At 45.3% G+C, this 71,285-nt stretch overlaps 2 protein-coding genes across 2 annotated transcripts; one reads left to right on the forward strand and one right to left on the reverse strand.

Moving 5' to 3' along the window:
- Window positions 1-7,528: 7,528 nt before the first annotated feature.
- On the reverse strand, window positions 7,529-14,183 carry PCK1 (phosphoenolpyruvate carboxykinase 1; the record flags this gene model as incomplete). Its single annotated transcript, XM_082491148.1, has 9 exons — window positions 7,529-7,983; window positions 8,582-8,677; window positions 9,401-9,532; window positions 9,625-9,849; window positions 9,980-10,142; window positions 11,110-11,297; window positions 11,618-11,821; window positions 12,429-12,610; window positions 13,960-14,183. The coding sequence occupies 9 exons, from the start codon at window positions 14,181-14,183 to the stop codon at window positions 7,529-7,531; spliced, it is 1,869 nt and encodes a 622-aa protein (XP_082347274.1).
- Window positions 14,184-30,499: 16,316 nt separating this feature from the next.
- Window positions 30,500-42,506, forward strand: CTCFL (CCCTC-binding factor like; the record flags this gene model as incomplete). The annotated part of the gene is given in 13 exon segments (XM_082490934.1): window positions 30,500-30,741; window positions 32,146-32,316; window positions 32,798-32,931; window positions 34,880-34,894; window positions 34,898-35,000; window positions 36,311-36,460; window positions 38,218-38,328; window positions 38,331-38,377; window positions 39,021-39,090; window positions 39,093-39,196; window positions 39,994-40,056; window positions 40,058-40,115; window positions 42,352-42,506. Coding segments are annotated over 12 exon segments (1,149 nt in total). The 5' UTR covers window positions 30,500-30,741; window positions 32,146-32,177.
- Between the last annotated feature and the right edge of the window lie 28,779 nt (window positions 42,507-71,285).

Consider the following 71,285-nt stretch of genomic DNA (forward strand, 5'->3'; position numbering starts at 1 on the left):
CCTCTGAAGGCAGATTGCCCTTTAGCCCTTGGACTGCAGACAGTGGGTATAGGTTCCCCTGCCAAGCCGCACCGAGCGTTGCCAGCGTGGTTTTGTGTCGTTAACAGATGTGCTGTTACTCCATTTTCCTGTGCAGGCACACGATGCACACTCTGCTGTACAGGGAGCTCAGGGATCACAGTGTCCCTGGAGCTATCTGACTTGGAGGGTTTCAGAGGTGGGGAGCTGTGCGTTTGCGGTACTGGGGGTAACAAGCCTGTCTGAGTCTGTCCCCCTCAGCAAATTGCCAAATTGCAGCCTGGACTTGCTAGAGCTGCTCTTCTGGTGCCAGCCTCTCCTGGCCCAGCTCTACGCTTGTGCTAAGTGGCTTTGGAGCTGCCCCAGGGGTCTGTCACAGGTTGGAATTAGAGTTGCATTTGCCTGGCTGGTCTGTCTTTCCTTCCTGGATGCTATTGCTTTTTTTAGCTTATCTCAGTTCGGCATGGGTTTGTGAGTTCCTGCTGAAGTCTCTAACAAGATTTGTATGGTGGCTTCTTTTTCCTCCAGCAATCATAATTTGGCCAGAAATAAACGTCTGCAAAAATCTTTTTAAAGTCTCTCCTTCATGGAGGTTTCAGCAGCCTTCTTGAGAGACAAGCCATAAAAACTGATGGGACTTTTGGAAATGGTTGGTGGGACTTCTAGGACTGGGCAGAAGTCCAAACAATTTCTTGTAATCTTCTCTACATAGATCTGTTATTGCTGGGGCAGGTACCAGATGCATTATCACTACTAATCTCATTCAAGGGTGGAGGGGTGCCTGAGTGTAGATAACTGTGATGAAATGGAGCCAGATTTCTGTCTTTACAGAATAAAGACCAAGAAAAGCCCATGGAATCCAAGGTCTGATTCTACATACTAGTGTCAGAAGAATATTGTTTTTATACTCTAAAACCACCAGTCAACCCACAGTTCCCTCACAGCCTCCCCCTCCCTTTCCCAACTGCTGTCCTACTTAAATTATAGCTGCCCCCCCCCCATTGGCTACCTCTGGAGCTTCAAGTAACTGTTGCTAGTATCCCAAACTGAAAGGCAAAACCAGACCAAATGTACAAAAACAAACCTCAGTAAAGAACCCACAGATTCTTTTTGTCACTGCTGAAGCCAGTGGAAGCTCTGCTGTCCCGCTCCACCATGATGGCCATGTGGCTCTTCATAAACTTACTATTTAGCTTTAAGGCAATCTAATGACTGAGGTGGAATGAAAGTTCAGGCACACTTACCTATGCTTGCTTGTACTTGAATGAGCTATAGGAAAGAACATAGGGGTCAAATTGCACAGTGAGAGTCAGTGCAGTGCACTGTCACCTCCAGAAAGTTCACTTGGGTCGCACCACCTTTCGGGCTTCTGCAAGCAGGAATAACTCCCAGGAGAGTTGTACTGCTCTAGGCTTAGTGGTGCATAAGTCATGCAAAGTCATACCACTTTTGCAGCATTACTGGATACCGATGGCACTGTTGTTCAGCCTGTGGCCTGGAATTTATCTCCATGCCACTTGCAAACAAGGCTCTGTTGGCTTCTGAGCCAGCTGAACTGGCATCATCTTGTAGCATTTGGGTTTCACTCTTTCCAACCTCGGCTAAATTTAAAGCTGCTATTCATAGCTGCTCTGAGGATCTGGAGCTCCAGAACAGCATGGGAAGTTTCTCATCTGTTCAGGAAGACACAGATAAATAGAGTGATGGTTTCCAGTGGGTAAAATGAGATTTTGTTGTGCTCTTCACATTCAGAGCTGAGATGGCATTCGTATGCACACGCTGTTGCTGTGCCAGCTTCCACCATGGTGACAGGGCCTTCCTACAATTTCACTGACATGATGAAGAGGAGGAAGAGCTCAGACTATTAGTTTAGTTTAAAGCTCCAGAAACTATACAAAGCGGGGGTAAGATCTATTAATAGTGAGCCTAGAAGCTATTTCCCATGGAGGATAAGCTTAGTTTCTTCTGGAGAACAGCTGTTTATCAGGAGCAAATTTCTGGGAAGGACTGTTCTTTGGCCATCTCAACCTGGGAAATGGCATTGTGATGCTTTACAAGAAAAAGAACAAAAACTAGTAGTTTGGTTTAAAAAACAACAACAAAAACTACAGCACTTTTACAAAGGGATTTTTTTTTAACTGAATAAAGGACCTTGAGGCTGCATAAAAATGGCACAAAAACCTTGATATATTCCTTTGGAAGGAATAAAACAGATGTTTCCTCTTTTCCAATGAGCAGTACCTGACATTTCCAAAGAAGACACAAAGAACACTTCTGGGATGTGTGTTAGAAAAAGTTCTTCTAGCAGCTTATCGGCTTGAACGAAAGCTGAAGTCAGCTAATCTCAGAACCTACATCTGGTCACACTTATGCTGGAGAAAAGCCAAGGCAAGTCTGATGGTGCCAGAGTAAGGATGAGCAAAATGAATTCCAAGATGACCAATGTCACTGATGGTAATGAAGGCAGCATAAAGAACTTCACCCTGGGTAGGGACAGCTCAGAGGTCTGCATTGCCTCTTATGATAAAGGTACCATGATGATGTTTGTGTTTGCAAGGATTAGATACAGCCTGAATTTTACATATTTATATATTTGGGTTTCTACAATTTGCTCACAAAATCCTTCTCTGTTAAACTTTTGCAGCCAGAAGTTATATCCATGATGGCTGCAGAATGCAGTAAAGGCATACAATAGCAATTTGTTTTTTTCTTTCTCTTTTTTTTTTTCCACCTAGCTGTTTTGCATACCAATTCACAGATGTGGCACGACGTGATTTGGAATCTTGGTGACTGGGGTTTGCCAGCACACATTTGACAAATGTGCCCTTTTGTATTGCTGAGGTTAAACTACTGCCAGAAACGTCCTCCATGATCAACAATAATGATTACTAATTTGGAATTTAGAGCGCTCTGCTTTGCCATTCATATGCAGCATTTCAGTAGTCTTCCAGCCAGGTACATCTCTAGTTACAATAATTGTCTTTCAGTTAGCGAGCTAATTGACTATACTGCAGCAAGTATGGAATAAATCATGTTACTATGGTAGCCAAGGTTTTTGGAAAACAGTATTTCCCAGAGAACAAATGCCATTTCTCTAAATTTTACCTCTTTCCCTGAAAATAGCCCTATCATCAGAGAATTGTGAGAGATTTGAAGTTGGGTTTCACTTTTTTCCAATAAGAGTTCTGCAGCAAGCTGGATGTTGTTTTTCAGTTTTATTTATTTATTTGGCTTAACCTTCATCATGTTGACAGAATACAGGAGTGTGGATGTCTTACATACTCAAGCTAATTACTACTTAGACTGACATCTGAGAAAGGGATCTGAAGGAACAAGACAAAACACAGTCAAAATTTGACCTTGAAACATTAGAAACTAGTCCAAAGGATGGTATCAGGCTTGGAGACTTCTCAACCTGTGCAAAGATTGGACCAAGGTCTGTGTCTGAGCAATATGGATTTATCTGTGCTAATAGGAGTACTTGGCACTGAGGCTGTTTTTTTTTTTTGCCTGAGCAGATAAAGGTCACTTAGAGGGACTGCACGAATTTTAAGGGAGTCAAGCAAAGCCTTCACCGGACGTGACGCATCCATCACTGTGTTGTGTTGTTCAGTGAATCATGGTGTAAACAGGGTACCAGAGATTGTATCACAATAGCGTTAATGGTTAAACTGTGATTTTTATTTTGTCTGTCTTCTTTTCAGCCATGGTACATCCACAAGTGTTTTAACAAAGTATTTTGTTTCTTGCTTCCCAGAATACCAAGTGCATTTCATAACACAGCTGTTGCAAATGTTATGGCTCCATACACATCATGTGTTAGTCTTTCCTCTGCTTCCCTTCTCTGAATCACATTTAATAGGCCAAGTTTTATATTTCTCTACTAATTTGTTGAAATTTATTGCATTTGTTGCCTTCCCCTCTTTCTTTCTTTTGAATATCAGGGGGAATTTCCAAATTTCAATTTAAAAGCATTTTGTTCTAATTCATTTTGTTTTTATGGAGCATAGTATTTGTTGGAGGGAGAGAAGTTGAGATCATAATCTGGCACGGTTGACTAAGTTTCTAAATTTTAAACCCCCGCCTTCTCTCTTTTTAAACATTTTCTCTGCCAATACTAAACATTTTGATCATTCAAAATGTAAATTGTACTCCCCATAGATGCTGAGGGGTTGTGGATATATTTACATAAAAAGGAGCTGTTGAATGACTCATGCAAAAAGTTATTTTCTTGTTCTGAGCCTTAACAGTACAGCATTTCCCCCCCCCCCCCCCCCCCATTTTCTGTAGTTTCTGGAATTATTTGCATGCCCGTCAGTCTCTAAGCAGTTTTTGAAAAGGTGCATGTGGTTAAAATGTGTGAAGTGAGAGAACCACAAATGGTTTAAATATTTTTGCCAGAAGTGCTCATGATAGCCACTTTCTGTGAGCTGTGTTATGTTATATGGAAAGAATACCCAGAGGAGAACCCTGAGGGCAGCGGCAGTCAAGGGAAGGAAAGTCTGCCAACTTCTTGGGGTGAGGAGGAGAATGCAAGGCTTTAGTCTGAATACGAAATGCAGTGGTTTGGACAGGAGTATAATGTTCTCAAGGCAATTACCACATTATAATACCAATCTTGCTAGCTGGGTGTGCGCTACAAGATCACAGTTGTGTTGGCCCACAGCACTGGTACCTATCCCCTCATTAAGCAGCATTTTATGGGGCAAGTGTCACTCGGTTCTTCCATGACCGTATGCCTGCCGGGCTTGGGCCTTCAGTGCTGTTCTGGCTTTGGCTGGGATAGAGGTAATTTTCTTCATAGTAGCTGGTATGGGGCTATGTTTTGGATTTGTGCTGCAAACAGTGTTGATAATAGAGATGTTTTTGTTATTGCTGAGGAGTGCTTGCACAGATCCAAGGCCTTTTCTCCTCACCCCACCCCACTAGGGAGCACGTGGGGGGCACCCAAGCAGCTGGGAGGGGACACAGCCAGGACAGCTGACCCCAACTGACCCAAGGGATATTCCAGACCATGTAACATCGTGCTCAGCATATAAAGCTGGGGGAAGAAGACAGAAGGGGGACATTCAGAGTGATGGTGTTGTCTTCCCAAGTCACCATTAGGCATGATGGAGCCCTGCTTTCATAGGGATGGCTGAACGCCTGCCTGCCATGGGAAGTGGTGAATGAATTCCTTGTTTTCCTTTGCTTGCGCGTGTGGCTTTTGCTTTACTTATTAAACCGTCTTTATCTCAACCCATGAATTTTCTCACTTTTGGTCTTCTGATTCTCTCCCCATCCCGCTGAGGGGGGAGTCAGCGAGAAGCTGTGTGGTGCTTAGTTGCTGGCTGGGGTTAAACCATGGCAGGCATAGATTTTTCTGGCATGAAGTACGAGTCTTTTCCTTTGTAATATTCAGAATATCAAGCCTGGTTGCATTTGATAAAGCAGAATAGAACACTGGAGCTGCTCAGAGCATTCTGGAAAGCCCCGAGCTTCTGCATATCTCCTGGGCAGCATTTCAAAATATGCTTGGAACACCTTTGCACTGCTCAGGACTGGGATCCTCTCACGAGGCCCGTAAGAAACTGAGACTGTAACTGGCCATAAGTCTCTGATAATAGCATGACAGATTTTCTTAGATCTCCGTGTTCTTCCTTAGACTTATCCAAATACTAGGTCCAATACTGTCATATCAGTTTGTGAATAGCCCAAGCCTTTCATCAACTATTTACAGAATTACTTTATAAACAAATTTATTTTATGCATGTGATAGTAGTCCTTGAATCTAGGAGTGCATATAGTAATCTCTCTTGGCTCATTTCTTCTGACTTATTTACTGTCTTCCACCTTGATTCTTCTTTTAATTTGAAGCCCACTCAAGAGTACACAGGCTAAAGATGACCCTATAGGAGACCTGCATCCATGCAGATGTGGTTTTTGACCAGCAAGCAGGTCAACCGATGATCATCGCTGCAGAGGCTGCACTGGTCTCCTTTGCTTTCATCACAGCTTTCTATTGTCTTTTTGTGTGTGTGATCTATCTATTGACTTAGGCTGTATTATTCACTTCAGAATCGATAATGTTTGTGTTAAGCCCTAAACATGGAGTCAGGAGGTAGTTAGAGGCTTTTCAGGCTATGTGACCTCTCCTAGGAAACTTCGAAGGGCATCTGTTGACCAGCCCGGGTACTGTTTGTTTTGCAAGGAAGCAGGGTCTATAAAAAGGCTTATTACACAATGTAAGTGATTTTCTTTTTGCTAAGCAAATATTTGCAATATATTTTGGGAGATCAAGCATTCAAAGTGAAAAGCAGGATATCTGCCAGGGACGTGGGAAGCATGTAAAGGGCACCTTTAATTGGGAGAGTATGGAATGATTTTAGTATCTTAGATCTACAAGGAAGGCAACACAGGCTCCTACCCCTATTTTCATTGAGCTCTAAGGCTTTACACATCTCAGCACATCTGGAAAACTCTTCCCAAACTGTCTTCACTTCAACAGCTCCACTAGTTGTTCTTGTAAAAGAGTAGGTACTGTGGAACAGAGACAAATCCTATGACTTTAGCAAATAAGCAAGGTCCTAATATGGAGCTTTCCTAGAGGGTAGTTTATGTTATAAATGCCTGAACTATCTAAAAATGCCCAGTTATGGAGAGCACATCACTAACTGGATGACCGCTTGCAGCTGGAATCATCATTTCTGGATCTTTCCTTTGGCTTGAGTAAAAGTTGCAAAGACAGTACGTGGTTTAAAGTAGTTGGCTTAGGAGTGGCAGATCAATGCTAGTCAACATCTAACTTCCACATGCGAATTTCTCTCTGTGCTGTGGTATTGACAAGAGGCCCAATTCGTATGCATGCAGTTTATAAACAGTGAGAATACTGGAAGCCATGTCATATTTTGTATAAACATTTATTTCAACAATAAAGAACAAGCCATTCAAAACGTGTGGAAATCACAGGAACATGACGCCTATATAATAGCGATATCTTAAATACACATTAGTAATACAAAGTCATCCTTCACTCTGATAAAAGTTACAACTTCATTTTTCTAAAAAATACTTAAGCCACGAAATATGTTTAGGTAATACATATATACAGCATCTAAGTTTCTTTATTCTTTCCTGTAAAGTCTGAGACACTAGTGGTTTGTGTGGCAGAAACAATGTGCTACACCTTGAAGGCTGGATTGGTTTGGACTGTATATGCAGAACAAGGCAAGTAATTTACACACATCATGGCTATATGTGCGTCTAAGTGACAGATCAGGGTTTGAAGACCATGTGCACGTACATTCCCTCAGCTACTCACCTATTCACAACAACTGATGTAGTTATAAATCATTAGGTCTGGAGTTACTTCTAGAATGCCTCTACCTATATTCTAACTAAACTAAGACCTACTTTTCATTATAACTCCCTGCCCATCAGTGTGCTGTTATGCTTCCAGTGGTGATTTGGTAAAATGTGTTTGTCCTGTCTTAGTATGAGTGGATTGATAAATAACTGTGGCTTTGATCAGCTACAACTGTTTTATTCTCATCTCTAAGGCAAGCATTTCTCTTTCTATTTCATAGGGAAGGTCAGCATTAACTTGCACTTCGAAGTACTGTTTGATTTCTTCTATCTCCTTTTCCCAGAACTCTTTGGAGATATCAAACAGTTTGGTCAAGTTGACATCTTCTAAACCCTTCAGGTTCAAAGCAGTGTCAACAGGGATGTAACCTATGGCAGTTGGCTTGGCAGAGGCCTTCCCTTCAATTCTGTTGAACATCCACTCCAGCACACGGGAATTCTCTCCATAGCCAGGCCACAGGAATTTCCCTTGACTGTTTTTCCGGAACCAATTAACATGAAAGATCCTTGGTAGTTTTGCAGCTGGGCGATGTGCCATGCTGAGCCAGTGGGCCAAGTATTTGCCAAAGTTGTAGCCAAAGAAAGGTCTCATGGCAAATGGATCATGCATAATGATTTTGCCTGTTCAAAACACAAATGGAGAATGTAAGGTAATAAATAGCACATTTATTCTAAAGTACCAAGATCCAGATCCTCCCAGGATTTAGTACCCGTGATCCCTTAACTACCCATCTGCATCTGAAGCAAAGAGCTTTAAGAAACAATACAAGCATTATCCTTGATGTACAAAAAAAGTACAAATTTAATTAATGTTTGTAATCAGTGGAAATTAATTTCTTAAATCTCACGTCAAGCAGCCTAAATGAAGATCCTCAAGAGCTGGCTTTCATTGTTCATGTATTTATGTTGAGCTCTAACAGAAGAGAAAACTTAAGTTTATTTATCCCAGACTGTAACAAGAACTCTGTATCAAGGCTTCTGGCAATCCCATGCCTGCACCCTGTTCTGTGTGCTTGCCACCTAGGGGGTTACTTTGCCTAACTTGACTTTTACAGAGGATTTGACTTTTAATTCCATTACAAATATTTTTGTCAAAATGCCCAGGTTGCAAAATTAGCTGCCAAGACTGAAATGCAAAAGACCAGGGGAGGAGGAAAGAGCAGGCAGTCCAGAGAGGATTGATTTTAATACAGGTAGGCAGATTAAATTTTTGATTTACCTTTGTGCTCAGCAGCTGCTGTTGCTTCAGATCTCATAGCTGCTCCTATAAATATGCCATGCTGCCAGTTAAAGGCCTCATATACGAGAGGCACTCCTGTAAAGAACAAAATCACTCAGTAATTAGAGGTCCAGAAACATTTTTATAACAGGTTTTGCTACCTGAGATACTGCTGAATGCATGTTACTGTATAACGTATGCTAATTTTTCCTGGTATTTTAATCCGTTCATTTCCTGTCCTCTTTCAGCAAATAAGTTTATATGGACGTTTTCAAAACTGGCTACTGATTACTGAACGCATCCAGCTTTAGTGGCTCAGAGGTAGATATCTGGGACCTCAGAATCTCCAGCAGATTTTACTGGAAATAGTCTGGTCCTGTGGTCATGATATTAGACTCGGACCTAGCATTACTTCTATTTCTTTTCCAACTTTAGGGGACCTTTAACAGAACAATTTATTTTACCTCCTTTTCTGGAAACTGGTTCATTTCTCTAACCATTTCCTATCTGAACTAATTAAACTACAAACAAATTGAGACGAGTATAGCAATTTGCTCTGTGTCTACGTATTACCCCGGTTAGTGGGTCCTGATCTCTCTCCAGCCCTTTATTATTATTACCTGTTTTGTGTTAACATCTCACAATTCAGACATTGAAGTATCAGTGGCTGTAAGTGTATGTGTCAAAGGCTAACATGGACAAGTTAGACTAACATAGTTATTTTCTTGCTTTTGCAGCTGTGAAAGCAAAACCTGAGTCCATGTCCAGTTGTCTGTGGTCAGCACTTCAGCCTTGATACACAGCTGCTGCATCTCTTACCAGTAGGCCTGCGGCCTCCAAATATTATCCCTTCAATGGGCACGCCTTCAGGTGATTCCCATGCAGGGTCCATGATTGGGCACTGGCTGGCTGGAGTGCAGAATCTTGAGTTGGGATGAGCACAAGGTTCCCCTGTACAGAATACAATGAGAAAGTCATAACGGCAGAATTAACTTGAATTCAGCAGACAGAGCCAAGAGAGACTGTGGGGTGGGCCAAGTTACCTTTATCTGGGGTCCAAGTCTTGTTCTTCCATGAAGTCAGTGTTACTCCTGGTGTTAATGGCTCATCAATGCCTTCCCAATAGACACCTCCATCACTGGTTTCTGCTACATTGGTAAAGATGGTGTTCTTGAATATGGTTTTAATAGCATTGGGGTTTGTTTTGACCGATGTTCCAGGGGCGACACCAAAAAAGCCATTTTCTGGATTGATTGCCCTTAAGTTGCCTGGAAGTTACATGTCAAAATATAAGTAAATCAAACTATTTTAATTCTATCCAGAATTTTGTAGCATGTCTTGCCATACCTAAAAGCAATCCGTACTGGACTGTAAAACAATCCAATTTCAGTTCCATACCTTGTTCATCAAATTTCATCCAGGCGATATCATCACCCACACACTCAATCTTCCATCCTGGCAGGCTTGGGTTCATCATGGCCAAGTTAGTTTTTCCGCATGCACTAGGGAATGCTGCAGCAAAATACTTCTTTTCACCTTCTGGATTGGTAATGCCCAGGATCTATTGAAAAATTAATGCATCTGTTAAACACAGTCTTTTTTTCTTGCACTTTTCATTTTGAAGATTGCCTCCCAGCAAGTGGTAATGATAAAATATTTAATTATGCAAATTTGTTCCTACAGAAGGAGCACCACATAATACAGTTGACAAATAATTCAAACTGTATTTTATTAATCGAAAAGTCTACTCTTCTTGCCCTCAGAATATCTATAAGGAGTTTTATCTTTTTTTTTTTTTTAATGTCAGGTATGTATATAATTCAAACATTTATTTTTATTTTGCTGATTAAAGATACACAAACAGTATACAGCTGTGTTTCTCAGCTGAGACAGAAGAAAACCAGGCAATATTCTTTTGGCTGCATGACGGGAGTGAAGTGAAAGCACTTCATGTATGGATACTTCTTCACGTCTCAGACTGCATAGATACTTTTTCTGAGATTGTTCTCTTATGCATTTTGAAATTCTTTTTTTCAGTGGTATTTATGGTGGTAGAATGTTTAAAAGACAGCAGAAAGTAAATGCAGGAAGGGTACAAAGCAGAACTCATTTAGAAAGTCTAATATTTGCAAATTTTTGAGTGCATAGACCTCTTTATAATACGAAAGACAATTTTCAAAACTTGCATTAATCTTTCCCTATTAGACTTGCAGGGGCAATGTGGATTCTCAGTGATGAAGTTTAGGCTCTGCTCAACTACATGGGTCTGCCTACAAGTAGCCACTGTCAGAAGTTCCAAATCTTTCTTGGTTTCTGATTTTACAGATACTATTTTAAAATGTTTGGTACTTAACCTTGCAAGCAATTTCCTATTTCTCATAAGTCTGCCATATGATAAATTCATATCTAATATTACAGGACTATCCATATGAGAGTAATTTCATTGATAGCAAGATGTGATGTATTTTACATCTTTATAATTTAGGGTTTAATGGCTGTTCAAACATACATGATTTAATAGCTCTTACCAGCATGTGCTCAGCTAGCCAGCCCTCCTCTTTGGCAATTCTGCTGGCAATTCTGAGAGCAAAGCATTTTTTCCCCAGTAAGGAGTTTCCTCCATAACCACTGCCAAATGAAATGATCTCTCTGCGATCCGGGAGATGGGCAATCAGCGTTAACTCTGGGTTGCATGGCCAGTTGTTGATTAATGGTTCTGCAGAACAGAATGTTGTACTCATGAATGCTGCAGTTTCCATGCCGGATCACACTGTTGTTTCATCAGCATTAAGCCTCTGACAGGAACCCATACCAGATGCTTTAAAGGAAACACCCCCCAGTAGTACCAGGGATAACAATCTCCTTTCCATGAAACTCTCATTGAGCTTTAATTACTTTGAGTTCTCAATCCAGTGCTATTGCACAAACCACCCTGGCCTTCTATGGTGAGTGTCTCCCATGTGCCAAGAACACAGAGTCAGCTCTAAAACACGCCCCTGGGAATTTCCAGGGGTGACAATTTTTAATGTCTCTTACCTTTTAGAGGCAGAGGACATCCAACCGAGTGAAGGCATTTTACAAAATCCCTGTTGTTCAGGGATTTCAAAGCAGCTGTTCCCATCCGTGTCATGATCCTCATGCTGGCCACTACATACGGTGAATCTGTCAGCTCAATCCCAATCTTGGACAAAGGAGACTCAATAGGCCCCATGCTGAAGGGGATGACATACATTGTACGTCCTGGAAGACAGGGAGTAGCAAGATGTGACAAAGAGCAAAACAAGGAACTTTTGAAATAACTTCATTAACATGGAAGTTGTTTCTCACTTGTTTAAAAGCTGTTTGTCTTGTGGGTGTTTCTGATGATGTTTAAAGAGCTGTAGCTTTGTCTAATTGTGTAGCAAGAAATTTTATCTTAAATGCTGAAAGCAGCTGTTCTGCAAATTGTCTAGCCAGTAGTAAAGGTGGGTGGAGGCCAAGTTCTCTGCTGGTGTAAATCACCGAACCTGAAATTATTGGTGGGGATGGGTGTCCTCCATTCTCACCTCACTTCCTATCTGCTGCTTAGTTGCTGTGTGACTTCCTGAAAAACTATCACCCAAATTTTCCTACTTTACTTTGCCTCTCTTTGTGAAGAGAAGAATGATGGAAAGAGACCGAGGACTATCCTCGCACAGGCATTTGGATCTATGGTACAGATCCAGATGAAACCAACAAAATTACTAGTATCAGGGGTATAAACCTAAACTTTCAGCTAAAATCTTTCTTTAAAGATTACAGTAACTAGTAGCAGTAGTGTCTCTATAATCCTAGAACTTCAAATGTCAACTATCTTTTTCTTGCCTACCTTGCATGCAGCCTGGGAACCTGGTATTGAAGGCTTTCTCAAAATCTTCTTCAGACATCCAACGACCTAGCTGGCTAGTTCCAGTTTTAGGGATTGGAGTGGTATCTCTCTGTTCTTGAGTGATGATGACAGTTTTGCTCTCAATTCTTGCCACATCTCTTGGATCAGTGAGTGCCAACCAGCTGCATTTCACCAAAAATCAGGAAATTAGACTTTAATTATCAATATGGAACTTTTTACCCTTCTGCACAAAAGGGTACAATGCTTTGTAAGGCTAAAACTACAGTGACAGAGCCAGAACAACAGACAATCTCAAAAATAAGTGAGATACATTCTCTCACACAAATTGTTTCAAGACTTTCCAGTATGAATAACAAATTATATAGCCTAGAAAATTCTGGTTACACGTTAATACTCCTTTGCATCTTATCTCAGTCTCTGTTGCTAACTTCCAGGGAAAAGTTAATCTTGTTTAATTCTCATTCTCATCAGTGTGAAGTTGTTTTGCATGGGGACCACAAAATGATGCCTCAAGCAAAGCGGATGCCAAGCAAGTACTTTAAGTGTCGGTATAAAAGCTTGTGGGATCAGAATCCAGCTTAGTGGATTGGCAGAGTCCTTTAAGTTAGAGGCATCACAAAAGAAATACTGAGTATAAGCATGATCATAAAAAGTGAAGGAGTTTATTAAAAGGAGGTTCTTTTTCCCCTCTAAAGAATTTTTGCCATCTATTTACAATAGAGAGGATTGTTTTACATTTTCACCTCTGTGCATAGAAATTTTCCACAAGTATAAAAATATTCTAGTTAGGCTGTCATAACCATCATCACTACAGCTAAGCATATAATTAACAATGAATAATTTATCTGGTGAATTTTGCCCTTTTCTCTCCCAAATAGTCTGCAAACAGATTGCCAAATTCCTGCACTCAGTTATTCAAAAGTCTTTGCGGATTTCTTCCATGAAGATGACTATGTACTTGATTCCTGACTATGTACTTGTTGTTAATATTCTCCTTTCATGTGGGGTTAGTTGGGAGAGATGATGAAATATTTGAAAAAAGTATTTGCTGAATACATTACAGTCAAAGCTCATTGGCACGATATGAATAATGCCTGTACTGAATAATATTTGAACACCCACAGAACTATTTGAATGTCACAAAAAAGTATTTGATGAATAAACTCATTGACTAAAATAGTAGAATTCTTCAAAAGATGTATTTGCTAAATAATATTTAGCCATTCCTAATGATTAGTTACATAAGTCTCATGATATTATTTCAGTTCCCTGATATAACTAATCAATAGAGACAATGTACAGTTGATAGTCCAATTCAATTATATGCTTTATGTTAATTTTTAGAGGAAAAAGTTTGCTTTTCCTGAGTATTTCATCTATGTAAGCCACAGTGCCAAAATGTTCCTGGATAGCTAATATTGAAGGGTTATAAGCAGTTTTAAAAGTAAACAGGGTAGAAAATGCATATTGCAATTCAGAGTTCATACTTGACTTCCTTCAGGCTACTCACCAGTTCTCATACTTGCTCAGCTTCTTGATCATGCCTTGTTCTACCATGATGTCCAGAATTTTTTTGTTTTCTTCTTCAGAGCCATCACAGACATGAATGCTGTCAGGCTGGCACAGCTTGGCATTACTTTCAATGAAATCCCTCACTTCTGGAGGCAGGCTCTGCAAATCCCCCTGAACAACCTTGGGCATGACGTTTACCTCGGCTTTCAACTGTGGGGGCATTATTGAACCTGTAGTTGATCTTGTTGATGGCTTTGAAATACTGCTTACAATCTAAAATCAAATATATTGGGTGTGTTAGAGTACTATGACATCCTAAGCAGCATCAATAAGCTTTCCTAATAACGTATAACCAAAATGCAGAATTTGTAATACACATGTACTTCAGCTTTAAAGTCAATATAGAGAACTTAGATCACTGGTAATTTCACGCTGGAAAAAATAGAGGCTATTCTACTTACTGGCTTTAGAAGACTGAGTTGGATGTCAGAGAGGATTCTGCTGTCTCTTTCAGCTGATCCCGTTTCACTTGCTTTGGAGTACTCTTGCGATCACTGCTTTCCAAGGAAGCATCCTCCTTCCTTAAATATTCTTCGTGGTACTGTCCATCCCACTAGGTGAGGTGATGGAGGCTTGTCCTTTACGTCACCACTGGATGTGTCTTGGGACAGTGCCACTGACATTGTCATCTTGCAGAATTGTCAACAAAGCAGCCCTAACGAGGTAATCATTTAACAGGTTTGATTAATGAATGCTGACAGTGGTGACTCTTAGCCCCTGGGTTTGCTGTTTTGAAGCAGTTACAAAATGTAGCAGTTTAACCAAACTTTGATCCAATTTGGCTTTGAAACCAAAACCGTCATAACTTCTCGGTGTGTGGGTAAGGTTGAGTACAAAGAGTATCTGGAACTGGGAGCACAGGGGTCGTCCAGGCAAAGCACAGTTGTCACATTTGGTAGGCAGATGCTTGCTAGTTGGCTGTGAAGTGGAGGCTCGTCCAAGGTGTGTTTACTCACCTTGGGAACATTGCCTGATCCAGGAATAAAGTTCAACAGTGAGCGCTGACAAGCCTGAATAACTTCTACATGCGCCTGCCTGTAGGCCTTAGTTTTGTCCATGAAATTCTGAAAAAACAAGCAATGTAAATCTAAATGTTGGGTTTCCTTCAGTGCAGGAGAGAAAGTTTTTGCTTATGGCTTACTTTAGGCTCTTGCAAACTGAACAATTATTTTCTATTGCTACAAGCTCAGAAGAGGCAGATGAGCAACTGTCTCAGTAATTAATCCCTTCCTTCAAATGCTGTTTTATTTTACTGGGAGTCCTACGGTGGTCATAAAATATTAACTTATCTTTAAAGCATTACTCAAAGAAAAGGCACAAAACTGCTCAGGAATGTGGCTGCACACTTTGTTACATGTGTGAAGTGCACTGTATGCGTATGTACATATGCAGACATGTGTACATATCTGTATCTGTTGTGGCAGTATGTGATACCAACAGCCACTACTACTCCTATAACTCTGAGAGTGAGAGCATGACCTCAGACGCTTGAGGTCTTGCCTCTAACTTCCTGCCCACTTGTCTGTCTTTCAGCTCTTCACCTTCTCCATTTTAGACCACCATGCCCATAAAGGAAGGTCCCTTTGTCTGTGCAGTCTGGGTTTGTGACGATTGAAGTATTTCAGACATAACTTTAGGAATAACCCTGCTGCCATTTCATCTCGCTCTGCTCACACTCAGTCCCACCAAAGCATCTGGGGCCTGGACAAGGTGATGCTTTCATGCCAACCTGTCTCTTTTTATATTGATGGGGCTTCTAGCATGCATGTAAAATAATGTCAGTAGTAGTTTGCAGAAAAGGAAATCTAAGAATCCCAGCTGAGTTTCAGGGAGTTCTTTAAAGCAACAAAACTGATGTGACTATCCTATATAAGGGATGTTCATAACCCGCCATCCACTCAGGTTGGTGCAGTCAATGAGATGTTTCCAGCGAGGCTTTCGCTGAGGCAACCAGTGGTAATTTGCAAGCCCTGAACAGCCAGGTCTGGCAGAGCAGCACGGATCAGGATTGCAGCTCACCTTCCTGGCCTGCACGGAGCTGAATCTCACACTGCAGGAACGCTTCCCCTGGGACTGTATCCTCTATCTCTCCTGCAAAGCTTTTTATTATGTTTTGTAAATGTGAAGAAAATAGTGAAGTAAGAGGGGCTATCCTTGATGCACTGCAAGGTCAAACATTCCTGAAAAAGAAAACAAAAATCTGGCAGGATAAGAGGTGCTAAAGACCGCTGCAGACGGGGCTCTGCTGCAAGAAAAGGTAAAATCAAAGACAATTTAATAATGAGAGCGGTGGTGTTTATCTTTGGAGTCCACACACTGTGTTGCTGGTGGACCTGATCAGAAATATTCCATCAACAGTTTTATTTTTAAAACATAAAATTAAGTACTTCATTAAAATTAAATGGGGCATAATCTTCAGTAATACTAAGCAAACCTCTTTTTCAGTGAGGTCCAAAAACAGTGAGTCCTTTCTGCTGGCCAGAGAAGTCACTATACACAGAAATAACAACCGAGAGTAAAACAGCAATGCTTCAGTTGTCAGAAAAAAAGACAGTGGACCAGAAAATTATCATATTGCAGCACAAGTAAAGTCAGAATAAAAGCTTAAAATTGACAGTGTAAAACAGCAGGATTAGTCCTAGTGTGTCTTCAGTTTTGAGTGGAGGAAAAAATCCTCAAACTCAGAGCATTAGTTTCTGCCAATTAAATTATAGTCAGGCAGGTGTTGTGCAAATTTTTCTCACACTGCAATCCTAACCTCACACAATCTTGCTATACAAACTGTGGGCATCTCTTGAGAAGACACTAAATATGCCAAATCGGTGGCACTGTTACGAACATATGTCCATTAAGGATTCCAAATGTTTTTCATGTGTGATGGAAGCAGGGCTTGAGTGGAGATGTCCACTGGGAATTCTAGACACTTAAGCATCACATTACTTGTATTTAGGCAACACCTCCCATCAGAGTATCTCAAAGCATGTCACAAACACACAGTAAGCCTCAAGCCCGTATATAAAACACACAGTATTTGGTGCAATGAAATAACTGAAGCATATGCAAATCAGGGCCAAGATTTTTTCAAGAATCTTCTCATTTAGAGATTCAGCTTTTAGATACTAAACAGCAAACATTACGTTTAATCTGGAGACACTGAATTCTCATAATTCCCAGTGGCTCACAGCCACAAAAAAAACCCCACCCAAAAACAACCCACCAAAAAAAACTCAACAAAACAGAATTAGCATCTCCAATGGATCAGTTACAGTGGTCTCGAGGTGCTCACTCAATACCAGTGTGTACTGCTGTTCTGGATTCAGTGAGCTGGGAGATCTCACTAGGAAGAAACATGGGAAGTGGCATGGGGACAATGTAAGGTCTTTTTTAAAAAGAAATATTCTTGAATGTAAAGTTTATTTTCCATTTAAATGAGAGATCTTTTTTAGTAGTAACTGTATTATAATACTCATCTAATAGCTGATACAATTTCTTCAGATTGAACTTCTTTTGGCATTTTTTCTCTGTGCTTCTTGACACTTGAATGTGATGTTTATCAGGTGTCTTCTTGGAAGCTGTCACATTATTTAAATGAGTGTAAACCTGTCATTTCTGGATGATAGTGTTCAACGAGTGCCTTGAAAGGAATGTTTTCAGGATGTTTGCTTTGTTGGACACTATTCAGGGTGTTCAAAATAGAGGTTTTGAGACTTTGACTTTTACTGACTTACTGGAACTCAGTAAACATAAACATCCTTAGATGCTCAGAAAAAGTGTCATAAGAAAGCTTAACTCATCACTACAAACCGAGGTGCAACAAAGCACTCTCAATGAGATCTGAAGTTGTTAATGACATATAATAATACTCAGAAATTATACTCTCCTCCCATTGCTAATTATCCCACATATTGTCACCTCCAAAGAGTTTGACACTTGGGTTTTTTGTTATAAAATTGTAGCTTTTTTAAAAGATTCTCTGAGCTATTCCACTAATGGAAGGACATTGCTCCTTGATTGTTATTTTTGCTGTGAAGTTGTACTCAGCTGATACTGAGCGTACTGCAATTGCTGCTGGACTGGGTGCTGTACAAGACCAGATCCAAGGGCAGCCCTTGCAAGCGTACAGCTTACAAAGACCAGGGCAGGTACAGTTCCCTCAAGTTCCAGAAGAAAACATGAACTGTGCAGATTGCCTGTAGTTGCAAAAGAGTCTGTGACTGAAGCAAGTGTTTATTCCAGACCCTGCACAGCCCTGTGTTATATTTCTGCCTCACAGCCCTTTTTCTTGCAGGCAGTTCTTCAGCATTGACCCAGCTGCAGAACATCTGGAGACTCTGGCCACAAGTGCTGCGCACTCCTCTCCTTGTGCACTGCGTGAACTCTGAGACTGAGCCTCTGGGACCAGGCAGACCAGGCAGCAGCAAACTGGGAGCACAGTGCTTCCCTTCTTACTTCCCATTCTCCAACCCTACACGAGATAGTATTTGTCTTGGGCAGATTGTAAGGTATAACATTTGTGGATCACTAAGGTGATGTAACTTTTTTGCCTGTCTTCAAGTGGCTTGTTCTGATAGCAGAGGAATGAGAAAGGGAAAAAAACCCACCCAGATTTATCATAATTAGACTGCATTTTGATTAGCCTGTTCAGCATTTTCATCTTGACCACAGGCATGCTAAAACTTCTCAATACAAATGGAAGTACATCTCAGCAGAAGGTAACGTGTTACTGTGTGTTTATGTTCTCTGGTGAAAGTTACCAACCTCAGATGCTTGGTTTAGTATCAGCTTGAGTGATTGATCCTGAGCTGTATTTTAGGGAAAGTCCTGTCTGTGCCACGGTCCATGCTAAGGCTGACATTACACCACCTCAACTGACTTTACCTTAGCCAGCACAAGGTTGATAAGAACATGACTATGACTTTTTGCATGGTTACTGCATTTTTTTGGCTGGACAAACAGCTAGGAGAGAAGGGGACAAATTGTACTAAACAGTGGAAAACAGTCAGCATAAGCTTGTGTGTTTCTCATCACCTATTTAGCATCTGCTCTGCTCAGTCATACAAAGCCCAGATGGCACTGAGATTCAGCTTTGCAAATAAAAATGGTGACCCTTGCTGGAGCAAAATCTGTTTATCAGAGAAGTGTGTGTTTGCAGCTGTCAAGGGCTCCCTTCTTCCTACCTGTGGAAGGTGTAAATGACAAACCCTTGTACACAGGTTCAGGCAGCGGGAGATGTTTCAACCTCTTGCTCAAGAGCAGTATTCTGGTTTCCTGCTGGTAACTTGGGTCCTGTTCCCTGAGTACCCAGACCCCTGCACTAGAAGACAGGGATGGGGAGCAGAATGAAGCTCCTGTAATCCAAAGGGAAATAGTGAGGGACCTGCTTCAGCACCTGGAGGTGCACAAATCTATGAGGCCGGATGGGATCCACCCAAGGGTCCTGAAGGAGCTAGAAGAAGTGCTCACCAGGTCACTTTGCATCATTTATGAGCAGTCCTGGATAACTGGGGAGGTCCCAGCTGACTGGAGGTTGGCAAATGTGACACCCATCCACAAGAAGGGCCGGAAGGAGGATCCAGGGAACTACAGGCCAGTCAGTCTGACCTCGGTGCCTGGGAAGGTCATGGAACAGATCACCCTCAGTGCCATTACGTGGCACATGCAGGAGAACAGGGTGATCAGGCCCAGTCAGCATGGGTTTGTGAAAGGCAGGTCATGCCTCACAAATCTGATCTCCTGTGATAAGGTGACCTACTTAGTGGATGAGGGAAAAGCTGTGGATGTTATCTACCTGGATTTTTGCAAAGCTTTTGACACCGTTTCCTACAGCATTCTCCTGGAGAAACTGGCTGCTCACGGCCTGGACAGGTGTACTCTTCGCTGGGTAAAAACCTGGCTGGATGGCCGGGCCCAGAGAATGCTGATGAATGGAGTTAAATCCAGTTGGTGTCCAGTCACAAGTGGTGTCCCCCAGAGCTCCATGCTGGGGCCTGTTCTCTTTAATATCTTTATCAATGATCTGGATGAGGGGATCAAATGCACCCTCAGTAAGTTTGCAGATGACACTAAGCTAGGCGGGCGTTGATCTGCTTGAGGGCAGGATGGCTCTGCAGAGGGATCTGGACAGGCTGGACCAATGGGCTGAGGCCAATGGTATGAGGTTCAACAAGGCCAAGTGCCGGGTCCTGCACTTGGGTCACAGAAACCCCATGCAGCACTACAGGCTTGGGGCGGAGTGGCTGGAAAGATGCCCGGCAGAAAAGGACCTGGGGGTGTTGGTGGACAGATGGCTGAATATGAGCTGGCAGTGTGCCCAGGTGGCCAAGGCGGCCAACAACATCCTAGCCTGTATCAAGAATAGTGTGGTGAGCAGGACTAGGGAAGTGATCATCCCCCTGTACTCGGTACTGGTGAGGCCCCACCTCGAGTACTGCATTCAGTTTTGGGCCCCTCACTACAAGAAGGGCATTGAGGTGTTGGACCATGTCCAGAGAAGGGCTACGAAGCTGGTGAAGGGTCTGGAGGACAAGTCTTATGAGGAACAATTGAGAGAACTGGGGTGGTTTAGCCTGGAGAAGTGGAGGTTGAGGGGAGATCTTATCACCCTCTACAACTACCTGAAAGGAGGTTGTAGAGAGGTGGGGGCTGACCTCTTCTCCCTGGTGACAAGTGATAGGATGAGAGGAAATGGGTTCAAGTTATGTCAGGGGAGGTTTAGATTGGATATTAGGCTGCCCAAGGAGGTGGTGGATTCACCATCCCTGGAGGTGTTTAAAAAAGGGTAGATGTGGTACTTAGGGACATGGTTTAGAAGTGGTTTTGTCAGGGTAGGTTAATGGTTGGACTTGATGATCTTAAATGTCCCTTCCAACCTCAGCAATTCTATGATTCTGTGATTCTAACTGTGCTCTTTAACAGAGACTTAACTCCTCAGGCCTTAAGAAATGACATAGCAGCACCTTTTAAAATTTAAACTGGTTTATTTTTTTTCTAGGATGACATAACCCCGTCTCCTCTTGCTCCTTCCTTTTGCATGCCGTTCATTATTTCTCTGCAATCCTTCACCTGCTAGCAACACTCTGTTGTCAGTTCTCATTTCAGGGTTACACAGCTCTGTCTACCTGACTGGCAATGTGTTTTTCTCATTTATCTAAAGACTTTTATTTACCTTTTGTTTTTCTTATCACTTTTATCGCTTATTACATGCAGTCTGACCCACTGGAAACAGTTCTATATGTCCTTCATGAGCCAACTTTAAAGAAGAACGACTCTAACCAGTAAGCGTGGGTGCAGATTCAGAAGGTTTTGGTTCTGTTTCTTCCTCTGCTATGGATTTCCCATTTGACTTTGGACATGCAACTTTACATCCACAAGCTTTTATCCTCTCCACAGGAAGGGAGTTGGGATGTGATAATGCCAAATTCTCTCTGTTTGTGTGCATTTTTCCTAGTTTGGTAGATACTTCCCAGATGGAGGAGTTTAAAACCTAATTAGACAAGATCATTATCTCTTCTCATCTTTATATCTGTGGCACGGATAGTCCCTGCTGAGTCCTCTCTAGATTATTGTACTGCAAATAGTATGTTCTTATTTGAAGTGAAAAACATTTACTATAACCTGTTCTCCTTTGATAACAACACAAAAGCACCAACTTGGGCTGAACCTTGTTTTCTGTTTCAAGTGAGATTTGTTCTACATTTTTAGGAAAATAACTTTGATGAATATTTCAAGCATTTTGTAACACTGGAAGCAACAACAGGATAGAGAAGCCAATAGTGCAGAAATAAAAGCTAGGCTACATCTAAAGGTCAGAAGGCAAATGTGCCTATGTCAAGCACTACATGCCTTTTGGTCCTTGAACCTGACTGCTGTAGGAAAATCGAAATTACAAAAAAAGCAACTACCTCTGTGAAAGATCCTGTGTTTACTGGAAAACCCTGATGTGTTAACAGGCCGGGTGCAACACTGCATACTGTATGCTTATGCTTAGCACATTTCTAATAGGAAGAAGGCAACATGGGTGGACCACAATGGGATTTTTTCACTGTAAAAGCATTTTTGTTTTGTCAATGTAAATGGTTCCTACCAGACAAGTGCCACAAGTATGATTATTGCTACAAACAACACTCGGTACAGAGGTCAAGGGTTCAACTGGACCCTGGGGATCGTACTTTTTTCTTATGCTTTTAGGAAGACAGAATTCTGACTCTGCTGTACATGCTGCTTTTGACTGACCATCTGTACCTGTCTCCAAATTTACTGATTCGGGATGATTCATACACATATGAATACTGTTTACCTAAAGAGAAACCTCTTATAGATGAGCTTAAACTAAGATGTACAAATGAAGAGCAACCAACTTGCATTCTGCAAATAAAATAAATCAAGTAACCCTTTTGTTAACCTTGTGTAGTTCTGGTATTTGCACTGCAATATCACTAAGGCAGTACTTTGTTATTTTTGGTGAAAGCATAAGTGCGCTCTGCCCAGATCTTACTGTTTAAGACAGAACAGAAGAAGGGTATGAATGACAGATCAAGAGACTGTAAGTTTGTAGAGGCAGTTCTGAACAGAGTAATAATCATTATTCACAAAACACAACTCACTTCTTAGCTATTCTCATTTGCTTTCTAGGCACTCCCTCATCTTGCTGCTTAAAAAGATTATGAAGAGGAGGACTATAAGGCTGTTTATTCTTACAGGAGCATAAAAGATGTACAATTATGCTTGCTATACCCTATTTCTGTTACCTGTTCCTGATGGAAAGGCATGGGGCTATCTGGTTTTGGTCTTTAGGTGCTGATTCATCATTGTAGCAGGGAGGAAGAATCTAAGGTATCTCTTCTGATAAATATCAAGGAGCAAATCCCCTGCTGCCAGTGAAGTCACGCTAATATATATGCCTTTAAATATGCCATTAAAAGTTGTAGCCCATTCTAGATTTCTTCAGATTTTTGAATAGAGAAGCTTGATTCAGGCTCCACAGGAACTTTAGCACCCTTGCTGATTTGTGATCTGAGCTGGAAAAAAAATCACATAGGAAGCCACTGCTCTCCTGAACCCACAACCAACTCCTTACTGCTGATTTTGCAAGGTTTAATGTGCACTTGCTGCATATCCACGTGGAAGCAGAATTTGAACTCCTTTGGGTTGTACATCTCCTTCATTGATTTATTAGGACAATGATTTAATAGTCTTGTTCTCTGGTGATCCTATTAACTTCCAAGCAATGGTGCCTGTTTAGTTTTGCACAAAAAGCCGTTCTCAGGACTGTTTTCCCGATTAAAGATTAACAATGTGATAAAAGCAAGGAAACATGGGCATCCTTGGAGTTTGTTTCTTACATCAGTTGGGTTAAACCTTTACTATATTTTCTCACTGTGTATCTTCACTTTGTGTTTGGCAATCAAATTCTGCACAGCTCTAGCACGTTTCCTCCAGTTTAGTCAAAACAAGAGGAAAACTTTCTGCCTTTTCAACTTATAACTCTTTGACCCTTGCACAAACAGCAGCAGAAACCTTTACTAAGAGGCGTTGTCTTTAAAACTTTCTTTGCTATCTCTCAGATTAAAGAGTATTCTGTAGAAACAGGAGAAGTCACTGAGGTGTAGTTAACTGTATAACCATGCTAATGTCTTTTGAAATGGAAGAAGTAATATGCTTTTCAAGTAAACATCCTTCTTCCAACCAGACCCAGGCACACACAGATCTGCTGTTTGCCACAAGCAGCAAATGGAGCATTACTGGATGGCAGAATTGTTTCTAAATATATCATGATGTTAGATGAAATAGTTAATAGGTAAATTGCAATTATGGTTAATATTTTTTAGACCACTTCCTTGACTTGAGTCTGAGCAATCAATCATCCCTGGTACTTTCAGCTCCAACAAGCTTATGTTAAATACTTCCCCTTTTATATATTCCACATCTGTATGCTATTACGCCCTGGGTTTTTGTCATGCTATATAATTATAATCATTAGCAGCATGGAGCAGGATTTTAAAAGCACTGGCAATGCTTAAAAGCATTAAGTCCTTTAACTTAATAGAAGTTTCTTTGGTTCTTCTACAAGAACCACTCATATTTAAAGGGATGATTTGTCTTCTCAAAGTCAAGGTTAGCACTGGAGAGAGAGCAAAGCAAGGTTTTCCTCTTGCCTTAGGCACAACCCACATCTAGCTGATGAACGGCAAGCAAGCACTGTGCCTCTGAGAGAGCTCTGCAGCTCTCCTCACCCTCCTCTTTGCGCTGAGAAAGAGAAGTGGTAATTTATAGCCGGGCTAGACACTAGTCAATCAAGAGCCTCCAGGATGGCTTCCATCTGTCTTTGCTTTGTTATGCTCCCATCTTCCCTTTGCTTTGGGGAATATGTAAGGAAACAAGTAGGACTATATATTCTGAAGTTCCTGGGTCTGAGGTCTGACTAACTTTTATATGACTGTAGAGATGGGAACCACAGAACTGTGTTCTTTTAGGTAGACAAAAAATCCAAGTCAGATCTGAATCCTAAATGATGGCTGCTAGAACAAACTGCAGCTCCTATATCAGAACCAGATGTCTGGTGGAAAAATGAAAAAAAAAAAGATAAAATATTTTAATAATACTCTTCTTTCCAAGTGGTCAGTATATTTTCTGAAATTTGGGCTGTACAATTTCTCCTGAGAATCTTCCAGGCCAGCACTGAAGCACTAAGTTAATTTTGAATTTGCAACTTTCAGTTGCTTAGAACAGCATCCAAAAGAATATAATCTTTTTTTTTTTTTTTATCTCACTCATTAGCTGACATGCTTTCATTTTTTTTAATTAAGGCTTTTTGGTTGTCCCCTAAGACATGCTTCATCTGTGTGAAGGTAGGACACTAAAAAACAAGTTGACAACAGAAAGTACAGCAAAAAGATTTCAATCATTTAGTGACTACAACTTTTTAAAGTGAACAATACTTAAAGGAGCCACATGAATTAGAAGATTATAAAAGTATACTCACTTTCCCTGGAACAGGTGATGGTGTGAAGGAGGTTATATACTGCTGTCATTATTAAGAGCGGCAATATCTCACTGCAAAACAGATGATGAAGGTAGCAATTGTCCCTGGTGTAAGAGCAAAAGTAAAGCCGTGTGTGTTTTCAGACCGGTGTTAAGGCACAAATACCACTATGACCGGTGCAATGTGAGAAAAACATATACTTGGAAACAAAAGTGAGATATTGGAGGAAAGTGAAAATAGAAAACTTTCCAGATGTCAGGTGGAAAATTATATTAAAGCTGTCAAAATTAGTCACAACAAAGACTGGGTTTTCTAGTAGATTAACAAGAGTAATGTTTTGGAGGAGAATGAAGTTTTCAACTACAAGATGGAATATCATAAATGAAACAATTATGAGCACTGGAGGCTAAACTGGAGGTTATTTGTTTGTCTCTTTTGCTTTGGTCTCTTTTTTTTTTCTCTCTCTTTCAAGTGTATTGCAACAGTCCTGATTTACTCTGAGTATTGTGGACAGGTCAAAAATGTGTAAATAAATTACACCATTATTGCTTCACGTAGTTATCTACTCTGGGCCTAATTCCAAACCCATTTAAATCAATGGCAATCCTTCTGTTGTCATCAGAGGATTGCAGTTTTGGACCACCAATAGGAAGATGGAGGTGCAAAGCACACACAGTAAAGGCTGGTTATACAGCCTCTGCAGTCATCCAAAGTGATTTTCTAAAACACAGGAAGGAAATGAAACTGAAGACTTTGAACTACCTTCAAGGTCACATATGCTTTATGTTACAGGGTAATGGAGCCTTTCAAAAAGTCAGGTCCATCTAACAAGCATTAAGCACCCTAAATATTATAAAAGACATTATTCAGATTTAAGACTGACAATCTGAACAGACAATCCAATATTTTACTCATCAAAAAAGCCAGCTGTGCTGCTTATACTCGGACGAAAATGCAGATCAGAACAAAGTTTGCTCTGTTTCCTTAGTGCAGCCAAGGGCAGAATTTACTCTGCTGATTTAGGATTTTAGTTGTCTGTGAATTCACTTTCATGCACTGGTAGAATCTTATCAGTGATTTGTCTGCAATTTTGTGGCTGAATTTTGTTGCTTTATATAACATTACTTTAGCACAGGAGAATGTGCCTACATTGAGTTCCTTATATCCCTTAAAAAATACTCCTAACAAGCAATAATTCATATTATGTTTGCACCCCAAAATATAATTATAATGACATAAAAAATAAAAAAGGCCCTCTATTCTTTTTGCGTTAAATTTCTCATGCAGACTATTATCTTTTATAAAGAAATAGACCTTTTAGAGGAGTGGGTAGAAGCTTGACTGCAGTTAGAGGCAGATGATGCAGTAGGCAGAATTGGTAACTGAAGACTGTATACACAATAGACCATAACGTCCATTATGGAGCTGTTAACCTCTATTGTGTCAAAAGGTAATTAGAAAGTGGTTGAGTTTGTAGATTGCTGATGCAAGTGGTTCCTTTACATTCAACAAAAATGAATGGAAGGGCTATTCTGCATTTCAGTTAAATCCTTGAAAATATCAGTTTATAATGGAAATAATGACAGACCTTTAACTGTAGCTGCATGGATGGTGCTGGTATTCATAATGCAGAAGTACAAGGCAGGACAGCTCTTGGACGCTGATGACTGTTCAAGTGCAGAAAACCTCATTAAAATGACCTAAAGGAGGATATATTATTATAACAACTTTTTCCCTGAATGGCCTTTCAACTATCATAATTGCATAGTACACATAGCAACTTGAAAAGATTCAGAAATGTGTAAGAAGTATAATCTCTGGCTACAGTCACCAGCAGCATAATTATGAGAATATAGTGTGTATTCTGCATCCTGTTCTTTGGTTTTGAGAGCCCAGATTCTGTAGATGATGAATGAAGGTGGTATCTAACTAAAATATCAGCCCTAAATTGCTGGAATACATGTTCAATCTTAAACAATTGCATTGGATTTGTGTTGATACCAAGTAACATAATAGTTATGACTAATTTGCAGTTATTAAATGTAAAAAATGTATATTACTTTTGCATTCAGGATTCTGCAGATTTGTGGATAGAAGTAATTGTACTTCCTGTCTCTAAGGATAAGGCCTAGTAAGGTCAATGACCTAAAATCAGGCTTGTCGTGACATTCATTTTTCAGGAGGTGAAGGTTTTAATTTTTCATTCTTACAATTTGCCACAGTGGGCCCACCAAGGTACTTTTCATGGCTACATCCTTTGCAGTAATCAGAATCACTGGCTTTTCCAATGGTGCTGTATAGCACCTGCTATCTCAAGCACTCAAAACATAGAAACAGCGATAACGTCCCTGCCAAATTCAGTGGAAAATGGGACACGTGGTTACTGGGTATCCAACAGTGTTAACTGTGCTCAGAAACATTACTGGCTTTGTGCAAAACACCAACTCGTCTGATGGAACAGTACAGCTAAACAGGCCGGCAGCATTTGCTGCTATTTTGTGCTAAGGATATGTCACAAATGCCAGTTTTAATGGGTTACTTACACAGGCAAGGAAACCCACAAATTGGTTAGCGGCTTTGTTTTGTTTAAAGTTCAGTACATGGCTTAGCAGGACCTGGACCACGCTGTGTTACAGTCACTTTGCAATGTACTGTACTTTGCAACGCACTGAACTAATATTTAGAGATAAAGCTCCAAACCCGTCCTTTTCACTAGTGTATAATGAAGTATTAATAGCAATTGGGCGCTATAAAATATTTGATGGTTGGAAATTGCTAGTCTAGAAGGGTACACAAGATTAAATGTTAAGTCTCTCGAATCGTACAAGTTGACCTCAAAGACATTTTTACAATGCCTTTGAAGAACTCTTAAGTCTAAAATTTCTTGTTCTCATTGAATAACCCAATCATGGCCTAAAGTATAGTGTAACGATGCTTATATATTGTTTTACTACCTCTGCAAACGTACTTTAGCCGATTTTGTAAAATACTTCAGCTCCCAGGGTAAGAGCTGCTGTGGCACTAGCAGTCCGACAGCTCTTCAGCAGCACTCCAGCCATGCCGCACCTGGGCTGAAGTGTTTCCTTGAGAGAAACATGGGAAGTACTTAAAATATTTTGCAAGCGGGCAAAGCAATTGAGCTCAGCCCCGTGGTCTCCAGACAAGTGGGAGCAGAAGGTTAAGGGCCTACAATTAAGACCAAGACATCTTCACCTAGGTTTTGAATGTGACAAAATGGCAGGCTGCTTTTTACAGGAGGCCTTGCTGCCTGGTGGTGTGGATTTGCTGTGCTTTCTCTGTGAGGAGAAGAGCTCTTTGCTGAGCACCGGGCACAGGCCTTGCATGGGGAGGCCTTTAGAGTTTCGCCCACGTCAGGCCCTTGCACTTCTTGGGGAATTAACACCTGAGGAACCAGCTCTTCCCCACGGGAGATGCTGCCCACGAGTGGGCTTCCCCCCCCGCGGCTACCGCTGAGGGGGCGGGCCCCCCCAAAGGCGCGGGGCCGCCCATGCCAAGAGGCACAAGAGGGAAGGGAGCCCTCGGCACTAAGCCCCTTCTCTGCCCACCCCTCCCCGAGGGGAAGCAGCCGGGCCCCAGCCACACTCGCTGCCGGATGGGCCGCCAAAGTTGCCCCTCCGCCCGCCCCTTTGGGGCCGCTGCCGCCGCGGGAGCCGGAAGGAGGGCGGCGGCCGGGAACGGGGGACCCCTTGCTGCCGCGGGGCCGTGAGGTGAGGTGGGGCGGGGGGACCCCCTGGCCCAGGAGCAGGGGCAGTTTCAGGGGGTGAGGGCCGGCCGGGAGCCCCTGAGAGTGGGGCTGCGGGCAGCGGTGGTTAGTGAGGCAGCGGGGGTCGGAGGGGGTGGGCGGGCGTGCTGTGGTGTGCGGCGTGCGGCAGGCCTGTGGGCGAGCAGGCCGGCAAGGTGGTTCGAGGGCTGGAGTGCGAGGCAGGGCCGGGGGGGTGGCCTGAAAGCCTGTCGTTTGCCCTCGTTTTTAACCGCCCCTTTTGAACATGTTCACTCAGCAGCGTACCTGGCCCTAGGGCTGCTGGAGCCTTTCGCCAAAGTCAGGGGTGCAGAAAAAAACAGGGACAGAATAGAAGCATGTGACGGGGACAAGATAACCCCAGGGAAGGAGAGGAGCAGTGCCAGCTATCGCAGTTTGGGACTTGACATGTGGATGGGGACAAGTGTACCCCCAGTGTCATCCCCGCCTCCCGAAGAGGGTGAACACCACTTGCTGACACTACAGACAGTGTGTCTGGAGGCAAAGGAAGAGGAGTTGGAGGAATTCTGTCAGGTCACTGCCGCCCCACAGAAGGGGCCAGCCATGGCGGCGCTGGCCATTGGGGCAGTTGTGCCGCAGCTGGGGCAGGGTGTGCAGCGCAGTCTGCCAGCAGGCACGGCTGCAAGTGTGGGGGAAGGAGCTGGTGCTTTTTATGACTTAGGGCTGATGCAGATTAACATTTTGCAAGAAAAAGGGCAAGCAAAGAATTCAGAAGCCAATAGAGGAATCACCAGGTATGCTACTGATTGAGGTACAACTTCTGGATGTGATCCAAGATGGCGATACATTGGCTGTTAGCTTGTATTGTCACACTGATTCATGTGACATATTAATTTTTCTAGGCATTCGGATTTCTTGGACTTAAGTATCCAATCCTCTGTACAGCTTTTTATAATTTCATCCCATGTTTAAAAAGGCAAACTAAAAATTTACCCGTTCTAGATGACTAACTTGTTGAAGTTCAGACAAGTTTTTAATTCAGTTTGCCAGTTTGGTGCTATTTGGTTTAGCAGCCTAGATCTCTTAAGTATTGTTAGGCAGATTCCCTTCTTCTACATTAGTACAATGCAGCAGTCATCATTAAACCTGGATGTGTAATATGGTCTCATTTGAAATGCATTTCAATAAAAGTACATGCAAACATTGGTATTTATTGTGTGCTAGCTATTTGTTTTATAATAACATATTTTATTTATTTTAAAACTCATGTGCCACCCGAGATAATTTCTGAAGTATGATCATGTTTATCTTGATGCAAAAAAGTATCACAACCTTGTTAATTGCTATATGACAAAGAAAAATATATAAGCGTTACAATTAGGCTGCAAAAGTCCTATATTTGGTAAAAAATTGAGAGCATACTTTCTTGTCATTTTCTTTTAAAAGGTAAATGTACTGAAATGAAATTTAAAATTTTTTTTTTTTTTAAAAAATGAGGATAGAAGTTTCTCTCTTCTCAGTCCTGTAATCTTAAAGTGACGCTCTGAAATGTGATATAAAATTTTCACGAGCTAGGGCTCAATTTTAGTAATTGTTCATCTCCCAGTTAGGCTGCTGTATGTTAAATGCAAATTTTTTTGTTGCATTTAAGGCTGGAAATCAAAATGAATTAGTAGCTTGCATGTTGTTGATATCCCATTTTTTTTTGCCACTAGTGGCTACCTTTGATTAGGAAAGTTGTAAAACGTTTTCTTTTTAAAATACATTGACAGAGATAATGATGTCATTGTGTTTGAAAATAAGGTCCAGCAACTGACCCCATCTGAAGAGGGGGGAGGCAAGGAGCTTTTTTTGCTCTCTTGGGGAAACAAAGACCCAGAGCTGCAAAGCCAGTGATGATTTGTCAGACTCATGTGATGAAGGTAAAGAGCAGGAATATACAACTGCGTCAGAACAAACAGTTGTAAGAAATCCAAAGAATCTAAAATTTCAGATTTGTGCTCTGCATTGGAAAAAATGTAAAAAGTTAATAATCTATGTAGTTCATTTTTAGATAACATAAGTTAAATTAGATTTTGAAGGGAGGTTGAAATTTTATATTAAATATTAACAGTATTAATTGTTAAGTTTAGATTAGGTCAAATCTAACATTCTGTGGAAATTTGGAAGAAAGAATAATATCCTTCAGCCTTAAGTGATAAAAGATACTTTTTAGGCTGATGTCATCTGTGTTGTGTTCAGGATAGACATTTTGGATGGCATTTAGAAATTAACGGACTTTTGAACAGTATGTGGTATTTGAAACCTCCAGGGAGATTTCAAAGTTTAATATTTTATAAATGCCTTTGAATAAATCTAGTAATTTGCTTAATCTTCCTTAGTTCCCTCATTCAGCTTCAAAATGTGTTTATTCAGGGGTTTATGGATGAGCTTAGAGTGGTTCCAAGTTGCAGACTGAGGGTGATGGGCAAGTATCAGTGCCTATCAGCAATCTGTCTCCTAGAACCTAAATAAAAGAAACAGAAAACGGCTGATTTGACGTTTTAGGAATGTAAAAGTGTGTTGCAGAAGTTAAGGACTGACTTAGAAGGGAGTGGATGAGCAACTGTTTCCCTAGAAAATGTATGTGTTGTGTAAAATACATTTTGGTCTTAGTGTGAAAATCATTACAGAGAGTGCACTTGGGAGCTGAGGCAACTGTTCTGGAAAGGGTCTTCCAATATGACATATTTGCCATTTCGCAGTCTCAAATCTTCAAAATGGGAAGTGTTGCACGTTGACTATTTAACTGGTTAAGCTCAAAAGAAATTCATTACTATTGTGCCATGAACTTAGGGATGTTACATAATCCAGAAAGCATAAATTTATTCTATGACTTATTCAAGGAATTGATCTTTTTTTCCTCAAATTCAACTAATAATTTTAAAGAGGCATTTACATCATGATGTTTTTTACATACACTTTACAGATTCAGGACTACCAGAAAGCTGAGAAAAGCTTAACCTGTCATTTCCAAATCTTTGAACAAGCTTACTTAGTACTAATTATACAGTTGTCATCAAGAAGTGTGTTGCACAGGTTGTAAGTGGCTTGATGAACCACATCCTGATGATGCTATTGAGGGGAAGTTTCATCCTGTCTTGGAGGTGAGAGCTAGGCTAGGAGTTAGGTTTCTTGGGATTACGTTCTAAATTATATCACAAACATGTGGCACTACGTTTTGGGCAAATGACTTGAGTCTTAAATAGATTATTTCTGCCTGACACCTTGATTTTTTTGCAATGTATTTTGAAGTCCTTTTATGTAGAAGTATGAAGTAGTTTTATCCAAAGTAGAACTATGTTTAAACCAGTACTATTTTTTTTAAAAGTAAATCAGTACTTTGTAGATTGTACAATCTAAATGTGTCATTGTTCTCGCAGGAGAAAAAGCAGTTTTCAGCTGTGGTTTGTGCATGTTCACCTCACTCAGAATATCAAGTCTTAATCATCATGTGAAAACCCATTCTGATGACAAACGTCATGTGTGTCACCTCTGCCTTAAGGCTATTCGTACAGCTCCTCTCCTGCATAACCATGTGAATGTACATACAGGTATCTAATGTGTGAAAATACTTAATTTTACATATTGTCTGCAAATTTTAATTAACAAACAAATTAATTTGTCTTAGAGTTGTATTCTGTGATCATTTTGTGCTCAGAAGTTTTGGTAATTTCTTTTGGAGTTCCACACTAAAACGACATGGTCTCTAGTTAGTAACTCTCTGTGTATGTATCCATTTATTTTGTTAAATGCTTTTCTAAAAATTTTTGTCAACTGAATAATGACTTCCATTGTGTCTCATTCCTATGTGCATAATAGATTTTTTTTGTGCTGTTTTCATTTTGCTATATAACCATACGAAGCAAATTGATAAATTGTGTTTATAATAAACGTATGGTGTATATTTATTGTATATAAAAGTTCAGAATCTCAGAAAAGGTTCTATTAAAACTCATGCACATTGATTTAAGGCAGACAAATGTTACTGTTGTGTTGTTCAATAAAATTATAAAAAACAGTGTATTCTTACAGGGACCAGACCCTATAAGTGCAGTGACTGTGATATGGCATTTGTGACCTGTGGTGAGCTCTTACAACACAGGCATTACAAGCATACTTTAGAAAAACCTTTCAAGTGTTCAGTGTGTAAATATTCTAGTGTAGAAGTAATTAGTGTGTTACTGAATCTTTTGTGAGGGTTTGTAGGCTTTCACATACTAAAATTTTAATGTACTGTCAAGTTATAACGTTTTTGCACAGATTTTTAACCTTGAGAAGTTTCTGCTAAATTGGGACCTACCTGTGCATATATCATCCTGTCTATATCATCCTTGGTTATTGCCAGATTTTTATATGAGATCAACTCAACACATTACAGAGGTAGTTGCAGATGTCAAACTATAGTATTAATACTTGGCTTGCGATGTGGATGTATATATGAATTCTGAACTGGGAGGAATGGCCAAACTTGTGGTTGCTCTAATACTGCAATACTGTGTAAGAGGACTGTAGAGACCGTAAAGGTAGGGAGATCTGCTGGATGCCAGGAATTATTGGCCCACGTGTAATGCGATCGAAGCAAAGACCACCAGGCTCCGCTAACGGCCTTGGACCAACTAATGGGTTGAATTTGTCTGTGTTACCTCAGTATTACTTCAAGATAGCTGATTACTAAAACTTCTTGGTGACAACATTTCATTTGTATGCACATCTTTTCATCCCCATTGCACATCAAAAAAAGGAACAAGCAATCTGAATTCCTCGAATCCTTTGTCCATGTAGTGATTTTTATAAATGAGCTGCTTTAAATTAATATTTGTACAATTATTTAGCTTTTTAAAACTATTTACATTTTAAGGGCGTCTTCTTTTTTTATTATACTAAAATTGCTGTTAGACAATGTCTTTGTGTGAATTTGATCCTACAAAAGCATACTTGGTCCTCCTTTATACTTCATTCCACATACTGTAGGACAAGACTGGCTAATGTCTAAAATGCAGCTCTTGTATTGTGTTTATCCACTTAATGATGTTTGGTTTTTATACAGGATTGAAATTTTCTTAATCTAAAAATAAAAGTTAGAGACTGCGTAAGGGTTCACTTGGAAAAAACAGGGTTTCAGTCATGCACCTGTGATTGAATTGCAGTCACAGTCACCTGTGATTGAATCACTGTCACAGTTTAGTGGATATTCAGTACCTAATTTTTTATGTGTTGTGTCCAGATCTAAAGTTGTAAGCAAGCCTGAATTTTATTTCATGCATCTTATGTTATTATTTAGGTTTTTGATAGCTTGCATCTCTAAAAACCTTGTCAGTTTATATTGAAGTATAGTATTCTTTCCCTTGTTTTGATAAGGAAGTATTCAGTGGTCATTGCTGTTGCAGAACTCTCACTATATTGCTGTAAGCTTTACCTGAATTAGGAGAGCTGGAAGAGCCCCCTAGTAATACCAAACGTATGATTTGCCTTCTGTATAGCAAAGATTGGCAATCGTGTTTAATTTTATTTAAGTGAATAGTGATGTAGATTTGAATAGATCTAGCAGTGAATTCATTAAGTATGTTTATAAATGGGGGAATTGAACATGAGATAACTCCTAATTTTACCTTGCATACCTACAATATCTAGGTAGAATATTTCACAAGAACAATATAAAAAAGCAGAATGAATTAAACTTTTGCAATGAAAGTGCTTCATTGGGACTTGAAGGTGAATAAAGACTTTGCTTAATGAGTTTGGTCTCTCATTTATTTTCCTGAGTATTTTCAAAGAATTTTACATTTGGCATTTCCAAGTAGCCTGAAGGCAGTAGATATCCCCTTCAGCTGATTTAAAAATTCTAGCTTTTATGTTCTTATTATAAAATTTCTCCTTTTGTTTATGTTGAAACTGAACATGAAAGTAAGATCATCTGGGAAAAGAGTACAGAAATGTTACCTAAAGCTGCAGCAGGCTGATTGCACAGGAAAAAGGGGTTGGGGAAGAGGTCATTCTGGGATCCATGCAATATTTAAAATTGCAATAGATGTATTTTGTAAAATTGTGTATATTTTAATTGATTATGTCTCTAATGTAAATGTTACTGCAGAAGAATTCTTATTTTTATACTAGGCAAGCAAAATGAAATGACATATTCGCTCACATACAGGAGAGCATCCTTATGCCTGTGACCTTAGCAGTTATGCTAGCAAAGATGCATATAAACTGAAAAGGCACATGATAACTCATTCAGGTAGGACTCTGATGTAATGGTCAAGTCTATGTCCTTAGGCCCTTAACATTCATAGGGTTAGAGTGATCTGATTTCAAACTCTAATACTTTTTTCATTTGTGATTTTGAGTAAAAACGTGCCTGAAAAACATGTTTTCTTTAAATTTTCTGGATTTGGCTATTGGAAGTCTAGCTGTACAATGCTAGTAGTTACAGTCTTGCTGTTCTTTCTAAATGTTTTTTATATTAGAAAAATATTTTGTTTATGTGGTCTTGTTTTCTGTGGATCAAGCTGTCACTTCTCAATTAGATAATGTTATATGGAGATGTATCTGATGGGAGAGTTTAAAACGTCTGTTCAAAACACGGACATCCTTGTGGCCCCAAATTGCTAGTAACTAATTTGAGCAGCAAAGAAATAAATTGTTTCAACTTTGAAAACAATGTGTTCCAATCATGGCTCTGTAAGGTGCATGCTTTCTGAGGAGTAAGTTAGTATCTGTCATAGACATTAGGGTTTAACTTAGCGCAATTATGATATGGAATGTATGTTATGTAGTGTTTTAGTTTGAATCAGAGTGTGAGAGTGTGGTTTAAATCAAATGTTCCAAATATCCCCACTTATTGTGCTTTGGTTCATATCTTGAGGTGGTTTGGTGTAATTAAACTGAATTCTCTTTTAATGAGAGTCAACCAGAAGAGTCCAAGAGTGTTTTCCAGTACTAATAGGGACTTAGTCCACAGAACCAGCCTGAAGTTGGTTCAAAATCTGTGTGTATGTTGGGTCCTCAGCACTAGCTGTTTCTCTTTTATTAGACTGTGTCAATTGCCCGTGTTGATGTAATTTCTTATGATATTCACACCCGATGTGACTTTCTGGGGAACAAAAGGCAAGGAAATCATTCACCACTTTCTCTTCCACCATTATCAGTGGCTGGTGTCGAATCACTTTTATCATGATGTTGTGACAGCTGTTAACTTTCTCTCCTTGCACGTTTGAGGATAATTCTGCATTTTTGTACATTAAATATTCAAGACAGAATAGAAGATAATTAAAGTAATTCCTGATTAATAGCTCAGAATTATATTAATGGCTTTATGCTTCATGAGTGTGAGTTGGATATTCTGGAAGCCCAAGTTTTTGCATTGTAATAAGCTATGTAAACTTATGTAAACCTGTGCCTTTTATGCATTGTCAACTAATAGTAACATTTTGGTTGGGCTGGAGACTGTTGCTGTTAGAACATAGATGTCAAGATCTGTGGGAATTTTGCATTTGTGTCAAATAAGTAGAATTTCTAAGCATATGTTATTTTAATATGTATTTATAGGTGAAAAACCCTATGAATGTTATGTTTGCCAGGCCAAATTCACTCAAAGTGGTACAATGAACATCCATATATTACAGAAGCAGGGAGAAAACGTGCCAAAATACCAGTGTGCACATTGTAATACCTTTATTGCACAAAAAACTGACTTGGGTGAGTTTAAAGGAAAAAAATGAAAGATAGAGATAATTATAGGTGAAATCTCTAATTGTCACTGCTTACAATGACAGCAAATACGTTATATGTGGAAAACGTATTCATTGTTTTGCAGGTAAGTTCCTCCTGCAAGGAGATGTGGTGACACCTTGTGGTTGATTTAATTTGTTTAAAATGCAAAGTAGCAAATGTTTAGCTCTATTTTTGTTTGATACCTGCAGCATTGTGACCTTCTGTTGTTCAGTAAGAAGGTATCTCACAAAAATATAGGTCCAGGTTGTATTGAAAAGTTTTTTCTTAAAGCCACAGAAAATAATCAGATCTATATAAAGCCATCTCAGTTCTTGCACTCTGTTTTTCTCAGCTCTAGTTAAAATGTGGATATGCGTCAAGCTATATGAGAAGGTAAAATAGATTGAATGGTTTAGTGTGTATGGTCTTTTGCATATCCAAATAAGCTTTTACCTCTTAATCGAAAATTGTACTGTGTGTTTAGTTGCTGAGCGCATTGTCCTTGTAATTTAAAGAAGTAAAAGTAATTGCGTTAGTTAGTAAAATACAAGTTAAGTTTTGACTTCATCGTTCCAGCAGACAATGTTTCTACTATGCTTCAAATATTCAAAACTCTTAGAATTCTAAATTCTATTACATCAATACCAAAGATTATTTTAGGGCTACATAACACACATGAAACACTGAAGATGATACAGTAAACTCAAATATCTCTTAGCTAGTTTGGGTCTTTTCCCAGAATGCAAAGAACAAACCACTACATAAGTTCATTTTCATTCTATATGCAGGTAATTGAATTTTTTCCTTTGGCATGAATATCAAACAGTACTGATATACAGGTTGATACTGAAAATATAAATTAAAATTATAATTGTAACTGAAAATATGAATTAATTTTTTCCTTGTACAAACCAGAGTTCCTGAAATACAAGCCATCATGATATTCTGGGAATTTTATATACTAAATTTTTTAACTACTCTTGTTTGGAAAAGTACTTGCTTTAAGTACCAGTAAAGTTGTCCCTATCCATACATTTCATATGTAAATTCATCTTCTTTTCTAGAAAGAAAATGCTTTTGTACAGACAATAGTTTTATTAATAAATTAGTGTATTAGAAATACAGTGTATTTACTGTATTTGAGGCAATATAGCCGACCAATACCAACAAAACCTATATGGAATTTAAAGTTTCCAGAAATATATGAAAAAGCTATATTAAAAAAATATTTAGACATACAAAGATGCCTTTAGCATCTATTTTCAAATAAAGATCCCATTGAAGTCTTTGAGCCTATTTCAGTATTTGAAAGTAGAAGTGGAATTGTTATTTACATATATACAATTTATTTGTTCATGTATTTTTGCACTTTTAACACTGTAAATACTACTTTGAGTAGCATTTTCAAATGAATTTTTCTGTATAGATAAAAGCAGTTACCGGAATTTTTTAAAGTATTTTATTTTTTATTTGTTATTTCCATTAAAATCTGTAAGATTTAGGCTTATAACTGCTTAATTTCTCTGGAAGGTTACAACATCTTGCTGTGACTTTGGTTATCTTAAACTAATTTGAAAAATTGCCTATTTGGCAATTTTGCACAGAGAAAACAGAAGGTTCTTTTTTGTGTTTTTCTCTGCAACGTATGTGTTACTCAGGGCTATGCAGAGACTAACTCTTGTTTAAAATAGCGGAAATAAAAAATTTACCACTAAAATTAATTGCTTTTAATAACTGTTCAGGTGTCCACTTGCGAAATCTGCACTCCTACATGGCAGAGGCAATTAAATGCAGTTATTGTGAAGCTGCTTTTCATGAGCGCTATGCTCTTATTCAGCACAAGAAGACTCAGAAATGAAAAAAAGATTCAACTGTGATCAGTGCAGCTACGCCTGTAAGCAGGTATTTAAATTCACTGAAAAATTATTGCTTTTTCAATTGATGGTTTAGCAAGGTAGGGTTGGATTTGGGGTTATCTTTACCTTAGGAAGATAAAAAACTTTTGTCACTGCAATCTAACTGAAATAGTGTAGCTATATTTATTTGCAAGATAAATGGTTCATAAATAAACAGTAAAATTTAAATGCTGGAAAGTCTGAGGCCATCTTCTTGATAAATCTTTTGTACATGATCTGCTTAGAAGAATAAGAGCAATCACTTTCAGTGACATTGTGATGAGATCAAAAAATAGTATTTGCGCCTTAAATATGATTTTCAGCAGTGTCACAGAATAAATCATGTGAATTGAAAATTTTATTTTAAAGAATACATTTAGGATAGCATTACTTTGGCCTTGATATGTTGGAATTTACTATTGCTCCATTCTGATTATTTTCTCTGCTAACTTTAATAAGGTTAGGAGGAAAACCTCTGACCTTCTCCAAGTCAGTGGAGTGTATCCCAATGTGTTCTTCAGCATCTGCTTACAGTGGAGCATAATTAAGGAGTCTGTGCGACATCCTTTTGCTTTTCCGTGTGCCTGTGTGTTTCTTTGAACATGTATCACAGAGCTGGATAGTATTGTTACAGATATTTTCTGTTTCAGGAACAACGGTTAATTGTGCATAAACGAACCCATACTGGTGAGAAGCCCTTCACTTGCTTGTGCTGCAGCAAAACTTTCAACGAAAGCAGCTTCTCACTCTTCACTTCAGGAAGCACCATGATTCTAACATTAAGCCTACAGTTTATGAATGCCCTGAATGTGGTAAGGGCTATTCAGTCTGCATAAGATATTTCCCTTTAAGGAATCTCAGTGGAGTTCTCTTTAGCGAAGTATTGCAGATTATATTGTCACAAAGGACTGAGAGTAAAAAGCAGTGTACTGGCTGGCATGTTAACTTCTTAATGCTAAGCCAGCACAACCTATTTGTTTTCTTTCCCAAATCTTACATTGGGGGATTAATGAAGAACTTTATAGTATTTCCCTTTAGGTAGAAAATACCTGCGACATCCTATTTTAAAGGTTGGTACTGGTTTGTACAATCCAGTATTGAAGTTACTAATGTTTAATACAGTAGTCATCTTAAAAAAAAATAAAATGGCAGTGCGGAGGTATGAATTTTAAGACAAAATAAAGAACTTGAAAAGATAATTGAAGTGAAAGAGTGCTAGGACCAGGTCAGCAAGGAAAGTAAAAAAAAAAAAAAAAAAAAAAAGTTAAACCATATAACCATAAGCACTGAGAACATAGCTCTGGTTTTGGGTTAACTGTGCACACTTCTAAAATAAATGTAACCTTTTTTTCCACATACAGATTTTACGTGTGAAACTTTATTGCCTGACCAGGAACCAGAAAATGATAAATTTTATTTTATACCCAGCAAATGGCAATGTTCTTTAAAAGCAGATTCTGGGAAATCTTCAGGAGTTTTATGGAGGTTTTTAACTAAGTCAGCCTTTCACTTAGTCTTCCAAAATTCCAAATATGTCAGAACCATATATGTTTTGTGTGTGTGTTAAATTGTTTGCATACATTAATATTTGATTCATATATTTATGCTTCATTATGCTAACAGAAGAATATGCATAAGCATGCTGAAAATTGTGGATTGGTGAGAGCAAAAACTGCTACACCCAGAAAAAAAAAGCAAGAGCAAAAATAAAACCCATGAGAACCCAAAGTGTGCTAAGCAAGAATGTAATCAGTGAATAAGTTAGAATTTAATCATGTAAATTAGAGTCAAGAATAAAAGGCTACAGCAGTGAATCTCCCCTGCTGTTTAATTACTGTTTCACAATGAAGCTAATTTAAGTGCTAATAATGGAATAGTCTTCATTGTGTGTCAGAAATTCTTGTCATCTGAGTTGGGTCATTGCTCAAGCACCCATTCTGGGACCTCTATTCTCCTGCTCCTGCAAACATCTTCCTAAAGTCCCCGCTTAGCAATGCTTACAAACGCGTTTTTCTTTTCCCTTTACAAATTCCGATTGCCTTTATAAAGGAGGATGAAACACATCATTACTGAGTTGAGCCATAGTGAGTTTTCTTAAGAGCTCGTGATTTGTAATATACTGCTTTAATACAGACCAGATTGAAAACTTTTCAATTTCAGAACTCAGATTGCATGTTAATTGTGAAAGATCTAGCACATCTTAGTAAAGAAATTGTTCATCTTCTTTCTCTCATACTTTGGCCACATAGTGATCAAATAATAATAAAAATGCTACTCATTTAAATAGCTAGAGTCATTCTGTCACACTGCAGAGGTAATCAGGCCAGTTTATAGAGCTCTTGGTTCAGCATGTCTGTGCAACCAGAAACTCACTTGTGTTACTCGTGGATAGCTCTTGAGCACTGAGCATATATTCTGTAAACTTCAGTATAAACCAAAAGATGGTCCACAGTTTATCTCTTTCCTTCTCTCTCTCCTGCTTCCTCATCTTTTCTCATTAGGTTAAGATTCCCCGAAAGTGAGTAAGTTCAGGTTTTGGCAGACCAAAATGGTAGACTAACTGGTCAGTTGATATCTTGTCAGCGAGAACTCCGCAGCAATAAGTGAAGTGCCTTTTCTGTCTGGGTTATGTCAGTACATTCCTGATACAATCATTTGTTTTACCTTATTTGCAACTCTAAAAGCATATGGAGTAATTTTTTTTTTTTTATTCTCTCAAATAAACCTTAGCCTGTCACCACATATGTAGTAATATTCTAGCAGTTTCACCTTACAGTCTAAATTTGACCCAGAGGTCGTTTATGTGCATATCTGTTGAATTAGACACAGCACAACATACAATATTCATTTAGGTCAGGCCGTGGGCAGGAGCCCGGTATCCTCGTGCATCCTGCCTTCCCTTTGTCTGTTTGATCTAATCCTGAATCTTTGCATTGTTGCAGGGTGATAGCTGGTCATATGTTTCTGAGGTCACCTTCAGGGCCACCAGGGTCAAAAAAACAGTTTTGCCTGATCCTGTCATTTTTTGCCCCTCTGCTTCCTAGATACTGTTTGAAAGCCATAGTAGTTTCCTTGATAGGATTCTTCAGGTGATTTTTATGGAGTAAGAGACAAGAATGGAGATACTTCTAAGGCCTAAAACCTTGCATTTGGGTATATGAGATTATATCTGCACTGATTTGTGGCCAATGACACTGAGATAAAATTTGACATAGTGAGAAGAAGAAACATTGGATCTTTTCTGAATCTAATGAATATATATCAGCAGCTGAGTTTACATTAGCGTTGACACTTCTGTTTTCACTGATAAGGCAGTAATGGTATGGTTAGAAGTGTTACAGCTGCAGTGTTTATAGTTTTGCAATAACTCATTTTTGCTGTTTATTAATGTTTTGCTACATGCAAACAATTTATTTTCGGTATGTTGCAGATACCTTCATCTGGAAGCTTGATTTTCTAGAGCTAAAAGAATGTGGTTGTAGATGTGTTCATGCCAATACTCAGTCCATTAATTGACTCACATAAATATTAGAAATTTCTGTTCTGGTTCCAGAAGGTTTTTTTCCCAAAGTTGACATTTGCGAGTGTATATCACTGTCCACTTCTTGCACAACTTGCAGGGGCCTGTGGGATCCTGTATGTGGCTTTACAAAAGATTACTTGTGTGACTGGTGCTGTCAATGATGTGCTGTTACTAATAATTAAAAAAGCGTGTATATGAGAATTAAATTTCGGGTTAAATAGCACTTAGTTTTCCTCTGATAAGAATACCATGGGTACTACTCGCTAACATGGCTTGTAATGTAATATTCAACGTAAAATATATTCAGTCTCCAAATAAACTGTAAGATAAAAGATACAGTGTTGTTATATAATGGCAGTATTTTCTCCACTAAATTAATTTGCCTATTGGTTAAATTTATTGAAATATTTACTTGTCTTTCTGATTAATCACCACAATATTTAATTTTCTTTGCAAAGTTGACCTGCAGTCATTCCAAGATGTCTCCACTGTGGAAAATGAACATTGTGCCAGTGAGATTGCTCCTGGTTTAGATGGTATAGAAACAGCAACTCCGAGAGAACAGAAAACAGAAATTACTCATGTAATTATTCTCAACGTGATGGACAAATAATACACAAACAGGCTCTGGTCTTCCTTGTTTTCACTGGTTGTAACTGACTGTTTCAGTGTGTAACTATGTCCAGCTAGAAAGCTAGAAAAGAGGCTGGTTGAAAGCTGTTGAAGCCCTTCTGTGCTCCTTTTCCTCTTTTTCTACTGTGTAACATAAATAACATTGCCAAAGTGTGACAGTTACAGGGAACCTTTACCTGTTTTATTACAGATTATTAACAGAATGAAGAAAAAAAAAATAGCTATTTTCAGAGTACTTTATGAAAAAGTAGATAGGTTTGTTTCACCTTGCATTTCATTTTTCTTCCAGATGTACTCACAGAATTGCATTCTGATCTGAAGCAAATTTATTCCTCAGTAGCTCTATAGGATTGAGAGCTGCGTGAACTTCAGTCTATTTGTACTTTCCTGAGGTGAGCATGTAAAAGGCAATGATATTTTAATGCAAGGAACATTTAGTAAATCTCCTTTGTGCACACACATTCATTTCTAATAGAATTCACAATGCTGAAGTACATTTTTGTGCTAAAAACATGCAGGGTTTTATGCCGCATACTTCTAGTACTTGTTTAATGTTGTTAGCTCCATTCTCTTTTCCCAGTGTGTTTTAATAGGTATAATGTCATTATCTTTGGAAGAGTTCCTTTGGGTTTACACCAGCAAAGAGAATCATGGCAGAAGCAGATCCTTTACTTTTTGGCTTTTTGTTAGAATATTAAGTTCCTGCAAGTTTTGGGGTATGGTTTCACAGCTGGATCCTGCTGCCTGCCCTGTCTTTTTCCCCATGTCCTGGGCATAATTTTCTTTCTTCCCTCTTGCCAGCTCTAGCAACCATACTGCTGTAGGGTGAGTTGGATCAGCATGCAGATCTAATTAGAAACTAATCTTTTCTGTTGTCTTGGGTTTGGTCAAATCAATTAGCTGGACAGCCGTAGAGGTGCACAACCATTAGGGTTCACAAAAATGAAGAAGCAGCAGTGTGTACTGGTGTCAGAGAAGTGTGCAGGACCACTCCTTCCTGGGAATGCCTGACTTCCTGTCACCTTAAGTTGGCTATTTTTCAAGTGCAGGTGGAAGCTGTTTCCATGCCCTCTCCTTCCTCTTTAAATAGCCTTATTGCAAGTGTTTCCATGTGAGACTGTGATCAAACATTTAGCACTGGATCCAGAACACACGCATTACTTTGATTTTAATTAGGCCTTCAATAAAGCACCTTTGTATTATTTAGGAAAGTTCATGTTTATAGTATACTTAAGAATCAGAGAAATTTTAACTGTCAAATACCATTCTTTAACTTTTTTTAGATTATAAGAACTACTGGGTTTACTGCTTAATTAATACAGTTAGAGTAATTACAGTAAGTACTATTGATTTTTATGATTAGTTACAATGATCACAAATCCCATTTATGCACTGTTCCCTCAATTTTTTGTCATTTACAATTAATACTTGGAAGCCTGGTCATAAAACTCTTGAATACTTTAAAATATTCATCTTTAATACTTCTATTCTTATGTTATGTTTCATTATAAGTAAGCACTAGCATTGCTAACCAATTTTAGTAATATCAGGTCACGTAACAAATAAATAATTTTAATTAAAATGCCAAACCCTTATCCTAATTTCAAGATTAACATCTGTGTTTAACTTCATTATAAATATAATGCAGAACTCGGCCAGTATAAAATTGTTTAGCTTTGCATGTTGAGCAAGCTATGTTTGCTAGTTATGCTGATGTGGTCAGGGGACATAGATTCTGCTGTGTGCTGTGCATTCCAAACTAACTGCAGTTTGAGATCTAAATACTGGAAATTTTAACTTTTGTAACTCTGAAAAGTCCTTTTAAAATGAGAACTTAGGGTTTTTCCATTTAGTATATTGAATGAACAGCTTTATCTTATACTTGATAACATGTCTACAGGCCTGTTATACTAGGATAACTTTTTAAATTTGGCAACTGTTCTGCTGTTAATAAGGCCCAAACCAATGGCATGCTTAGGAGCTATAACTGTCATGCAATGTCTTGGGTATCTCCATGTACGTGGCTAGGAGATAAGGATGTCGCATAGATACTTGCAGTCTTAAAGGAGTAAACTATCCAATTTTAGAAGATATAAACCACGCTACAGTCGAGGGCCTCATCAAGACATTAATCAATCAGCTCACTCACATAGTGAACAGAAATTACTACTTTGGTAATAGAAACCTCATACAGTTTTGTAGCATGTGTTTTTAGCAATCGCTGAGAAGTCAGTGTATTTAAATGTATCAAAATTACTCATTGGCTTTGTCCTCCTTCTATTACAATGCTGTTATTTGAGTGTTTAATAAAGATTCATAATTACTGGTTTGTGTAGGTTTTCATAATGGTAACATTTATCCAGTTTTTGTAAGTTAATGATTTGTTCTGGCTGCCTTTTCAATAACAGGACTTAAGGATACCTTTGTCCCTGATGATTGCTTAAATAATATTGTTGACTCTATTCTTGTGCTGTTTCCATTTGTGTCATAAATTCTAAGCAACAGATTTCTTTGTTAAAATTCATTTGGGAAGTTGTATAAATTACTTGATCAATTTGCTGAATATATATTGTTCATTTGAATTGTTGTTAATAACAAAGCTGACTCATTTTGTGCCAACATCTGAAAATCAGACTACATAAAGTGGAATATGAATGTAATAATAAAAGATCTTGTTATCTCTGAACTTGAAAAATTATTATTTAAGTCGTTAGAAGGTAGAAATGTGTCCTTTTGAAAATCAAGAAAGAATGCTTTTACCTCTTCAGGAGCCATTCCTAGTTGTCTTGTGCTTTTGAACCGCAAACAGCGATTGTTCTTCATGATTAAGGATTTGCATCACTATGTCTTTCAGATGTTTATTTTACAAAGATAATTTAATGATATTATTAATATATTTTAGACGAGTGCATATGTATTAATACCATTTAAAAGAGTACATATTCTGAACAGATGCCAATTTTAAAATATTTTAATTTACTAATTATGGAGGAGCTGTTAAATATACAGGAACGATTCATGCCATGAAACAGATAATACTGAAGTATTCCATAGTATTCTCTAACAGTGTTCTCGGATAACTCAGTTATTTGGAAAAGATTTCTACCTAAGAGGAAGAATGCATTCTGAGTTTCCTCTGCAAGCAGAAATTGTCTATGCCTTAAATAGTTAATGTGTGAGGAAAAGTACAGTTTCTGCACAGGCAGATGTAACACATCATACCCAGTAGATAAAAGCAGAGAAAGAGTGAAAATATTACTTTGGATACATTTTTACTAATTAGGCTCCATAATATAACCTAAGACCTTGAAGCACAGTAACATTTTCATGTATCAATGAGAATTAATTGCCCTCTAAAACTTTGAAGACTTATTCCCCCAAAAAACCTAGAATCTTCCAAGGAAATGAAGAAAAGCAGCTGTTGTCAGCAGGAGTGGGGGCTGTGAACTGGAACGTGTTCTTGCATGATAGCGTTTAATTAAGCACTGTGCTGCGAGCTGGTGACCGATAGAGGTAATTAGAGCAGCTTCCTGTAGATGGCAGTACCCGTTCACCTCTATTTAAGCAAGCGGAACAAAAGATGCACGTCAAAAGTGCTTTGATTTTTTTGTCTTAGTTTTAACCTAGTAAGGTGTCTTGCTGGTGATCTTATACGTGTCAAGGCTATACAAAAAAGGCTCTTTGTAGCTTTTTTCCTTCGCAGGTTGATAAGCCCTAGTGTCGCTACAAAGCGTCGTCACCTCTGCAGGACAGAGGCCGGGGTGCGCGCAGCCGGCCGTCTGCTCCCGGGGCCCGGCAGCGCGGGGCGGGGGCGCCCTCCCTCTGCTGGCCTGGGCGCTGGCGCCGGCTCCGCCGCGGTCCGCGGCTGCCGTGCCGCCTCAGCCCTGCCCGGGCCTTCGCGGTGTTCCTCCTCTGCTCGGGCTGAGCTGAGGCGGCTCAGCAAAAGGCCGGGCGGGTGCCACCAGTGCAAGGGAGGTGTAGGCAGCGTGCACAAGGCGCGTTTTAAAATATGTTCTGTTGCTGGTAAATCATTTTAACATAGCATGTAAAATTATTGTTTATTGATGATTTAGTCTGTTTATCTAAGAAATCTTTAAAGAGGTTTTAAGGCCTTTAACAAGCAATAGATTTGTTAGCCAACTTTATGAAGTCCTTTAAGGTGAGGGGAAATGTGTGCAGAGACCATGAGAGGTGGTAAGACCCTTCATAACAGGGTGAGCTTCTTAAGTCCTGAAGATTTCATTTTTTTCCGAGTCAGGCTTTGACACAGCAGCGTGGATATGGTGCAGTCAGTGTGACTGCAATAGGTCTTTCCTCTGCATGCTGTGATGTAAGATTTTACCATGAGGTGATCTTTACTCATAGATTAAGCATCATTCTGGTACAGTAGATGAGGAAAATAGGGGGTTTCCATCTGATTTCCATTCTTTGTGAATGTTTCAAGAAATTTTCTTGAACTGCCAAATCTTAATTTCCTGCCATCCTCTTCTTCATATCCAAAATAACCTTTTTCCTATCCTTCAAACCTCTTTGTTGATTACTCAGTCTGGATTAGGGAAACATGTCTGCTGTCTGTTGGTACATCTACTGGAGGTCTTTGCCATGACTACTTTTTTGTTAGTTAAAATGAATTTGGTTATTTAACAGTCTCGCAAACGCACTGCAAATATAACTGACAAAAACTTAACAGATGGGAATTTAATGTTTGTTGTTGTTTTGAGAAAGCGTAAGCTGCCTCTCTCAACTGTAGTCATGTTGTCTCCATTGTACAGATGAGGAAGGTGATATGCAGAACCAAATTAATCTCTGATTTAATCCTTTTGCCTTCAGAAGCAATGAAGCCCACTGATGATACAGTATGCTGCTGCTTATTATCTCAGTGAACTAGAAATAGAAACCCAGGGTGTTGCAGCGTGTAATGACTAAGTTACACCAGCAGAAGGTGGCAAGCAAACAGGCAAGGACCTAATGACATTAAGGCAATGCTGTTAATCACTTCCAGAGACATTAAAATCAGAGTATTAAAACTGAAATAACATTTAGAACTTCTTAAAGGCCAGCACTTGAGATGGTATAAAGGCACTATGGCAGCATGGCTAACAACCATGGGTGTGAGTGGTGGTATAGCATCTCATAGGAAGGAAATGCAGAGAGTTTCATCTGGCCGTAATCAGGAAGGCTGATAAAGGTGATGCAGACTCCATAGTCTTCAGACTGTAATAAGTAATTTAGCAAAATAATTTTGCTTCAGCTAAAATGGATGTGTGCTCTCTATGGCTTCAGCTAAGATGGGTGTATGCTTGCTATGCATTTGGAAAAGGGATGGTGTTAGATAGGATATCAGCCAAAAGCAACAGTTGAAAGTACTGAACCATTGCAAAACAAAAGGTGGTGTAGTTAGCTAAGATAACCACAGAAGTGTAAAGAATGAAGGAGCCACAAGAAGGACATGGTGAAAAAGACTTTGAGCCCCCCTCCGACAACTATCAGGAAGACCCCTGAGAAAGCACAGTGCCTGCACCCCTAGAAGGGAGGGGGCATGTTTGGGGATGAGTTACATTCCAAGAACTCATTGATTATGTATTTGGGGGTGGGTCACATTCTGAAAACTCATTGATTATGCAAACTATGTTCCAAGAAGAAACATGAATAAGTATAAGGAATACGAAATAAAAACAAGCGTTTGTAAAGGAAAAAATGAGCCACAGGAGGAGAAATCCCCTGTGTAACTCCCAGCGCTGCAATAAATATTCTTTGCTCCACCAAATTTGCCCCAGACTAAAATTCAATACAGTGAGCGTTTCTCACAAGACCTTTCTTAAGTAGGAAAAGTAAAATATGTAATGTTTTCCTTTGACACAAGTAGCGGCCCCTTTTGCTGTCTTTCCCACTGAATGTAAGCTCACTCCATGCGGTCACTAATGGATGACTGAATTACGGACAACTGAATTTTATATGGCTCTAACGGTAACTTCCACTCACACTATTTAGTATCTGGGGTTTGTTTTGTTTAAGAAACTGAATGTGCATTTAAAAGCAATTTACATTAATACAGTATGCCTTCAGGCAAACATCATTCCCTGTTGTTCTTTTAAACAGCCCAGCTATTGTTTGAAGTTAGTCACTGAAACAGTTGGACTCCGTCTGGTGTTACGGGTGTGATCAGTATTTTTTCTTTCTCTCTCTCCCACTGCCCTTCAGTTGTTTTTCTTTTCCTCCAATGCTGTGCTGCTCTCTGTCTCTTTTTTCTTTCTCTGTCAGTCTGTCGTGTTCCCTGTGTCTTTTAATTCCTCCATCTCTGTCCTGCAGCCCATCACTATTTTTTCTCTCTTCCATCCCTTTCTTCTGCTCCCTGTCCTCATCTCTTTCCTTTTTTCCTGCCTCCCATCCCTTTTTCTCTTCTTGCTCCATGTCCCTATCCCACTCCCTATCCCCTCCACCCCTCTCGTTTTCTGTTGTTCTCGTTGCCTTTCACATTTCTCTGCCCTGTTCCCCCTTCAGTTTTTTTGTTCTCTGTCACTCTGTCCTGCTCCTTGTCACTGTGTTTCTCACTCCACCTTTGTCCTGCAGCCCAGTGCTGTTTTGTTCCTTCTCCATCTATCTCTCCTGCAGCCCATCCTCTGCTTATCCCCCTGTATCTCTGCCCTGCTGCCTGTCTCTTAGTTTTGCCTCTTTCACTTTGTCCTGCCTCCCTCTTCCTTTTTTCTCCCTCTGTATCACCTTGTCCCTGTCTTGCTCTGACAATGTGTCCTGCTCCTTGTCCTTCTTTTTCCCTATCATCCCCCATCCTTCTTCCTGTCTTTCTTTTTTCTTTCTATCCTTCTGCCCCAATGCTTCTTTCTCCATCTCTGTCCTACTCCCCACCCCTTGTTTCCTTTCACTGTCCCTCTGTCCTGCTTCCTGTCCCTGTTTTTTCTGTCTTTATTTCTGTTCTGCTACTTGTCCCGTCACTTCTTGCTATGCCTTGCTGTCCAGCCGGCTCTCCCTTTTTTCCTTCCTCTCTTCCTCTGTTCTGCTCCCTGACCCTTTTTTCTCTTCCTCTGTCTCTGTCCTCTAACCCACTGCTGTTTTTTTTTTCTTGGTCTCTTTGTACAGATCTTACTGTTTCTTTATTTTTCAATCCCTTTGTCCTGTTCCCTGACCTTTTTCTCTCGCTGGCTGTATATCCTGTGCCCTGTCACCATCCTTGTCCTTCCTTTCTTCCTCTCATTTCCCCCCTGTGTGAGCCCAAACAGGCAGGGCACAGGAACAGCCACAAAACCACAGATGAAATGCAAAGAATAAATTTATTTTTGTTACCTCGCCAATTAGGGGATCCCCAAAGAGGCAGAGGCAGAGGTACACAGGCAGGAACGCAGGCACTGCAGAGCTTGGCCCTTGCTAGGGAGTTACCAAACCTGCTGGGTTTCACCTGTGTATTGGGATTTATGCTGGCAGAGTTTTCCACTGCGCTTTGATCTTTCCCACGGTGGGGCAAGAATCCCACATGTTGGACAGGTGCCCCGGAGACTGTCACAGGCCTGCGGTATCTAAACACAGGTGTTCCACTTATCAAGCACACAAGACTAAACAACAATTGGTGTGATAGATGTGTGTTTAACAGCTCGGCTGCAAGTCATTTGAGCGTGTTTACAATCTCCCTCCCTGATCTCCCCTTATTTCCCCCCTCCCACCTCTCTCTCCCGCGGTGCTGCTCACCCGCCCTGCATCTCCTTGCTCTGTCTCTTTGCGGGGCTCCTCGTCCCTGTTTTTTCCTGATTTCTCTACCCCTCTGAACTTTTCTTTCAACTGGTCTTTCTCTTTCTGCTCCTCGGTCTTCTACCTTGTTTTATTTTTCTCTTTCCTGCTCGCTCTCCCGCTCCCCATCACCGTATTAAGAACGGGCGGGGCGGAGGCCGGAGTGGGGGGCCGGGCCGGGCCAGGCCAGGCGAGCGCTGTTCGCGGCGCCGGTGCCACCCATCGCTGAGTTCTGTTGGATTCGGGGTCGCAGGAGCTGCGCCGGGGCAGGTGAGAGGCGGGGGGAAGCTGTGCCCTCCCGGGGCCGGCGGGGGCGGCAGCGGCCTCGGGTCGTTTGGGGGTGTTGTGGCCGAGTCTGTGTCCGGCTGGGGGGAGCAGAGGCGGCCCCGCCCGGCTTCCAGCCGCTCCTTGTTGGGGCCGGGGAGCCCCTGCCGCTCCCGGCGCGGCTCGGGCAGCGGCGGACCGGGGGACTCCTACGACGGCGGGCGGGTCCCGGTGCCTGCACGGGAGAGAAAGGGCACCGGCTGCTGCCGCCATGGCCGGGGGTTCTTGGGGCGGAGTGGGAGAACTGGGCCGCGCTCGGCGCGGGGGTGGCTGGGCCCGGCTCCCCGCGGGGTGCCTTCGGCGTGTGGGGCTTGGGGTGCGGAGCTGGTGCGGGGCTGGCCAACAGGATTATTTCATACCATCAGCGTCACGTTCCCTATAAATTAGAAAGTTTGCTGGGAAGTTCTCTCTCTCCCTTGATGGCTGCGATCCTGAGAACTTCGTGCCCGGACCTCTGAGGCCTTCCCTTCCTGCCGCAGTCGTAGCGCTCGCAGTGTCTGACGTTTGCTGTCCGCTGCTGGGAGCGCACAGCTTCCTACTGATAGAATGGGCTGAGTATAATCTCTGCATATTCTGTACGGGTATCGGGATCAATATTGGTTCTTTAGTGCTATTGATGTTATTTATGGAATCCTACTCTATTAAATCTGTTCATACTTTGCCTCCCGGCTTTCCTTGTTTTTCCCAATGCCCTTTCCCAGGTGGGGAGGGGTTATGGGGTGATAGAACGATTGTCTAAACGGCAAGAAGTTGTTACGGGTCTCTCAAACCGTAACAGATGTTTAGACCTAACAGAGGGGTTTTAGAAGGGAAGGAGAAAGCGTTCTCAGCCCTGACAGAAAACAGGCAGACCCTCTTCTCTGTCTGCGGCTTTCCTGTGTGTGCGAGATGAAGCTGTTTTATTTTTCTCCCTTGTTCCTGGTCTAAATAGCTCTGAAGCTGCTGCTGCGGGTTTGCAATTTGCGTTACTGCGTGTTTGTGGAGTTCTCGTTATGGATGACTTCTGCTGTGGCCGAGTGTCGGGAGGCAGTTTTCAGTTTAAAGCTTCAGAAATGGCATCCCTTGAAACCAGCATCGGTGAAGCTGATCCTGCGCGTGCGGCTGCGCTCGCAGGGAGGCCCTGGGGGCTCCTCGTGCAAAGAGCGAGGTGCGCGTGGGCACCGGCAGGGTCACGCTGGGGTCTGGGCGCGTGCCATGCCCCTGCTTTTGGGAGACGGCAGAGCACGTGTGCCCAGTAAGGCGGAGGGCAGTCGAAAGCTGGCAGGGACCCTGAGCAGGTTCGGTGGCGCAACGGCCGTTTTAAAAGCTCTTGACCGTCTGGACAACGGGCCTGGAAGAAATCATTGCTTTTTTGGAAGGAGGCGGTTCAGCGGGATGGTGGGTTGCTGTACCCCGTAACAAAAACGTTCACCTTGGGCCGTCTAGGGTGAGGAAACCTTGGCTGTACGTAGGCTTGAGAAAACGCGCCTGTCCGTGTCTGTCACCTGCGTGCAGCCGGGAAGGTGGCTCTAGCGCAACTGAAGCTGCCGGTGAGTCAACGAAAGGCAGGGTTGTCTGAAAAATGCAAGAGTTCTTGTGGCCTGGCCCAAGAGGCGTCCCAAAGGTGATGCCAAGTACTTTTTCGTCTGCTCAGCTGTCGTCTTGGCAAACCTTCAGGGAAGAAGGCAGCTTGAGATTCCTCCCCAGCTTTACGCTAAAGGTTTTTTTCCCTCTCTCTGCAGATTGCCTTTCTCTGCGGTCGCCCTTTCTTCTGCCGTGACGGTACGGGGCAGAGGGAAAGGATCCAGAGTGGTCTGCCAGGACGAGGTAAGTCTCCCATGTGCGTCTGCCTTTTTCCTAAGGTCCTTGTCGTGTGGGCTTTGAAGCTAACGTGATGGATGTGCCGACTCTCCTCCTGTAGTTTTTCGATGAAATATTTGAACACGAATACTAAAAATAAGGTGTGTTCCGGAGCACGTTGCGCCCATGCAAAGCTTGCTTCCCTCCGCTTATTTTCTCCTCCCGCAAGCCTGATCTTTTTCTGTGTGCTTACCGTTAACTGGCACTGTGCAAATAATGTGGTACTAAAAGAGGGAAGAAAGCGTTCGTAAGGGTTCGGATGTTCTGAAGAAAGAGACTTTGTTTTCGTGGTAAAAGCTTTATGCTTTTTCAGTCCACAAGTTTTTAAAATATCTTCCAGTAGCTCTGGAAAACCTTACTGAGATACTAGCCTCTGTACGAAAAGCAGTTGAGGTCAGAGAAGAGAGAGGGGCAAAGCGGGGTGGCTTCTGCATGTTTTCCAGGCTTTGCCAAGAAGCATTACAGCCTTGTAACTGGTGACAGCGAGTCCCGATGTGGCTTTGGTGACAAGAAGGGTTCCAAGGTTTTCTGCAACAAGACTCTTTTGGCAACGAGACTTTGCGTGCTCTCTCTCTTTGCTTTCCTGCTTGCCTGTTTGCTTTTTTCAAACAATGTCCACTTCCTTCCCAAGGCCCAAGCACAGCCCATCTTCCCAATTTGGTGGCATCGCCGGTCTTTGGGTTCTCCGTCGTAACAGGTGAGACATCATAAAAATACGTTCCTCTGCACGTTCAGCACAGCCGAAAGCATCAGCCCATCTGCCGGTCCTTTTTGGTAGCCTTATGGATTGTGGGAGCGGGGATTTGATTCCCCCCCCCCATAAAACCGTACGGGGGATTTTTTATCTTGCTGATTTTTCTATCCCAAATTTAACTTTAAAAAAAGTTGCGATTGTAGAATTTACAAACGGACTTGTGTTGTTTAAACTGTATGCTACAGCCATTTGGCAGTTGCAATCTGTTAGGTGTGCTTTGGCAATTAGGTATTTGTTCTGAAGCTTTAAAAACAGGGCCGTTTTTTAAATTACATTTAAACGTTTAACAAAGGAAATGTTTAAAACCAACTGTTTAAACAAAGGAAACGTTTAAAAAGAGGCAACTGAATGTCAGCAGGGTTTTATTGCCAATCTTGAGACAGAGTGCTCTGAAGATCTTGAATGCTGTCTGGCTGTCAGCGGCGCCTTTCCCCGGCGGTTCAGCAGCATCTCTCCTGGGCAGGGCAGCCGGCCAGACGTCCCCGCTAATCGTGCAGCACCCAACACCCGCCCCCCCCCCCCCCCCCCCCCCCCGAGTCAAATTATAGCTGTGTATTTTGGAGACGGATGGTTTAATGGTATGGATTGACAGCCTGGCAAGTTCACTTAGTGCCAAAGGAAAGTCAAATACTTTTACAGTATAAGTATTTTTATTGGAGGGGGAGAGAGAGCTATCTCTCTAAGCATACGTGCACCTCTTCAGCATGGAGTGAAGGACTGAGCTTTATTCGTTCTTGTTCATTGCCCTCTTCAGAGTTTTACCCTTCCCTTTTGGCTGTACTGACCCAGCAAGGTGTGCAGCAGCAGCAGCAGCAGCGGCGGCGGCAGTGATGCGAGGGCTGTAGCTGTTTGAGGGGGTCCGTCGCGTGGATTGTGGTCACGGCCCAGCCCTGTGCCGCAGCCTGGCAGGGGGATGTCCCCGTGGCAGCGGCAGCGCCGTGAGGAAGGGATGAGGCGTTCCCCAGGGCCAGCCCGAGGGTTTACTGTTGTGCTCAGAATGGCACCAACTAGCCTTAATACTGACTGGAAGAGTTCCAGTCGCTCTGGCTTTGAAAGGCCGCGCTGTATTTCACGCTGAGCTGTTTCCCTGGAGTCCTCCTGTAGCTCAGCTGCTGTCCCATCCCTCGGTGTGAGGGAATTCCTCTGCTTTCTTCTGTGCTCTCTGTTAATGTGCTGAAATATAATTGGGGCTTTTTGTGTTTCAGGTGTCTCGCTGTACGGGTCTGGCGACGCTCAGTAGACCCCGCTGCCCAGGTGCTGCCCAGGTTTGCCAGCCGGAGGTTGAGCGCCCCGAGGGGACGGGACCAGCCCTGGGTGCGGTGGCTTTGTGCCTTTTTTTGCTGGGGGTGGGGTGGTGGGGTGGGGTGGGCGGAGAGGGTGGTGGTGGGGTGGTGGTGCGGTGTGGGAATAAAAAGGGGTGTGCCTGGAATAAAAAGGGGTGTGCGTGTCTGTGTGTGTGTGCGCGCGCGTGTGTGATGATGTCACTTGGGGCAGCCCAAAGTCCCCGGCGGGGGGGGGGGGGGCGGGACGACGACGAGGATGACAACGAAGTGGCGGAGGAGCAGGTGAGTGGGGGCTGGGGGGGGGGGTCACGCAGGGGTCGCCCCAGAAGAGGCCGGTCACAGCCTCAAAATGCCTGCAAATTCGTGGGGGAGATTAAAAAACCCTGAAAGCTGTAAATATGGGCGTGAGGCATTGAAATAGGGCAAACCCTCTCCTTTTACTGTCTATTGATAAATGCCTGTTTATGTATCGTGAAGGAGTTCAAAATAAAAACCTACTCTAAAAAAAAATCTGCTCTATTACATCAAGGATTTCAGACTCTCAAAAGATACGTCCCACAGCCCATTTCTGCCTTTAGCGTTCTCTCTCTGCCTGACTCTCCCCGTCCCTCCTCTTTCTTTGCTGTGTCTGTCCCCTTCAGCTCCTGGAGGTTTTGTGGTGTTTCCCGGGTTTGTCTTTACCTTGGGGGTATCTCTGTCTGTGTAAAGAGATACCAAGTGAAATGTTTATGCTCGGTAAGGGCTTTTGAAAGGCTTTCTTTGCGTTTTTGTAGAAAGCGTTTAAAAACTCTCCCCTCCCTTGTAATCTCCCTGGAAGACGTAAAAGCAGTTTGAAAAGCTGCTGCCCGCGGCCCAGAGCTGGACAGTGCTTGGTGTGAGTGCCAAATAGCCCAGAGCAACGTTGCTCTTTTGACAAAGAAATGGTTTCCATGGAAACTTTTAAATACACCCAAGATGATGTGTAAGTTTCTATCCAATCTACCTCTGGAACGTTTGTAGTGATAGGTTGCAGAAACACATTTTTAAAGGGAATTTACTTAAATGTCTTTGGCAATTGTTCTTTCTGAGAAAACCAAGCAGTTCTGCATAGTGCGTTGCAGTATTTAGTTAATAAGATTCTTGAGCTAAGGGAGGGCAAAGGGGTATGCAATAAACCCAGGTTTGACTGGTAAGTGGTTGGCGGGGCGGGGGAAGTCAGGAGAATCGAAAAACACAAAACACACCTCCTCTAAATCACCCCGAAGTCGGCCCCGCCTCACGCCTCGTTCCGGCCCGCCCCGGCCCCGCCTCACGCCTCGTTCCGGCCCGCCCCGGCCCCGCCTCACGCCTCGTTTCGGCCCACCTCGGCCCCGCCTCACGCCTCGTTGCGGGCCCGCCTCGGCCCCGCCTCACGCCTCGTTGCGGGCCCGCTTCGGCCCCGCCTCACGCCTCGTTGCGGGACCGCCTCGGCCCCGCCTTCTGCCCGCCTCGGCCCCGCCTCACGCCTCGTTCCGGCCCGCCTCGGCCCCGCCTCACGCCCCGTTCGGGACCGCCTCGGCCCCGCCTCACGCCTCGTTGCGGGCCCTCCTGGCCCCACCTTCTGCCCGCCTCGGCCCCGCCTCACGCCTCGTTGCGGGCCCGCCTCGGCCCCGCCTTCTGCCCGCCTCGGCCCCGCCTCACGCCTCGTTGCGGGCCCTCCTCCGCCCCGCCTCACGCCTCGTTCCGGCCCGCCTCGGCCCCGCCTCACGCCTCGTTGCGGGACCGCCTCGGCCCCGCCTCACGCCTCGTTCCGGCCCGCCTCGGCCCCGCCTCACGCCTCGTTGCGGGACCGCCTCGGCCCCGCCTCACGCCTCGTTGCGGGACCGCCTCGGCCCCGCCTCACGCCTCGTTCCGGCCCGCCTCGGCCCCGCCTCACGCCTCGTTGCGGGCTCTCCTCGGCCCCGCCTTCTGCCCGCCTCGGCCCCGCCTCACGCCTCGTTGCGGGCCCGCCTCGGCCCCGCCTCACGCCTCGTTCCGGCCCGCCTCGGCCCCGCCTTCTGCCCGCCTCGGCCCCGCCTCACGCCTCGTTCCGGCCCGCCTCGGCCCCGCCTCACGCCTCGTTCCGGCCCGCCTCGGCCCCGCCTCACGCCTCGTTGCGGGCCCTCCTCGGCCCCGCCTTCCGCCCGCCTCGGCCCCGCCTCACGCCTCGTTGCGGGCCCGCCTCGGCCCCGCCTCACGCCTCGTTTCGGCCCGGCCTCCCGGCCGCGCCGGCCCCGCCTTCTGCCCGCCTCGGCCCCACCTCCCGGCCCGCCTCGGCCGGGCCCGCCGCGTTCTCGCTCGTGCCGCCCCCTCGTGGCCGAAGCGCGGTATCGCGGCGCCGGCCGCGATCGGGCGGCCGCGGGGCGCCATCCCCGGCGGCGGCTCTTGGCCAGGAGCACCGGGGAGGCGAGCGAGCCCCTTCGCGGGTGCGGGGGTGTCTCCTGCCCGCTGGATGCCCGGGGGTGCCGGGCCTGGAAGCTTCAAACTGCCCGCTGCGGGAGGCTGCCGATCCGCTGGAGGCGAGCCGGCTCCGGGCAGCCCCCGGCAGTTACCCGAGAGCTGACGGAACGCAAGAGGGGAAGAAGGCGGGCACCCCCGCCAGGCGCAGACGCCGGGCGCCTCCCAAGCTCGTCAGAGCTCCCCCGGAGTCTCCCCCGTCACCCCCACCGCCCTGTCCCCCCCCGCAGAGGCCGGCCCTCGCGCCGACGCAGCGGCCGGTGCCCCCGGAGCTGGGGAGCGCCGTCCCCCCTCGAAGTGCCTGACCCCGGGGAGCGCTGCGGGGACCGGACTGCGCAACCGGTTTATTTTGTGCTGTACCACACAAATCTCTACAGCTTTTAAGAAGCCAAAGCCGTGTTTTGGGGGATTACCGCCCCGACAGGCCCGGCAACGGCCCCGCGCCGCCGCGGGCGCCTCTTCACCATGGCAACGGCTCCCGGGCGGATGGGCGGGCCAATCACAGCGCGGGTGCCGCGCTTCGATTGGTCGGATCGCCTCGTCGGCGTGGGGCGCGGCGGCGATTTCCGGCGAGCCCGGGCCAATGGAGCGGGGCCTCTCTGGGAGGAGTGCGGACGACGACCAATGGGAGCGCGGCATGGGCGGGCCGTGGTGGGCGCTCCGGAAGCGGAAGGGGCCGGGGAAAAACGGCGCCCAGTTCGAAGGCAGAGCGGAGCGGAGCGGAGCAGAGCGTCCCTGAAAGAAGCGGGGCCGGGCCGGGCCCCGCCCCGCCCCGCCCCGCCCCGCCCAGCCCAGCGGTACCGCCGCGAGCACGTGGTGAGGCAGCTGAAGCGCGTCGATTTGAGCGGGAGGCCCGAGGGCGCCTCGAGGAGGGCCCCTGAGGGAGGCTGTGGGAGCGGGGGGCCTGAGCGGGGGGCACTGTAGGCTCGGAGCGGGGGTGGCTGGGCCCGGCTCCCCGCGGGGTGCCTTCGGCGTGGGAGGCTTGGGGTGCGGGGCTGGTGGTGCCGGAGAAATAAAGGCCGAAAGAGCGATAGTGAAGCGGCTCCTGGGCCGTGCTGGTGCTGCCCTGCAGCGCGGTGGGGTCGGGCCCTCCCCAAAGGTGTCTTTGGGCCCTGGGGGTGGCGGGCTGTAGGGTGGCTGCGCTCGGCCCGGCCCTCAGCGTGGCCCGCGGGGGCTGCCGAGGGGGTGAGGAAGCAGAGAGGGTGAGCCGGTTCGGGGCCCGAGACGGAGAGCAGGTCTTCTGCCCCTGGAGCTGGAAAGCAGGCTCCCGGGGCTGGTTTGGGGGTTCAGAAACAGGCGGAGTTGTGTGGCTTTGGGCTGAGGAGCAGGGGTGCAGTCCTGCGTTTTTGGGGCTTGAGAACGGGCCCAGCAGGTGAGGCTTGGGGCTCAGAAGCAGGCATTAAATGAGCTGGTTTGGGGGTTGAGAGCAGACTCCAGTCTGGCTGGTTTTGCAGGGGCCGGGGGGGAGGCAGAGAGAGGCGGGAGGGTGTTGGGGCCTGCGGGGAAAAGCACGGGGTGGGCAAGGTGCGTGGACTCTCCCCGCAGGTGGGGGTCTGGGGCTTCAATTAGCCAGAGCTTGGCAAGCAGGAGCTGGAGGGAGATGGGGTGTCCTCTGTCCGGAGCACGCATTAGCCAGAGGCAAGACTCCCGGCAGCGGTAATGAGCAGGAGCTGCAATTAGCCGGAGCGTGTGTTGGCTGGAGCATCCGCCGGCCAACCTGCGCTCCCCCGCAGGGCTGAAGAGCGGCCGGGCGCAGGCTGGGCTGTCGCAAGCGAGGAGCTCCGAGCAGAGGGGAGACGAGCGGCCCTTCTGCCGGCGGGGAGCCCGGCCTCTTGCCGGGGGGGGTTAAATCCCCGCCAGGCACCTGTCTGGGCCCCGCTCCTGAGGGCAGAGGTGGGGTGGGGGTCCCCCGGCTTGTGCCCGTTGTCTGGCTGCGACAAAGAGGGTCACCTCTCGCCTCCTCTTTTCCCAGTGTCCCCTTGTGCGTCCCGGGAAGAAAATCCTGCGGGGTTGATTCCGCCGGCTGCTCAGGTAATGGCAGGCGTGGGGCTGGGGGAGCGGGGAGAAACGTGTGCGAGTTCAGGGGCGCTACAGGTACTCCACGTCAAGTGGGCAGAAAAGGCAAATTTGCTGCCAGCGCAGAAAAGCTCATGCGGGATTGCGGTGAACAGAGCGTGCCTCCTTCCCAAATTGGTGCCTGGGTAGTTAGGAATGTCTTCCTCTGGGGTGAGAGAGCCAACTTTCTTCTCGGATAAATTAAGAGCTGCCCGATACCTCCTTTAGGGTCTGGTGTTTCTCGTCTGTTTGTTCATGCTAATTTTATGGGCAAGTTGGAAATAGCCTTTTCTCTTTCCCTGCGTAACTGAATTGTCAGGAGTCTGTGGTGTGAGCATGGTTAATTTTGGAGCACCTATGTGCCAGTGGAAATGTAATGCATGAAACGCGATGGAAACTAACGTTTTGCTTGATTTTTACTTAACTTTTTTTTTTTTTTTTTCTTTGAGCGTTGATGGCATGTTGTCCTGTGGCTCAACCCACCTTCTGCTCCGTGGAGCCTTCGATCTAGGGTTTTTAAGTCAGAAAAGCTTGTCCTTCCAGAAAAGGACTAGTCATTCGGCGGATTGAGGGGTAGGCTCGGAGAGTTGCTGAAGTACACGGTCAGCGTTACAGCCAAATTTCACTTAACGTTGCAGCTGCTGGTTTTCCCTTTCATTAATTTCCCCGCTGGCTCCCTCAGGGCTGGGATTTTTTGGTTGGTTGGTTGGTTTGGGTTTTTTTGCGGGGGTGTGGGGATGTGGGGTTTTTTGGGGGGCGTACGCGTGGTTTCCAAAGCAGAGCGCGGTGTTGCCTGGTGGCAGGCTGCAGAGCTCTTTTGCTGCCTAACCTCCCCTTTTTCACTCCACTCTCGGGGCCGTAACTTTCCTTTGGCTAATTTGAGCAGAGCAACGAAGTTACTTGCCTGTGTAAATGTGCTGGTAATACCAGGGAGGTAAGCGCTTGAACCGGTAGTGAAAAACTTGGCTACGAGTAGGATTTCTGAAGGAAGAGCAACAAGAGCAGCAGGAAGCAAATGGCGAGTTCCCCCCGAATTGGGTGTGCGTCAAACCCGTGAAAGCTTTATTGCCAAATGTTGTTTGGCAGTATCTTCCAAGGGGCTCTCTTTGGTAAACGTAAATTTTCAGGAGATTCAGGGTTGTGTGTGGTAAAACGCGTCCCTCTGTCTGCAAACAAACGTCCGGCGGCGGGGTGGTCGTTCCCTGCTCTGAGTATTGGCACGGTGGTGCTGCGATATTGTCTTGGTTTGAGCGACACGGGACTAATTTCTCTTCTAATACTTGGGAAGACTGCACTTTTTAGAAGACTCTAGTGTCTGAGTTTGTGAAAATATTGACTTTCTAGCCAGCTATGGTGTGTGGGTCTCAAGGTCTCGGTGTTTTCGAGCTTGCCAGGTGCAGGGATGAAGAGGAGCGAGAGCTGGGCACTTGACCCAAGCTGGCCAACAGGATTATTTCATACCATCAGCGTCACGTTCCCTATAAATTAGAAAGTTTGCTGGGAAGTTCTCTCTCTCCCTTGATGGCTGCGATCCTGAGAACTTCGTGCCCGGACCTCTGAGGCCTTCCCTTCCTGCCGCAGTCGTAGCGCTCGCAGTGTCTGACGTTTGCTGTCCGCTGCTGGGAGCGCACAGCTTCCTACTGATAGAATGGGCTGAGTATAATCTCTGCATATTCTGTACGGGTATCGGGATCAATATTGGTTCTTTAGTGCTATTGATGTTATTTATGGAATCCTACTCTATTAAATCTGTTCATACTTTGCCTCCCGGCTTTCCTTGTTTTTCCCAATGCCCTTTCCCAGGTGGGGAGGGGTTATGGGGTGATAGAATGATTGTCTAAACGGCAAGAAGTTGTTACGGGTCTCTCAAACCGTAACAGATGTTTAGACCTAACAGAGGGGTTTTAGAAGGGAAGGAGAAAGCGTTCTCAGCCCTGACAGAAAACAGGCAGACCCTCTTCTCTGTCTGCGGCTTTCCTGTGTGTGCGAGATGAAGCTGTTTTATTTTTCTCCCTTGTTCCTGGTCTAAATAGCTCTGAAGCTGCTGCTGCGGGTTTGCAATTTGCGTTACTGCGTGTTTGTGGAGTTCTCGTTATGGATGACTTCTGCTGTGGCCGAGTGTCGGGAGGCAGTTTTCAGTTTAAAGCTTCAGAAATGGCATCCCTTGAAACCAGCATCGGTGAAGCTGATCCTGCGCGTGCGGCTGCGCTCGCAGGGAGGCCCTGGGGGCTCCTCGTGCAAAGAGCGAGGTGCGCGTGGGCACCGGCAGGGTCACGCTGGGGTCTGGGCGCGTGCCATGCCCCTGCTTTTGGGAGACGGCAGAGCACGTGTGCCCAGTAAGGCGGAGGGCAGTCGAAAGCTGGCAGGGACCCTGAGCAGGTTCGGTGGCGCAACGGCCGTTTTAAAAGCTCTTGACCGTCTGGACAACGGGCCTGGAAGAAATCATTGCTTTTTTGGAAGGAGGTGGTTCAGCGGGATGGTGGGTTGCTGTACCCCGTAACAAAAACGTTCACCTTGGGCCGTCTAGGGTGAGGAAACCTTGGCTGTACGTAGGCTTGAGAAAACGCGCCTGTCCGTGTCTGTCACCTGCGTGCAGCCGGGAAGGTGGCTCTAGCGCAACTGAAGCTGCCGGTGAGTCAACGAAAGGCAGGGTTGTCTGAAAAATGCAAGAGTTCTTGTGGCCTGGCCCAAGAGGCGTCCCAAAGGTGATGCCAAGTACTTTTTCGTCTGCTCAGCTGTCGTCTTGGCAAACCTTCAGGGAAGAAGGCAGCTTGAGATTCCTCCCCAGCTTTACGCTAAAGGTTTTTTTCCCTCTCTCTGCAGATTGCCTTTCTCTGCGGTCGCCCTTTCTTCTGCCGTGACGGTACGGGGCAGAGGGAAAGGATCCAGAGTGGTCTGCCAGGACGAGGTACGTCTCCCATGTGCGTCTGCCTTTTTCCTAAGGTCCTTGTCGTGTGGGCTTTGAAGCTAACGTGATGGATGTGCCGACTCTCCTCCTGTAGTTTTTCGATGAAATATTTGAACACGAATACTAAAAATAAGGTGTGTTCCGGAGCACGTTGCGCCCATGCAAAGCTTGCTTCCCTCCGCTTATTTTCTCCTCCCGCAAGCCTGATCTTTTTCTGTGTGCTTACCGTTAACTGGCACTGTGCAAATAATGTGGTACTAAAAGAGGGAAGAAAGCGTTCGTAAGGGTTCGGATGTTCTGAAGAAAGAGACTTTGTTTTCGTGGTAAAAGCTTTATGCTTTTTCAGTCCACAAGTTTTTAAAATATCTTCCAGTAGCTCTGGAAAACCTTACTGAGATACTAGCCTCTGTACGAAAAGCAGTTGAGGTCAGAGAAGAGAGAGGGGCAAAGCGGGGTGGCTTCTGCATGTTTTCCAGGCTTTGCCAAGAAGCATTACAGCCTTGTAACTGGTGACAGCGAGTCCCGATGTGGCTTTGGTGACAAGAAGGGTTCCAAGGTTTTCTGCAACAAGACTCTTTTGGCAACGAGACTTTGCGTGCTCTCTCTCTTTGCTTTCCTGCTTGCCTGTTTGCTTTTTTCAAACAATGTCCACTTCCTTCCCAAGGCCCAAGCACAGCCCATCTTCCCAATTTGGTGGCATCGCCGGTCTTTGGGTTCTCCGTCGTAACAGGTGAGACATCATAAAAATACGTTCCTCTGCACGTTCAGCACAGCCGAAAGCATCAGCCCATCTGCCGGTCCTTTTTGGTAGCCTTATGGATTGTGGGAGCGGGGATTTGATTCCCCCCCCCCGTAAAACCGTACGGGGGATTTTTTATCTTGCTGATTTTTCTATCCCAAATTTAACTTTAAAAAAAGTTGCGATTGTAGAATTTACAAACGGACTTGTGTTGTTTAAACTGTATGCTACAGCCATTTGGCAGTTGCAATCTGTTAGGTGTGCTTTGGCAATTAGGTATTTGTTCTGAAGCTTTAAAAACAGGGCCGTTTTTTAAATTACATTTAAACGTTTAACAAAGGAAATGTTTAAAACCAACTGTTTAAACAAAGGAAACGTTTAAAAAGAGGCAACTGAATGTCAGCAGGGTTTTATTGCCAATCTTGAGACAGAGTGCTCTGAAGATCTTGAATGCTGTCTGGCTGTCAGCGGCGCCTTTCCCCGGCGGTTCAGCAGCATCTCTCCTGGGCAGGGCAGCCGGCCAGACGTCCCCGCTAATCGTGCAGCACCCAACACCCACCCCCCCCACCCCCCCCCCCCCGAGTCAAATTATAGCTGTGTATTTTGGAGACGGATGGTTTAATGGTATGGATTGACAGCCTGGCAAGTTCACTTAGTGCCAAAGGAAAGTCAAATACTTTTACAGTATAAGTATTTTTATTGGAGGGGGAGAGAGAGCTATCTCTCTAAGCATACGTGCACCTCTTCAGCATGGAGTGAAGGACTGAGCTTTATTCGTTCTTGTTCATTGCCCTCTTCAGAGTTTTACCCTTCCCTTTTGGCTGTACTGACCCAGCAAGGTGTGCAGCAGCAGCAGCAGCAGCGGCGGCGGCAGTGATGCGAGGGCTGTAGCTGTTTGAGGGGGTCCGTCGCGTGGATTGTGGTCACGGCCCAGCCCTGTGCCGCAGCCTGGCAGGGGGATGTCCCCGTGGCAGCGGCAGCGCCGTGAGGAAGGGATGAGGCGTTCCCCAGGGCCAGCCCGAGGGTTTACTGTTGTGCTCAGAATGGCACCAACTAGCCTTAATACTGACTGGAAGAGTTCCAGTCGCTCTGGCTTTGAAAGGCCGCGCTGTATTTCACGCTGAGCTGTTTCCCTGGAGTCCTCCTGTAGCTCAGCTGCTGTCCCATCCCTCGGTGTGAGGGAATTCCTCTGCTTTCTTCTGTGCTCTCTGTTAATGTGCTGAAATATAATTGGGGCTTTTTGTGTTTCAGGTGTCTCGCTGTACGGGTCTGGCGACGCTCAGTAGACCCCGCTGCCCAGGTGCTGCCCAGGTTTGCCAGCCGGAGGTTGAGCGCCCCGAGGGGACGGGACCAGCCCTGGGTGCGGTGGCTTTGTGCCTTTTTTTGCTGGGGGTGGGGTGGTGGGGTGGGGTGGGCGGAGAGGGTGGTGGTGGGGTGGTGGTGCGGTGTGGGAATAAAAAGGGGTGTGCCTGGAATAAAAAGGGGTGTGCGTGTCTGTGTGTGTGTGCGCGCGCGTGTGTGATGATGTCACTTGGGGCAGCCCAAAGTCCCCGGCGGGGGGGGGGGGGGCGGGACGACGACGAGGATGACAACGAAGTGGCGGAGGAGCAGGTGAGTGGGGGCTGGGGGGGGGGGTCACGCAGGGGTCGCCCCAGAAGAGGCCGGTCACAGCCTCAAAATGCCTGCAAATTCGTGGGGGAGATTAAAAAACCCTGAAAGCTGTAAATATGGGCGTGAGGCATTGAAATAGGGCAAACCCTCTCCTTTTACTGTCTATTGATAAATGCCTGTTTATGTATCGTGAAGGAGTTCAAAATAAAAACCTACTCTAAAAAAAAATCTGCTCTATTACATCAAGGATTTCAGACTCTCAAAAGATGCGTCCCACAGCCCATTTCTGCCTTTAGCGTTCTCTCTCTGCCTGACTCTCCCCGTCCCTCCTCTTTCTTTGCTGTGTCTGTCCCCTTCAGCTCCTGGAGGTTTTGTGGTGTTTCCCGGGTTTGTCTTTACCTTGGGGGTATCTCTGTCTGTGTAAAGAGATACCAAGTGAAATGTTTATGCTCGGTAAGGGCTTTTGAAAGGCTTTCTTTGCGTTTTTGTAGAAAGCGTTTAAAAACTCTCCCCTCCCTTGTAATCTCCCTGGAAGACGTAAAAGCAGTTTGAAAAGCTGCTGCCCGCGGCCCAGAGCTGGACAGTGCTTGGTGTGAGTGCCAAATAGCCCAGAGCAACGTTGCTCTTTTGACAAAGAAATGGTTTCCATGGAAACTTTTAAATACACCCAAGATGATGTGTAAGTTTCTATCCAATCTACCTCTGGAACGTTTGTAGTGATAGGTTGCAGAAACACATTTTTAAAGAGAATTTACTTAAATGTCTTTGGCAATTGTTCTTTCTGAGAAAACCAAGCAGTTCTGCATAGTGCGTTGCAGTATTTAGTTAATAAGATTCTTGAGCTAAGGGAGGGCAAAGGGGTATGCAATAAACCCAGGTTTGACTGGTAAGTGGTTGGCGGGGCGGGGGAAGTCAGGAGAATCGAAAAACACAAAACACACCTCCTCTAAATCACCCCGAAGTCGGCCCCGCCTCACGCCTCGTTCCGGCCCGCCCCGGCCCCGCCTCACGCCTCGTTCCGGCCCGCCCCGGCCCCGCCTCACGCCTCGTTTCGGCCCACCTCGGCCCCGCCTCACGCCTCGTTGCGGGCCCGCCTCGGCCCCGCCTCACGCCTCGTTCCGGCCCCGCCTCGGCCCCGCCTCACGCCTCGTTGCGGGCCCGCCTCGGCCCCGCCTCACGCCTCGTTGCGGGACCGCCTCGGCCCCGCCTTCTGCCCGCCTCGGCCCCGCCTCACGCCTCGTTCCGGCCCGCCTCGGCCCCGCCTCACGCCCCGTTCGGGACCGCCTCGGCCCCGCCTCACGCCTCGTTCCGGCCCGCCTCGGCCCCGCCTCACGCCTCGTTGCGGGCCCTCCTCGGCCCCGCCTCACGCCTCGTTGCGGGCCCGCCTCGGCCCCGCCTTCTGCCCGCCTCGGCCCCGCCTCACGCCTCGTTGCGGGCCCTCCTCCGCCCCGCCTCACGCCTCGTTCCGGCCCGCCTCGGCCCCGCCTCACGCCTCGTTGCGGGACCGCCTCGGCCCCGCCTCACGCCTCGTTCCGGCCCGCCTCGGCCCCGCCTCACGCCTCGTTGCGGGACCGCCTCGGCCCCGCCTTCTGCCCGCCTCGGCCCCGCCTCACGCCTCGTTCCGGCCCGCCTCGGCCCCGCCTCACGCCTCGTTGCGGGCCCGCCTCGGCCCCGCCTCACGCCTCGTTCCGGCCCGCCTCGGCCCCGCCTTCTGCCCGCCTCGGCCCCGCCTCACGCCTCGTTCCGGCCCGCCTCGGCCCCGCCTCACGCCTCGTTGCGGGACCGCCTCGGCCCCGCCTCACGCCTCGTTCCGGCCCGCCTCGGCCCCGCCTCACGCCTCGTTGCGGGCCCTCCTCGGCCCCGCCTTCCGCCCGCCTCGGCCCCGCCTCACGCCTCGTTGCGGGCCCGCCTCGGCCCCGCCTCACGCCTCGTTTCGGCCCGGCCTCCCGGCCGCGCCGGCCCCGCCTTCTGCCCGCCTCGGCCCCACCTCCCGGCCCGCCTCGGCCGGGCCCGCCGCGTTCTCGCTCGTGCCGCCCCCTCGTGGCCGAAGCGCGGTATCGCGGCGCCGGCCGCGATCGGGCGGCCGCGGGGCGCCATCCCCGGCGGCGGCTCTTGGCCAGGAGCACCGGGGAGGCGAGCGAGCCCCTTCGCGGGTGCGGGGGTGTCTCCTGCCCGCTGGACGCCCGGGGGTGCCGGGCCTGGAAGCTTCAAACTGCCCGCTGCGGGAGGCTGCCGATCCGCTGGAGGCGAGCCGGCTCCGGGCAGCCCCCGGCAGTTACCCGAGAGCTGACGGAACGCAAGAGGGGAAGAAGGCGGGCACCCCCGCCAGGCGCAGACGCCGGGCGCCTCCCAAGCTCGTCAGAGCTCCCCCGGAGTCTCCCCCGTCACCCCCACCGCCCTGTCCCCCCCCGCAGAGGCCGGCCCTCGCGCCGACGCAGCGGCCGGTGCCCCCGGAGCTGGGGAGCGCCGTCCCCCCTCGAAGTGCCTGACCCCGGGGAGCGCTGCGGGGACCGGACTGCGCAACCGGTTTATTTTGTGCTGTACCACACAAATCTCTACAGCTTTTAAGAAGCCAAAGCCGTGTTTTGGGGGATTACCGCCCCGACAGGCCCGGCAACGGCCCCGCGCCGCCGCGGGCGCCTCTTCACCATGGCAACGGCTCCCGGGCGGATGGGCGGGCCAATCACAGCGCGGGTGCCGCGCTTCGATTGGTCGGATCGCCTCGTCGGCGTGGGGCGCGGCGGCGATTTCCGGCGAGCCCGGGCCAATGGAGCGGGGCCTCTCTGGGAGGAGTGCGGACGACGACCAATGGGAGCGCGGCATGGGCGGGCCGTGGTGGGCGCTCCGGAAGCGGAAGGGGCCGGGGAAAAACGGCGCCCAGTTCGAAGGCAGAGCGGAGCGGAGCGGAGCAGAGCGTCCCTGAAAGAAGCGGGGCCGGGCCGGGCCCCGCCCCGCCCCGCCCCGCCCCGCCCAGCCCAGCGGTACCGCCGCGAGCACGTGGTGAGGCAGCTGAAGCGCGTCGATTTGAGCGGGAGGCCCGAGGGCGCCTCGAGGAGGGCCCCTGAGGGAGGCTGTGGGAGCGGGGGGCCTGAGCGGGGGGCACTGTAGGCTCGGAGCGGGGGTGGCTGGGCCCGGCTCCCCGCGGGGTGCCTTCGGCGTGGGAGGCTTGGGGTGCGGGGCTGGTGGTGCCGGAGAAATAAAGGCCGAAAGAGCGATAGTGAAGCGGCTCCTGGGCCGTGCTGGTGCTGCCCTGCAGCGCGGTGGGGTCGGGCCCTCCCCAAAGGTGTCTTTGGGCCCTGGGGGTGGCGGGCTGTAGGGTGGCTGCGCTCGGCCCGGCCCTCAGCGTGGCCCGCGGGGGCTGCCGAGGGGGTGAGGAAGCAGAGAGGGTGAGCCGGTTCGGGGCCCGAGACGGAGAGCAGGTCTTCTGCCCCTGGAGCTGGAAAGCAGGCTCCCGGGGCTGGTTTGGGGGTTCAGAAACAGGCGGAGTTGTGTGGCTTTGGGCTGAGGAGCAGGGGTGCAGTCCTGCGTTTTTGGGGCTTGAGAACGGGCCCAGCAGGTGAGGCTTGGGGCTCAGAAGCAGGCATTAAATGAGCTGGTTTGGGGGTTGAGAGCAGACTCCAGTCTGGCTGGTTTTGCAGGGGCCGGGGGGGAGGCAGAGAGAGGCGGGAGGGTGTTGGGGCCTGCGGGGAAAAGCACGGGGTGGGCAAGGTGCGTGGACTCTCCCCGCAGGTGGGGGTCTGGGGCTTCAATTAGCCAGAGCTTGGCAAGCAGGAGCTGGAGGGAGATGGGGTGTCCTCTGTCCGGAGCACGCATTAGCCAGAGGCAAGACTCCCGGCAGCGGTAATGAGCAGGAGCTGCAATTAGCCGGAGCGTGTGTTGGCTGGAGCATCCGCCGGCCAACCTGCGCTCCCCCGCAGGGCTGAAGAGCGGCCGGGCGCAGGCTGGGCTGTCGCAAGCGAGGAGCTCCGAGCAGAGGGGAGACGAGCGGCCCTTCTGCCGGCGGGGAGCCCGGCCTCTTGCCGGGGGGGGTTAAATCCCCGCCAGGCACCTGTCTGGGCCCCGCTCCTGAGGGCAGAGGTGGGGTGGGGGTCCCCCGGCTTGTGCCCGTTGTCTGGCTGCGACAAAGAGGGTCACCTCTCGCCTCCTCTTTTCCCAGTGTCCCCTTGTGCGTCCCGGGAAGAAAATCCTGCGGGGTTGATTCCGCCGGCTGCTCAGGTAATGGCAGGCGTGGGGCTGGGGGAGCGGGGAGAAACGTGTGCGAGTTCAGGGGCGCTACAGGTACTCCACGTCAAGTGGGCAGAAAAGGCAAATTTGCTGCCAGCGCAGAAAAGCTCATGCGGGATTGCGGTGAACAGAGCGTGCCTCCTTCCCAAATTGGTGCCTGGGTAGTTAGGAATGTCTTCCTCTGGGGTGAGAGAGCCAACTTTCTTCTCGGATAAATTAAGAGCTGCCCGATACCTCCTTTAGGGTCTGGTGTTTCTCGTCTGTTTGTTCATGCTAATTTTATGGGCAAGTTGGAAATAGCCTTTTCTCTTTCCCTGCGTAACTGAATTGTCAGGAGTCTGTGGTGTGAGCATGGTTAATTTTGGAGCACCTATGTGCCAGTGGAAATGTAATGCATGAAACGCGATGGAAACTAACGTTTTGCTTGATTTTTACTTAACTTTTTTTTTTTTTTTTTTTTCTTTGAGCGTTGATGGCATGTTGTCCTGTGGCTCAACCCACCTTCTGCTCCGTGGAGCCTTCGATCTAGGGTTTTTAAGTCAGAAAAGCTTGTCCTTCCAGAAAAGGACTAGTCATTCGGCGGATTGAGGGGTAGGCTCGGAGAGTTGCTGAAGTACACGGTCAGCGTTACAGCCAAATTTCACTTAACGTTGCAGCTGCTGGTTTTCCCTTTCATTAATTTCCCCGCTGGCTCCCTCAGGGCTGGGATTTTTTGGTTGGTTGGTTGGTTTGGGTTTTTTTGCGGGGGTGTGGGGATGTGGGGTTTTTTGGGGGGCGTACGCGTGGTTTCCAAAGCAGAGCGCGGTGTTGCCTGGTGGCAGGCTGCAGAGCTCTTTTGCTGCCTAACCTCCCCTTTTTCACTCCACTCTCGGGGCCGTAACTTTCCTTTGGCTAATTTGAGCAGAGCAACGAAGTTACTTGCCTGTGTAAATGTGCTGGTAATACCAGGGAGGTAAGCGCTTGAACCGGTAGTGAAAAACTTGGCTACGAGTAGGATTTCTGAAGGAAGAGCAACAAGAGCAGCAGGAAGCAAATGGCGAGTTCCCCCCGAATTGGGTGTGCGTCAAACCCGTGAAAGCTTTATTGCCAAATGTTGTTTGGCAGTATCTTCCAAGGGGCTCTCTTTGGTAAACGTAAATTTTCAGGAGATTCAGGGTTGTGTGTGGTAAAACGCGTCCCTCTGTCTGCAAACAAACGTCCGGCGGCGGGGTGGTCGTTCCCTGCTCTGAGTATTGGCACGGTGGTGCTGCGATATTGTCTTGGTTTGAGCGACACGGGACTAATTTCTCTTCTAATACTTGGGAAGACTGCACTTTTTAGAAGACTCTAGTGTCTGAGTTTGTGAAAATATTGACTTTCTAGCCAGCTATGGTGTGTGGGTCTCAAGGTCTCGGTGTTTTCGAGCTTGCCAGGTGCAGGGATGAAGAGGAGCGAGAGCTGGGCACTTGACCCAAGCTGGCCAACAGGATTATTTCATACCATCAGCGTCACGTTCCCTATAAATTAGAAAGTTTGCTGGGAAGTTCTCTCTCTCCCTTGATGGCTGCGATCCTGAGAACTTCGTGCCCGGACCTCTGAGGCCTTCCCTTCCTGCCGCAGTCGTAGCGCTCGCAGTGTCTGACGTTTGCTGTCCGCTGCTGGGAGCGCACAGCTTCCTACTGATAGAATGGGCTGAGTATAATCTCTGCATATTCTGTACGGGTATCGGGATCAATATTGGTTCTTTAGTGCTATTGATGTTATTTATGGAATCCTACTCTATTAAATCTGTTCATACTTTGCCTCCCGGCTTTCCTTGTTTTTCCCAATGCCCTTTCCCAGGTGGGGAGGGGTTATGGGGTGATAGAATGATTGTCTAAACGGCAAGAAGTTGTTACGGGTCTCTCAAACCGTAACAGATGTTTAGACCTAACAGAGGGGTTTTAGAAGGGAAGGAGAAAGCGTTCTCAGCCCTGACAGAAAACAGGCAGACCCTCTTCTCTGTCTGCGGCTTTCCTGTGCGTGCGAGATGAAGCTGTTTTATTTTTCTCCCTTGTTCCTGGTCTAAATAGCTCTGAAGCTGCTGCTGCGGGTTTGCAATTTGCGTTACTGCGTGTTTGTGGAGTTCTCGTTATGGATGACTTCTGCTGTGGCCGAGTGTCGGGAGGCAGTTTTCAGTTTAAAGCTTCAGAAATGGCATCCCTTGAAACCAGCATCGGTGAAGCTGATCCTGCGCGTGCGGCTGCGCTCGCAGGGAGGCCCTGGGGGCTCCTCGTGCAAAGAGCGAGGTGCGCGTGGGCACCGGCAGGGTCACGCTGGGGTCTGGGCGCGTGCCATGCCCCTGCTTTTGGGAGACGGCAGAGCACGTGTGCCCAGTAAGGCGGAGGGCAGTCGAAAGCTGGCAGGGACCCTGAGCAGGTTCGGTGGCGCAACGGCCGTTTTAAAAGCTCTTGACCGTCTGGACAACGGGCCTGGAAGAAATCATTGCTTTTTTGGAAGGAGGCGGTTCAGCGGGATGGTGGGTTGCTGTACCCCGTAACAAAAACGTTCACCTTGGGCCGTCTAGGGTGAGGAAACCTTGGCTGTACGTAGGCTTGAGAAAACGCGCCTGTCCGTGTCTGTCACCTGCGTGCAGCCGGGAAGGTGGCTCTAGCGCAACTGAAGCTGCCGGTGAGTCAACGAAAGGCAGGGTTGTCTGAAAAATGCAAGAGTTCTTGTGGCCTGGCCCAAGAGGCGTCCCAAAGGTGATGCCAAGTACTTTTTCGTCTGCTCAGCTGTCGTCTTGGCAAACCTTCAGGGAAGAAGGCAGCTTGAGATTCCTCCCCAGCTTTACGCTAAAGGTTTTTTTCCCT

The sequence above is a fragment of the Vanellus vanellus genome, assembly GCF_965231255.1.
Source record: "Vanellus vanellus genome assembly, chromosome: 15".
Classification (NCBI taxonomy): domain Eukaryota; kingdom Metazoa; phylum Chordata; class Aves; order Charadriiformes; family Charadriidae; genus Vanellus; species Vanellus vanellus.